Here is a 51,048-nt window from a genome sequence, read left to right on the forward strand (position 1 = left end):
TGTGTGTGTGTTGTTTTGTGTAGTTTTGTGTAATACTGTGTTGTTGTGTGTAATAGTGTGTGTGTGTGTTGTTGTGTATAATACTGTGATGTTGTGTGTAATAGTGTGTGTGTGTGTGTGTTGGTGTGTGTGTGTGTTGTTGTGTGTAATAGTGTGTATGCTGCAGTGTGTAATAGTGTGTTGTTGTGTGTAATAGTGTGTGTGTGTGTGCTGTGTGATATAGAGTGTTGTTGTGTGTACTAGTGTGTGTTGTTGAGTTTTGTTTAGTTTTGTGTAATACTGTGTTGTTGTGTGTAATAGTGTGTGTGTGTGTGTTGTTTTGTGTAGTTTTGTGTAATACTGTGTTGTTGTGTGTAATAATGTGTGTGTGTGTGTGTTGTTGTGTATAATACTGTGATGTTGTGTGTAATAGTGTGTGTGTGTGTGTTGTTGTGTGTAATAGTGTGTGTGTGTGTAATTGTATGATTACTGTCTTCCAGCTCACTTCAGTCCAGGAGCCAAAGGCAGAGCCAGAGGAGCTAATGCTAATGCTAGTGAAGGTCAGTGATGACCTGAATCCAACACAGTCTCCGTACACATCTGTACAGATGTTACTGTAAACTAATAAACACAGTTCCTCAGCTTATGAGTCAGTGTCAAAATATTTACATTTACAGTACATTACAGAACACACACACACACCACTCAGGTCAGGAGCGTCACTCGAGGGCACCTCAGCTGTGGATGTTGAGGGAGGCGACAGTGCTGTTTCCCCCAGTAAATGTAGGTATTGTGTGTTTAAGGTGTCAGTGATCCACTGAGAATAAACTTCACACATTAGATATTAAACCCCCCACATTCTGGGGAGTGGTATTTCCCACTCTGTGACTGGGAAATTCCACTTTGTGTCAAGGGGGAGTTCAGAGCAGGTGGGAGATATTGGCTCCAAGCAGCAGACTAAACAACACTCACTGTGTGTGTGTGTCTGTGATTCTGTTTGTGTGTGTCTGTGATTGTCTGTGTGTGTGTGTGTGTGTGTGTGTGTGTGTGTGTGTGTGTGTGTGTGTGTGTGTGTGTGTTTATCTATGTTCTGACTGTGTTCCATCTGCATTTGTTTAGTTTTTAATGAAATTAAAACTAATATATCAATTCAAAATTCACAGAATGGATTCTCACTCTTTCTTTTTCTCTCTCTCTCTGTCTCTCTCTCTCTGTCTCTCTCTCTCTGTCTCTCTCTCTCTCTCTGTCTCTCTCTGTCTCTCTCTCTCTCTCTGTCTCTCTCTCTCTGTCTCTCTCTCTCTGTCTCTCTCTGCAGAGTGCCGGGTGATGAAGGCCGGTAAAGGACAGAGAGTTTCGGCTAAAAGTCCAGGTCCAGTTCGTCGCAGTAAATCTCCGGCTGAGTCCAGTGAGCCCTTCATTATGAGATAACCACTAAAATACATCATCCTTCACTGAGCCCCCTGACTACACACACTCCCCTACACCTGACTACACACGCACCTCTACACCTGACTACACACGCACATCTACACCCGACTACACACGCACCTCTACACCCGACTACACACGCACCTCTACACCCGACTACACACGCACCTCTACACCTGACTACACACGCACCTCTACACCTGACTACACACGCACCTCTACACCTGACTACACACGCACCTCTACACCTGACTACACACGCTCCTCTACACCTGACTACACACGCTCCTCTACACCTGACTACACACGCACCTCTACACCTGACTACACACGCACCTCTACACCTGACTACACACGCTCCTCTACACCTGACTACACACGCTCCTCTACACCTGACTACACACGCACCTCTACACCTGACTACACACGCACCTCTACACCCGACTACACACGCACCTCTACACCTGACTACACACGCACCTCTACACATGACTACACACGCTCCTCTACACCTGACTACACACGCACCTCTACACCTGACTACACACGCACCTCTACACCCGACTACACACGCACCTCTACACATGACTACACACGCTCCTCTACACCTGACTACACACGCACCTCTACACCTGACTACACACGCACCTCTACAGCTGACTACACACGCACCTCTACACCTGACTACACACGCACCTCTACACCTGACTACACACGCTCCTCTACACCTGACTACACATGCTCCTCTACACCTGACTACACACGCACCTCTACACCTGACTACACACGCACCTCTACACCTGACTACACACGCTCCTCTACACCCGACTACACACGCTTCTCTACACCCGACTACACACGCACCTCTACACCAGACTACACACGCTCCTCTACACCTGACTACACACGCACCTCTACACCTGACTACACACGCACCTCTACATCTGACTACACACGCACATCTACACCTGACTACACACGCACCTCTACACCTGACTACACACGCACCTCTACACCTGACTACACACGCACATCTACACCTGACTACACACGCACCTCTACACCTGACTACACACGCACCTCTACACCCGACTACACACGCACCTCTACACCTGACTACACACGCACCTCTACACCCGACTACACACGCACCTCTACACCTGACTACACACGCACCTCTACACCTGACTACACACGCTCCTCTACACCCGACTACACACGCACCTCTACACCCGACTACACACACACCTCTACACCCGACTACACACGCACCTCTACACCTGACTACACACGCACCTCTACACCTGACTACACACGCACCTCTACATCTGACTACACACGCACCTCTACACCTGACTACACACGCTCCTCTACACCTGACTACACACGCTCATCTACACCTGACTACACACGCACCTCTACACCTGACTACACACGCACCTCTACACCTGACTACACACGCTCCTCTACACCTGACTACACACGCTCCTCTACACCTGACTACACACGCACCTCTACACCTGACTACACACGCACCTCTACACCTGACTACACACGCTCCTCTACACCTGACTACACACGCTCCTCTACACCTGACTACACACGCACCTCTACACCTGACTACACACGCACCTCTACAGCTGACTACACACGCACCTCTACAGCTGACTACACACGCACCTCTACACCTGACTACACACTACCTGTACACCTGACTACACACACCTGTACACCTGACTACACACGCACCTCTACACATGACTACACACGCACCTCTACACCTGACTACACACGCACCTCTACATCTGACTACACACGCACCTCTACACCTGACTACACACGCACCTCTACACCTGACTACACACGCTCCTCTACACCTGACTACACACACACCTCTACACCTGACTACACACGCACCTCTACACCTGACTACACACGCTCCTCTACACCTGACTACACATGCTCCTCTACACCTGACTACACACGCACCTCTACACCTGACTACACACGCACCTCTACACCTGACTACACACGCTCCTCTACACCTGACTACACACGCTCCTCTACACCTGACTACACACGCACCTCTACACCTGACTACACACGCACCTCTACACCTGACTACACACGCACCTCTACAGCTGACTACACACGCACCTCTACACCTGACTACACACGCACCTCTACACCTGACTACACACTACCTGTACACCTGACTACACACACCTGTACACCTGACTACACACGCACCTCTACACATGACTACACACATACCTCTACACCTGACTACACACATACCTCTACACCTGACTACACACACATCTGTACACCTGACTACACACATTTGCACTCCTGAATTCACACACCTGTGCATCTGATTACACACGCCTGCACACATCACTAAACCCACCTGTAAACTACACATAATTGTACACATGAATAAAAACACCTGTAAACTCCACAAACCTGTGCACCGGATTACACACTCCTGTACACCTGACTACACACATCTGCACACCTCATCACACACACCCATACACCTCACTACATACACCTGTACACCTCCTCACTACACACACCTGTACTCTGCAGTCATCATACCTCACTAAATACACCACTCTCAGACGCTTCATGGCTGAATTTCTGTTTTGTTTTCATTGTTTTAATAACATTGTCCTCTTGTTGTGTCCATGTTGTCCTCGCACGTCTCATCTTTTCAAAATAAAAGTCATTTTCAGTGTTTAGTGCTTGTTTGTGTTTAATCCTCACTAACCCACACATTGTTAACCCTTTCATCATTCTTTGTGTGTATCTCTCATTGGGGTTGTATGTGTTTGTGTGACATTGGTAACAAACATGGACACTGTGTGTATGTGTGTGTGTGTGTTTCAGCTACAAAATTTTGTTGTGTGCTTTGTGTTGGTGCAAGTGGATCAGACACAGCAGTGCTGCTGGAGTTTTGAAGTGCCTTATTATCACTGCAGCGCTGAGAATGATCCACCACCCGAATCATACCCAAATCATTATTGCTCTGTGGGGGTCCTGACCGTTCAGAACTGGGGAAGGGGGTTAAAAGTATGCAGAGCAACAGATGTACTAGAGTAATTGTAGAATTACAATGTGCTCCTGTGGACAGAGGGTAGTTACAAGGAGGTGGTTTTAATGTTGTGGCTGATTATTGCCTCTTCACATCGCCACTGAACCATGGGGAAATTTTAAAAACAGGGTGGAATTCCCCTTTGAAGTGTAAAGTAAAGAAGGCACTGAACAACTGACCCGTCACTATAGCAACGGCTGGGTCCGGACGGATCTGTTGGCATTAGGCCGTGTTCTGAGAGGGGGCGGGGTCTATGGTTCTGTTCATTAGTGCGGTTCCAGAGTCTTTGTGAATCAGCTTTAACTATGGACGGACACACACACACACACTCTCACACACACACACACACACACACAGTAATAAAGGTGTCCTAGCAACTGGCACCATTAAAACACACACACAAGCACAAACGTGCAAGCACAAACAAACATGCACACACATACGCACAAACACACACACACACACACACATATATACAACAAACGAACACAAACACACCTACAACAAACACATACATACAAAAAACACACAAATGCGCACACACACACATATGCTATAAACATGCACACACACATATAACAGATGCACACACACATTACTACCTCTCTTCCTTTTTCTTCATTTCTTCAGTTAATTATCAAACATTTATTTCACTCAACTCTTTCCCTCTTTCTCCTTCCTTATTTTTTCATTTCATTTTGCTTCTGTAAACTTTGAGGATTCTCACTGTTATTTTTCAATACTTCCCTCCCTCTCCTCAAACCCTCCCCCCTCTCTTTCTCTCTCTCCCTCTCTCTCTCTCTTTCTCTCTCCCTCTTTCTCTCTCTCTCTCTCTCTCTCTCTCTCTCTCTCTCTCTCTCTCTCTCTCTCTCTCTCTCTCTGTAGCTAATGGTACTGGTTCCAGTAGTCAGTTGTCGACCCCGATCTCTAAACAGTCTCCAATCTCCACTCCCACCAGCCCCGGCAGCAGCCGCAAGCAGAAGGTACACATCCCTTCATCTCTCTCTCTCTCTCTCTCTCTCTCTCTCTCTCTCTCTCTCTCTCTCTCTCTCTCTCTCTCTCTCTCTCCGTTCCTCCATTTCACAGTGTCCCACACTCTCTGAGGGCAACTGCAGCAGTCCATGTTTTTTAGAGCCTCATTTAAGCAAACCTTCATCATTTCTACACTGTCCTCTGTACCCTGCGGCTCACAGGAACGAAGCGGTTTATTCTTCACAGAGCGGGTCGCCCACACAAGGGTGAGATTTCACAGAATCTGTTTCTAACCCTCCCCCTTTTGGCCCTCAGGACCTGTACCTGCCGCTCTCTCTGGACGACGACAACGATTCGCTGGGAGAATCCATGTAAGCTCCTCCCATGTCTGCTGAGGGCCTGTCAATCAAACCCGATCAGCCAATCTCAGAGGTACCTGGGGTGTTCCACGAGTCTGAAACGTCACATCGCCCCCTAGTGGTGTGGAGGAGGCACTTTTTTCACCTTCGCTGTCGGCTCTGAGCCTGACCCGGCTCGGCGGCAGCGGTCAACCGCGCTGTTTGCTGCTTGAGAATTCGTTTGCATCATTTACATTTCCCTCTTTTTTAAAACGTCTGAAGTGTTTGAAGTGCCGCGTCTGCGTGTGCAGGGCATGCGCAGACGACTGCGACACGCTGTTGTTTTTAACGCAATGAAATGCGCTGATTTTTACGAGCCGTCTTGTTTCTCTCATGTTTTTAAAGCGATTTTTTTAATCCTGAGATCAAAAGGAACTGATTTTAAAAACGCGTGGCCTCTTTTACGTTTCGTCTCACGCTTCTCCGCCGCCTGCTTCTGTGAATTTTAAAGCAGCAAATGGCATTTTTACTGAGGTGTGTTTTAAAACCCTTACTGCAGCATTGATACTTTCTATTACTCTGTTTTTGTAAAACCCCTCTCCTGTCTGTGCCATGGTCTCGGTGTGTTTTCAACCAATCAGCAGCCTTCTTTAAATGGTGGGCGGGTCAAAACCCCCGGTTCTGACCCCCTCCCCCACTTTATATGTGTGTATATAGCTACAGGACTGTACAGTCGTCCTCTTTCCTCACGTCTCCGAGCCGCTCCGGGCCTCGTTCGACTTGGCCACACTCTCCCTTCTGTGTTCCTCTGTGTTTGTAGTCGGATGAAGTTCGGAGCCGCGCTCTGTTTCTCAGAGGGAAACTTCGCATGTTTTTGGTGTTTAACTTTAAAAATGATGCAAAAAATATAAAAAAAAAAAACACAAACTAACAATTAAACAGAGATAAGACCAACCAAAGCCATAAGATTAGGGCCTTTCCGTGAGAACGAGCACAAAACTTTCCCTGATTTTGAACGGAAAAGATAGTAGCGTAAAGGGAACCTGAACTTGGAGAGGAACGTTTTTTTTAAGCGAACTGTGGTCAAGTAAAACATCTTCTGAAAGCTCTGAAAGCCAAAGTTGTGTTGAGCTGAAGGTTCCTCTGCTGATGCTGTAAATAAAGGCATGACTCAGACTAGTCCCTGCTTAGATACTCCTTTAAAAAAGAGAATATGAATTTAAAATAACAGCCAGTGTTTTTACAGTTTAGGAAACTTGAGATTTTCTATCGTTGAGAAATGATGAGGGTTTTTTCTTTAATGCATGGTGGTGTGTTCTGTCTCTCGGAGAAAGAGAGAAACAGGAATTTGCAGAACCACGTCTGATTTTCCCAAACATCTCCAGCTCCAGACCTCCGCAGCTCCACCTTCCGCATTAAAAACGTCACTCCTTTTACTTTGGATACGGAGCTCCACTCTCGACGTGCTCTTCCCTCCCAACGTCCACCTCGTTAACTTTAAAGCAACAGTAGGTAATGTTTTCCCCCTAAAATTCCAGCTTCAGAATCATGATGATGCTCCACTGAGCTGTAACAAAGAGAACAGAGCCTCTGTCCCTGCCACTCTGGGATCAGCACTGCGGAATCTGCACTATGTAACTTCTGGAGGAGGGTAGGACGCCATCGCTCACCTCCACCCTCGCGCTTGAATTCACATTGGTGCAGTAGAAGTGAGTTACGCTCTGTAGGGGGAGCCCTACATATCACCTAGTGTTGCTTTAACAGTGCACTCTGATTGGCTGCTCTGTCTCAGAGAGGCGGAGCTCTGCAGCTGGCCCCTCCTCCTGGTTTTTAGTCGATCTCTTGGCGTCACGTGTCCCATTTCACTTCCCCATGCGTCCTGTCGTCAGAGAGTCGGGGGTTTCTCGCTGAGTGCCGCAGCAGCGCTCACCACTCTGTAGTTCAGTAGAGCAGCAGTTCCGTAGAGCAGTTCAGTAGAGCAGCTTTCTGTTTGGTCAAAGACTAACAATAAAAAAATAAAAAAAGATTCAGTCACTCTTCATAATGTACACTCACCACGACGTTTTCCACTTTAACTTTATAAAATGTACAAAATATCAGCCTCCTTCCCTCGCTCCGTACACTTCAGAAGCTCCTTTGTTATTATTATTATTATTATTATTACTTCTTCTACTACGACTTTGTGCCACTTTTAACAGCAGACGGAGAGAGTGTCGCCTCCTGTGGTGCCTTTTTTACACTGTTGTGTTTTTTAAACTCATTAAAGTAAAAATAAGAACATGAAACTCCCGCTGTTCACCAGAAGTGATCAACTGTTTATAAACCTCTCTGTTTCTCTCTCTCTCTGTTTCTCTCCACCTCTCTCTCTCTGTCTCTCTCTCTCTCTCCCACTCTCTTTCTCTCCACCTCTCTCTCTCTCCACCTCTCTCTCTCTCTCTCTCTCTCTCTCTCTCTCTCTTTCTCTGTGAAGTGGTGATCATTGTTTAACTCCATTTCTGCTGGTTCTGCTTCTTTCTCGTATTTTTGGATCGTTCTCTTTCGGGGAATTCCTCAGATTTTCTCTGGTTTAAAGATGAAATGTCACTTCCTCTGGTGATGATGGTGATGAAGATGATGATGGTGATGAAGGTGATGATGATGATGAAGATGATGATGATGTATTCTTGCTGTGTCATCGTGATTGTTACAGTGATGTCATTATGTGTATTAACTCTCCTTTTTTAATTAAAATGAGACATTATTCCACTCTTTTGACTGTGATCAAATAATGTTCTTATTTATTAGTTTGGGTTTTTGCTTTTTTCCCCATTGCCTCCACTCCCCGTGTTTCCCGTTGTATGTTTATATCCCGTTGCTATGGAAATTAAGTCTGTATCCATATGAACAGTGCATCACCCGTGCTGAAGGTTTTCTTGCTTCTTCTCAGTGAAACACCAACAAAGGGTTTCATTTATATAATAATTATATAATAATAATATTATAAATATATATTAATAATTCATAATTAAATCAAATTAAATTTCTGAATTAAATCAGGAGCTTTAAAAATAAACATTTAAGACAGACCCAAAAACACAGCTGTTTTTATTATTCACTGCAAGTTTTTCATTTCCACCAGTTTTTCCAAAATTATATAAAAAAATCCAATTAAAGTAAAGTTACAGTAAAGAGGGAGAGAGAATGAGATTGAGAGAGAGACAGCGAGAGAGAATGAGATGGAAAGAGACACAGGGAGAGAGAGAATGAGATGGAGAGAGAGACATGGGGAGAGAGAGAATGAGATGGAGAGAGAGAGATGGGGGACGGAGAGAGGGAGAGGGAGACAGACAAAGAAAGGTTGAAAAAGGAGAGATGGAGTCTAACAGGAGACAAAAGGGTGGAAATAAAAGCCTCTATTACTATTCCAATCATGGTCCTGTTGCTATTTAACCCCCCCACTGCCACCTCGCATCCCCACCGTTGCCACGGAAACACACCACCTTGACTCAGACGTCTGAGAACTAATTGCCCCAGGGGTGAGTGGAGACAAGGAGACCCTAGAATTTAAAGTAGAATATTAACATAGAATATGATGCAGAACCAGACACATGCAGGCCTCTAGGGGGCAGTGTAAGAGTGGCTTTAAAATGTAGAAGAAGAGTCAGTGGAGGAAATGATACCTTCATGAAAGGTGCAACGTTATAATAAAAATAATACAATAAACATAACAATGATAAATCAGTGATGATCATGTTTTGTGTCAAAGTACAGACTCCCAGTGTAAAATATCACTGCAGTAAAGGCCTTTGTTTACTAAAGTAACAGCAGTATCAAAGTAAAAGTCCCATGAGTCATCATGGCTTTAACGTCCTGGTATCGTTTCTGTAACAAGACTCCAGGTAATCGCCTCATTTCAGAAAAAAAACACTTCAGAGTCTCTACAGTGTCATTAATGACTCTGTCACTGATCTCTATTAAAAGTGTCATAAAGAGTAAAGCACTGAGGCACACTGTGTCCATCAGGTAGAACAGTGTATGTGATTAAGAAGTGACTGTATCTTTTAAGGTGGAGCGGTGTGTGTGAGTACAGTAGGGACCAGTAGAGACTAGTGTAGTCCGATAGAGACCGGCAGAGACCATTGGAGACCGGTAGAAACCAGTGGAGTCCAGTAGAGTTCAGTAGAGGCCAATGGAGTCCAGTAGAGACAGATAGAGTCCGGTAGAGACCAGTGGAGTCCAGTAGAGACAGATAGAGTCCGGTAGAGACCAGTGGAGTCCAGTAGAGACCGTTAGAGACCAATGGAGTCCAGTAGAGATCGGTAGTGACCAGTAGGGTCCAGTAGAGACCAGTAGTGACCAGTAGGGTCCAGTAGAGACCAGTGGAGTCCGGTAGAGACCGATAGAGTCCAGTAGAGACCAGTGGAGTCCAGTAGAGACCGGCAGAGAACATTGGGGTCCAATAGAGACCGGTAGAGACCAGTGGAGTCCAGTAGAGACCGGTAGAGTCCAGTAGAGACCAGTAGAGACCAGTGGAGTCCAGTAGAGACCAGTGGAGTCAGTACCATAAGGTAGAAAAAGAGGCAGGAGTTTATGAACAATGATCTGTCATGTCCCGACTCAGTGCCCTGTCTGTTCATTTCTATCTGTCCCTCTATGTCCTTTAGATCAATAAACCTGATTACAACCGTCACCCAGCACCCCATCTCGTCCTGTCTGGAGAACCGCCCGAATTTCTGATAAAGTGGCCACTGGGGGAAGTTGGAGGGTGGGTGGGGGAGGGGGGTGTTTCTGATAAAGTGGCCACTGGGGGAAGTAGGAGGGTGGGGGGGGGGGTGTTTCTGATAAAGTGGCCAGTGAGTATTTAGAGAAAGCTGTGACTCACTGTAGCTTCAATTGTGTTAGTTTACTGCCCCCTGCTGGCGTGAGATTATATTCACACATAAGTCACACACTGCATTCTCTCTCTTTCCCTCTCTCTGTCACTCTCTCACTTTCTCTCTCTCTCTGTCACTCTCTCTGTCACTTTCTCTCACTTTCTCTCTCTCTCTGTCACTTTCTCTCACTTTCTCTGTTTCTCTTTCATATCAAAAGAGAGAGAGGTAAAAGTGAGAAGAGAAATAGAAGTATAGACTTGTACACAATGAGAGAGAGAGAGAGAGAGAGCATTTGTGTACTGGTCAGAGTGGGCGGTGCTTATATGTTGGGGGCGTGGCCTGAGGGGGCAGTGTGAGAGACTGCAGACAGAAAAACAGCTGGACTTTAAGGTAAGAGTCTGTTATTTTTTCCTCTTCACTCGTTTATTTAATCAGTTCTGTCCATCAGTCCAGGACTCTTCCAGTCCACCTTAAATAGTGCAGGTGTTATATTCTGGCACCTCAGCACCTGCATAATCACCTGGAGAGAACTGCACTGTTAAATTAGTGTGTGTGTTTCTGTGTGTGTCCCTCTCTCTCTCTCTCCCTCTCTCTCTGTGTGTGTGTGTGTCTGTGTCTCACTCTGTGTGTGCTGAGTGTGTCTCTGTGTGTGTGTGTGTGTCTCTCCCTTTTTGTGTATGTGTGCTGAGTGTGTGTGGATGTGTGTGTGTGTCACTCTCTCTCCCTCTGTGTGTGTGTGTGTGTGTGTGTGTGTGTGTGTGTGTGTCACTCTCTCTCTCTCCGTGTGTGTGTGTGTGTCTGTGGAACTGGGCTGATTAACAGAAACTTAAAATATATAAAAAAACTTAGAAAATATCAGTGTTTAATAATATTATTATTACATGATTAGAGACTGATTTATTACACACCTGAACAAACACACACCTCACCCTCAGCCAGGTGAGCATCTCTCTGTCTGAAGAGAGCACTGTAGACTCTAGGAGAGAGTGTATTAGAGAGAGTGTGTATATGTGTGTGTGTGTGTGTGTGTGTGTGTGTGTGTGTTTAGGAGTGTGTTCTCTGTGCTGGATGTGTGCCTTATGGCACTTTTCCACTGCATTGTACTGTCTCTACCCTCTGTTTGGTGCCTGGTTGGTTTTTCATAACGTTAAGCGGTGTTTACTCGTGGTGTACTGGCGTGTTGTTGTTGTTGGGGACTGAACACAGCTCCGTCATCAGTTCAGACAGATCAGTAGAGTTTGTTCCTTCCTTGTTGCAGCGTCCAGCTCTCGCTGGATTCTTTCATCGGCCACCGATCCAAGGAGCGTTTGAACCTCTTCAAAAGACCACAGCGTAATTTCACGAGCTGCCGTCGTGAGTCGGATAAAAACAAACGTGATCTCTGCTGCAGCTGGAGATTTTACAGATGGAGAGTTGGTGCTGGTCGTCTGCGTTGCGTGGCGTAGAGTGACGACTCTCTCTGGACAATCAGCGCTCTGCAAGGTTTACACGCCACGGTTTAGTCTCTACTCGACTCGCTCTGAACCACGAGAGAACAGCCACTAAACAAGAACCCGCTTCCAGAACCAGGACCTGATTCACCTGGTGGAGGAGGAGCGACTGTTGAGAAAAGCAATAACTAAGTAGTTAATAATAATATTTATGGTGTTTTAAAGAGGTTAATCCTGTAGTGTTTATAATAGCAATATTTATAATTCATACATTTACATATTACACCGCTCTACATTCGCAGCATTGAGCCCTATGCAAGGTTCACAGCAATGAAGTGAGGTGTAGTGCCCCCTGCTGTAGCCCCCCACCATTTCACGTCTCTCCCATTTCCCCACACAATCATCACAGGGCGTCTGGGTCATTCATAGGCTTCATTTTTCACAGCAGCACCTGGCCGCCACACTCCAGCACTCGGTACACAGACGGAGCACTTTCCTGATCAACACACACCTCATTACAACATGCACAGTAATACACACACTCACACACACACACACACACACACACACACACACACACACACACACACACACAATTGCCTCAATGAAACCCAAAAACCAAAACATCTCAAAGACAGGTAAAACCAAGAAACTCTGAAAATCACAGAGAATATGGAGCTGCTGAGCACGCTGGGAGCTCCCCATGAGTCTCAGCTCCTCCCAGTCCTTGGACACTTGTACCGCCCCCTCAAGGTTTGTGTATTTAACAGTGAAATAATATATTTTTTACAGTAAAGAGATGTAAAAATGAGTGAGTGTTTTGGCTGATAAACGTATTTACGGTATTTTACTGTTTTACAGAAACTGTGTTCACCTTTTGACAGTTTACATTCATTTACAGTCAAGGTTTTACACTTTTTCATCGTAAAATTTACAGACATTTTTTACAATATGGATACCATGGGACCAGAGTGTGTGTGTGTGTGTGTGTGTGTGTGGGGGGGGGGGGGTTGGGTTGTGTTTGTGTGTGTATCAATTAAATAAAACAAAAATACACTGAAAAAACTCTACGGAAACAGATGTGAAATGTCCCATAAATTCCTCTTTAAACCCTTCACAAACACTTCAACTTCCATTAATCCCCTTTTTATCACTCCTCTACATTCCTCCAGAGAGAGAGAGAGAGAGAGAGAGAGAGAGAGAGAGAGAGTGAGAGCATTCTCTCTCTCCGTGCTGAAACATGTTGGAGAGTTTTATCTCCCATGTCTCTGTCAGACTGAAATAATCCAGATAACACACCAGGGTTATGTTCCAGTGCCCCGTATGCTCCCTACTCTCTGCTTCCTGCTCCCTACAGAGGGAACTGTGAACATTAGCAGGTTTATAAAGAGTGAGGGACAGTCTCAGTCAGGGATTGAGGGGCAGGTCTGATCTGATACTCTTACAGCTGTACAGCGACAGAGAGAGGCAGTGTGTGTGTGTGTGATTATGAATGGCTCCAGTTTTCATCACCCTCAAAGGAGCAAGAGCCTGCAGTATGTCGGTATTATCACTGTAATATCAGCACACACACACACACACAAGGTGAGGTTTACAGTGCAGACAGAAGCAGAGTTAATATTATGTTTACCCTCATTGTCTTTCCTTCTCTCTCTCTCTCTCTCTCTCTCTCTCTCTCTGATGACATCATGAGGAAGTTCTTGTCTGTACTGTGTACTACAACCATTCACAGGAGGAATCAGGGCGTGGCAGAGAGAGAGTGAGAGAGCAGGTAGTGTTTGTGGGGGTTGAGAGAAAGAGAGAGCAGGTAGTATTTGTGGGGGGTGGGAGAGAGAGAGAGAGAGAGAGAGAGAGAGAGAAAGAGAGAGAGAGAGAGAGAGAGAGAGAGAGAGAGAGAGAGAGGGAAATCAGGTTGTTTCACCTGGACGAGAAGGACACTATCTGTAAGTCACCTGAGCTTCTTTCTCATTGTAACAGGTAAACAGGTAAATCCAGGTGTATTCAGGCGAACTGAAGAAGATCCAGGTAGATTCAGGAAAACACAGGTAAAGTTACTTTTATTTAAAATACGTTTTAGACACGTTCCAGTGCAGTTTGTTTTCCTGTGTTTTGAGGTAAACTCAGGTAACGAAAGGTACATGTTTCAGGTGAATGCAGGTAAAATACATTCCAGTACATTTAGATCAGGTGTATATCGAGTAAAAGGTGTGTTCCTATCAGTCCAGGATGGTTTTAGGTGCAGTGATGTCTCTCAGAAACAGTGACTTTACAGAAGGAAAAATCTCTTAATGTTCAGTGGAAGTCAATGTATAAAGATATTATTCAGAGTAATTTTGGGGTGTTTTTATTGGTCATTCATCATCAGATTTACACACATCTGCTGTGTTCAGATGATGTAGTAACTACACACACACACACACACACACACACACACATATGGAGATACAGGGTTTTAATTGGACAGCGATAACATTCAGATAAATTCAGGTGTGTTTCGAGTAAATCCAGTTAAATTTACTGAACTCCAGGAAGTTTAGATAAACACAGGTGTGTTCAGAGGTGGGTCGTAACACACTATATTTATTCTGTTACATTTACTTTAGTAACTTTTTGGAAAAATTGTGCTTATAAGTGTAGCTTTAATGCAGCGCACTCTTCCTTTTACTGGAGTATCTTTGTGAAAAAGAAGCGGTGCTTTTACTCCGTTACATTGAGCTACATTCTGCTCGCTACTTGTTTTTATCGATACGTCCAATGCACATCCTCTTTGATTTGTTTTGTTTTGTAGAGCAGCTCTGTTCACCAGAGGCTTTGTCACATGACGGCGTCTCACCAATGAAATGTAGCCCCTAGTGACGTTTTCACCAATCAAACAGAGCCGAGCCATTACGTGACCACCGCAAACACAGAGACAACGTTATCTCCACCTGTTGAGCCCATTGTTTTTGTTAGTGAACACAACTACACACACACACACACACAGGCAGACTGTACACACTGCCTTTTTCTTCTTGTTCATATTCTTTGTGACCTCTGCCTATTGAGCCCATTGTTATGAAGTTTTTTGTGGCTGATTTTAATCTGTAACTTTATAAAGATGTAACTTATGATTGTGGCGGCACGGTGGCGCAGCAGGTAGGGTGTGTTCCTGCCTTGCGCCCAATGATTCCAGGTAGGCTCTGGACCCACCGCAACCCTGAACTGGATAATCAGTTACAGAAAATGAATGAATGAATGAATGAATGAATGAATGAATAATTTATGATTGTTTTATTTGTTTAAGAGATATTTTCTGGCTCTGAATTGGTTCATTTATCTTTGTGTGCACTCAGGTGTATTAGGTTATGTCCTGAATATTAAACAAAGAGGTCACTCAGCAGTTACTCAGTGCTTTTTCACGTAATACTTTTACTCTCAGTCAAGTAATAAACTGGGCGACTACTTTTTACTTTTACTTGAGTGCGATTATTGTAAAGTAAAAATACTCTTACTGGGAGTACAATTTTTGGCTGCTCTACCCAACTCTACATGTGTTGAGGTGTGATCAGGTGTGATCACATGTGATCAGGTGTGTTGAGTTGTGATCAGGTGCGTTCACGTGTGTTCAAGTGTGATCAGATGTGCTCATGTGTGTTCAGGTGTGATCAGATGTGTTCAGGTGTGGTCATGTGTGTTCAGGTGTGTTCAGTTGTGATCAGGTGTGTTAAGGTGTGTTCAGATGGGCTCAGGTGTAATCAGATGTGTTCAGGTGTGATCAGGTATGTTCAGTTGTGATCAGATGTGCTCAGGTTTGATCAGATGTGTTCAGGTGTGATCAGATGTGCTCAGGTGTGATCATGTGTGTTCAGGTGTGATCAGATGTGCTCAGGTTTGATCAGATGTGTTCAGGTGTGATCAGATGTGCTCAGGTGTGATCATGTGTGTTCAGGTGTGATCAGTTGTGATCAGGTGTGTTTAGGTGTGTTCAGATGGGCTCAGGTGTGTTCAGTTGTGATCAGGAGTGTTCCGCTGTGATCAGGAGTGGTCAGGTGTGATCAGGAGTGGCCAGGTGTGTTCAGGTGCGTTCAGGAGTGTTCAGGAGTGATTAGATATGTTCAGTTGTGTTCAGGTGTGATCAGGTGTGTTCAATTGAGTTCAGGTGTATTCCGGTGTGTTCAGTTGTGATCAGGAGTGTTCAGGTGTGTTCAAGTGTATTCAGCTGTGATCAAGAGTGTTCAGCTGTGATCAGGAGTGGTCAGTTGTGATCAGGGGGAGGTGTGTTTTAAGGAAAATCAAGCTAAAAGGAATGTGATGATCTTGATGCTGAAAGAGTGCCACGTCCTGAGAGTCCTGATCTTTTCACAGCTGCTGAACATTGTCCAGATCTCAACCTCCCTCCATCCTCCAGAGAGAAGAGAAAGAGCAAGAGAGATGTTCTCCACTGTGGCTCCATATAAGAACCAGCACTACTCTGAGCTGAAGAAGGAGTGTTTGGAGCATAAGAAACTGTTTGAGGACCCAGAATTCCCCTGTAACAACAGCTCCCTCTTCTACAGAAGCCCGCTGCCTGGCAGAGTGGAGTGGAAAAGGCCTGGGGTCAGAAAATGCCTCTTATTACACTGTATTTACTGCTTTATTACTCCGTGATTACCTCTTTATTATACTATATACTGCTTTATTATGCTACTGAATTCAACTTTATTATATAATATTTACTGCTCTATTACATTGTAACTACAATTTTACTTCACTGTAGCTACTGTTCTGTTATGTTGCTGTATTCTGTTCAATTTATAATACACTACTCACCTCATATTACACCGTAAATATGTCTATTACACAGTAATAATTGCTCTATGACACTAACGTATTCATCTCTATATTAGATAATACCTTTACACTCAATTTACACATTTATGTGCTCTATTTGTCTCTATATAAAGTTTTCTGTTATTACCCTTTAGTTATCTGTACGATCTCTTTCTAGACTGTGAGTAATGACAGTAATCAGCAGCACAAACATACTCCAGACTGTTCACTGATTAGGCTTAGGCATTGTTCCCAGAAGTCATTGCTGTTTTGGGACTGAGGTCATAGTCCATTATTTGTGATTGGCTACATTATCAGAAATACGTCCCGTACACACTGCAGGTATGAGAGGAAGACAACACACACACACACACACACAGGACTTCAGGTGTGTTGTGGTGGTTTTACCACTGAATGGTACCTACTCTACTGGACTAAACCGGTCTCTACTGGACCCTACTCTTCTCTACTGGACCCTACTGGACTCTACTGGTCTGTACTTGACCCCACTCTTCTCTACTGGACCCTACTGGTCTCTACTGGTCTCTACTGGACTCTACTGGACCCTCCTCTTCTCTACTGCACTCTACTGGAACTAACTGGCCTCTACTGGTATCTACTCTCTGATTGGTCCCTGGTTGGTTTTCCACAGCTCCCCCCTGAAATGTAAAAAGCTGCAGCTGGAGATTTTACAGATGGAGAGTTGGTGCTGGGTGTCTGCATTGCGTGGCATAGAGTGACGACTGTCTCTGGACAATCAGAGTAGAGGAGAGACCCTGCAGTGGGAAAGTAGTAATGACTGCACTTCCATGAGTTAGTGCTGAGTGAAGGTGACGGCAGAAAGGTTATTAACCTCTCCAGTGGAAACTTGTCCAGATTATTGACCCCAACTCAACCCCAAGACTTTTACAGAGAAAATACACACACACACACACACACACTGACCGCTGTGTAACACCGGAGCTTGTTTTGTCTGCAGAAATGTTCTGGACTTCAGTGGAACGTGTCCAGAACACAATAACAACAGCTTTTACTGAAATATAATAACACTCTCTCTCTCTCTCTCTCTCTCTCTCTCTCTCTCTCTCTCTCTCTCTCTGCAGGAGATCAGTGAGAGCCCCCGTCTGTTTGTGGAGGGGATCAGTTCTCATGATCTGAACCAGGGGGAGGTGGGGAACTGCTGGTTTGTTGCAGCTTGTTCGTGTTTGGCTCTGAAGCCCAAACTCTGGCAGAAGGTCAGTTTACATTCCTTCACAGGTGATAGACAGAATGCAAGCACAGTACACACTGGTTTATCGAGAGAAATGGAGTGACAGATGAGAAAAGATAAACCTTTAATGGTCCCAGATCTCCAGCAGAGTCTGTCTGTGTGACTTAGCCCCGAATTTTCTCATTTTGTGAGCTGTTTTCCAGGTAATTCCCAACTGGAAAGAGCAGGAATGGGATCCCAAACATCCAGAGTACTACTGCGGAATCTTCCACTTCCAGTTCTGGATTTTCGGGGAGTGGACAGACGTGGTTGTGGACGATCGTTTGCCAACGATCAACGGGCAGCTGATCTACTGTCACTCAAAATCCAGGAATGAGTTCTGGAGCGCTCTGCTGGAGAAGGCCTACGCCAAGTATGTTCATCACAGACATCTGGAAAACATCGGGATCTTACTGAGGTTTTCCTGTAGACGACATTCCTACTTCTCCGTTGCTCACCCCCTCATTTCAACATTCACACTTCCATACTGTTCGATACTAAGTTATAATGGAACAAAGCTCATGTGCTGAGGTGTGGTGTTCCTCAGGGGTGAGCTCTAGGGCCTTTACTGAACTAATTCAAAGATTGATGAGCTGATTAGCTTCATTAGCTGGAGTGCTATGAATTAATTGAAACTCTTGTTTTGTGCAGTGGGACGTTCCTCAGGGGTGTGTTCTTATTTGATGCTCTTTGATAAGTTATTAACCACTGTTTTTATCCCATCAACTGTTATAAGGAGTGTGGTGTTCCTCAGGGGTGTATTCTAGGGCTTTTACTGATCGAGTTTACACGTGTTTGTTTGTGTTTGTTTTTCACTGTGTGAAAACACTCTGTGTATTGTGTGTGTGTGTGTGTGTGTGTGCGCATTATAAACCCCCGTGCTGTGTGTAGACTGTCGGGCTGTTATGAGTCTCTGAATGGGGGGAACACGGGGGACGCTGTGGTGGACTTTAGTGGAGCTGTGAATGAACCCCTCAGTCTGGAGTCAGGACCCTTTCGCACGGACCCTGCATCCAAGGAGAAGCTGTTCTCAGACCTGCTGACTGTCTACGACCATGGGGGGATCATCAGCTGCTCCATCGCGGTCAGACCACACCCCCTCCCCTCCCTTGTTTACTGTTGGTGTTGTTTGTTGTTGATTGTGTTGTTTGCTGTTGGTGTTGTTGATTGTGTTGTTTGCTGTTGATGTTGTTGATTGTGTTGTTTGTTGTTGATTGTGTTGTTTGTTGTTAATGATTGTGTTGTTTGTTGTTGTTGTTGATTGTGTTGTTTGCTGTTGTTGTTTGTTGTTGATTGTGTTGTTTTCTGTTGTTGTTGATTGTGTTGTTTGCTGTTATTTGTTGTTGATTGTGTTGTTTTCTGTTATTGATTGTGTTGTTTACTGTTGTTGTTGTTGTTGATTGTGTTGTTTGTTGTTGATTGTGTTGTTTGCTGTTGGTGTTGTTGATTGTGTTGTTTGCTGTTGATGTTGTTGATTGTGTTGTTTGTTGTTGATTGTGTTGTTTGATGTTGTTTGCTGTTGTTGTTTGCTGTTGTTGTTTGTTGTGTTGTTTGCTTTTGTTGTTTGTTGTTGATTGTGTTGTTTGTTGTTGCTGATTGTGTTGTTTACTGTTGTTGTTGTTGATTGTGTTGTTTGCTGTTATTTGTTGTTAATTGTGTTGTTTGCTGTTATTGATTGTGTTGTTTACTGTTGTTGTTGATTGTGTTGTTTGTTGTTGTTGATTGTATTGTTTACTGTTGTTGTTGATTGTGTTGTTTGCTGTTGTTGTTGATTGTGTTGTTTGCTGTTGTTGTTGTTGATTGTGTTGTTTGTTGTTGATTCTGTTGTTTGATATTGTTGTTGTTTATTGTGTTGTTGTTGTTGATTGTGTTGTTTGTTGTTGATTGTGTTGTTTGTTGTTGATTGTGTTGTTTGCTGTTGGTGTTGTTGATTGTGTTGTTTGCTGTTGATTGTGTTGTTTGCTGTTGTTGTTGTTGATTGTGTAATTTGTTGTTGATTGTGTTGTTTGCTGTTGTTGTTGTTGATTGTGTTGTTTTCTGTTATTGATTGTGTTGTTTATTGTTGTTGTTGATTGTGTTGTTTGTTGTTGTTGATTGTGTTGTTTACTGTTGTTGTTGTTGATTGTGTTGTTTGTTGTTGATTGTGTTGTTTGCTGTTGGTGTTGTTGATTGTGTTGTTTGCTGTTGATGTTGTTGATTGTGTTGTTTGTTGTTGATTGTGTTGTTTGATGTTGTTTGCTGTTGTTGTTTGCTGTTGTTGTTTGTTGTGTTGTTTGCTTTTGTTGTTTGTTGTTGATTGTGTTGTTTGTTGTTGCTGATTGTGTTGTTTACTGTTGTTGTTGTTGTTGATTGTGTTGTTTGCTGTTATTTGTTGTTGATTGTGTTGTTTGCTGTTATTGATTGTGTTGTTTACTGTTGTTGTTGATTGTGTTGTTTGTTGTTGTTGATTGTATTGTTTACTGTTGTTGTTGATTGTGTTGTTTGCTGTTGTTGTTGATTGTGTTGTTTGCTGTTGTTGTTGTTGATTGTGTTGTTTGTTGTTGATTCTGTTGTTTGATATTGTTGTTGTTTATTGTGTTGTTGTTGTTGATTGTGTTGTTTGTTGTTGATTGTGTTGTTTGCTGTTGTTGTTGTGTTGTTTGTTGTTGATTGTGTTGTTTGCTGTTGGTGTTGTTGATTGTGTTGTTTGCTGTTGATTGTGTTGTTTGCTGTTGTTGTTGTTGATTGTGTAATTTGTTGTGGATTGTGTTGTTTGCTGTTGTTGTTGCTGATTGTGTTGTTGTTGTTGATTGTGTTGTTTGCTGTTGTTGTTGTTGATTGTGTTGTTTATTGTTGATTGTGTTGTTTGCTGTTGTTGTTGTTGATTGTGTTGTTTGCTGTTGTTGATTGTGTTGTTGTTGTTGTTGATTGTGTTGTTTGTTGTTGTTGCAGCTGGACTGTGGTTCTTGTTTACGTGCTCTTCTTGTCTCATCTGTTCTCTGTGTGTGCAGGCGTCTGCAGGCGAGCGGGAGCTGCGTTTGGCGTGCGGTTTGGTGAAGGGTCACGCGTACTCTGTGACGGGGGTGCGGAGGGTCCGACTGGGACACGGCCTTGTCTCCTTCTTCAAAAACGAAACCATCGCCCTCATCAGGATGAGAAACCCCTGGGGAAAGCACGAGTGGAATGGAGCCTGGAGCGATAGGTGAGAGAGAGAGAGAGAGAGAGAGAGAGAGAGAGAGAGAGAGAGAGAGAGAGAGAGACTGTCCGCGAGAGATGTCGTTTTGGTGAGAGCACCTTAAAGGTCTCGGTTTTAGCAGCGTAGTGAACTGAGCGAATGCATTTTTGGGGATTGGGAAAAACCTACTCAAAGACACATTCCTCTTTCCTTTAGTTGCTGTAAGGAATTTATTGATTTCTGAGAATGTATAAACATCATCTGCTTGTGTGTTCTCTGCAGCACATGCCTCAGATTGACTGGGAAATCTAGCTGGAACATCAGACAAACCTGAGCAGTCCGAGATCACACTCTCTACCTCAGACTCACCTCCTCCTATGAGTTTTTCAGTTATCTACACAGTCTGTATTCTGCTCTTTGCCTTCCATTCTCACACTCAGGCTTGTTAGTCTCAGCCAGGGCTTTCCTGTGAACGCCAGTGAGAGCTTCCACAATAGCAGCAGGAATGGGCTCCTCCTGCATGATTACATGGACATTGTTATATACTACCAGTGCCATTCGAAGTTTCGGGAGTGTGTGTTAAAGGCTGAACCCCAGAAGTCTCGTGCTCAACAGCAGTACTCTGGGGTTCAGAGGAACTACTCTTGGGTTCTGAGGTTCCAGCTACCTCCTCCTTACCATTCTCCGCTATAACAGCGGAGTTTCTCTGTGCTGGCGAACAGGTCATACGAGGCATCTCCGTGTCTGCACCTGAAACTTACGTCCAAGGTCTGCTCGCGGTTGTTTAGACACATAAAAACCTGCCTGTGGAAGGACAGCATATGTTTAACAGCTGCATTTTTGCACCCTACAGGGATCATTCTCATAGCACCGCAGAATTTACCAAACTGGGCCAGTTCCTTCATCAAGGTTTCAGTTTTAATAAACAGAGGAACATTAGACACGACCACACACGTAGCGGGCGCTCTCAACGGGCTCACCAGCACCCTCACCCCCTTCACCCAGATCCCAGACTCAATCAGCTTATTCACACATTCCTCTGACTCCAGAAACACCACCACCGCCTTGTTCATTCGGGAAGCAGGGGATGCTTTCACAACCTACAGGTTCCCCGACCGCCAACAACACATCCTCCACCATCGTCCTTTACGGCTCCGTAAACCTCTCAAACGGCCAAAAACAGTTCGGCACCAACTACACTAACCTTGTTAATAAAGAGTAAAATGAAACTAAGATAAAGAAAACAAGAAAAAGTAAATAAGTAAGAAAAGTTGGTAGTGTGCCAAAGTCTCTACACGCCACTGTGGAAAACTCCACGCATGCGCAGGGAGAGAGAGAGAGAGAGAGAGAGAGAGAGAGAGAGAGAGAGAGAGAGAGAGAGAGAGAGAGAGAGAGAGATAGAGAGAGAGAGAGAGAGAGAGAGAGAGAGACAGAGAGAGAGAGAAAGAGAGAGAGAGATTATTCTTCAATTATTCTTCTCTTTTGTCTGTTGTCCACCTCCCCCACTCTCTCTCTGTCTCTCTTTCTCTCTCTCTCTCTCTCTCTGTCTCTCTCTCTCTGCAGTTCGGAGGAATGGCAGAAGGTGGGCTCAATGGAGAGGAGTAACCTGGGGATCACTGTTGAGGATGATGGAGAGTTCTGGTGAGTTACTGCTCCACACACACACACACACACACACTCACCCAAGGCTGAGGGTGTGATCTCTCTCTGCAGGATGAGCTTTGATGACTGGTGTCAGCGGTTCTCGGACGCTGATGTGTGTCGTCTGATGAACACGGCGGTGCTGAGTGTGCACAAGTCCTGGTGTGAGACTGTATTTTTCGGGAGCTGGGCCAAACACCCAGAACCACTGAGGAACCGGAGCGGGGGCTGCATGAACCACAAGCAGAGCTTCCTACAGAACCCACAGGTAACGTCCGGTTCTGTTATTTAGAACAGTGCAGGGTCTCTCCTCTCCTCGTCTTCTCCACTCCTCCAGCAGGTGAATCAGGTCCTGATTCTGGAAGCGGGTTCTTGTTTAGTGGCTGTTCTCTCGTGGTTCAGAGTGAGTCGAGTAGAGACTAAACCGTGGCGTGTAAACCTTGCAGAGCGCTGATTGTCCAAAGAGAGTCATCGCTCTATGCCACGCAACACAGACGTCCAGCACCAACTCTCCATCTGTAAAATCTCCAGCTGCAGCAGAGATCACGTTTGTTTTTATCCGACTCACGACGGTAGCTCGTAAAATTACGCTGTGGTCTTTTGAAGAGGTTCAAACGCTCCTTGGATCGGTGGCCGACGAAAGAATCCAGCGAGAGCTGCACGCTGCAACAAGGAAGGAACAAACTCTACTGATCTGTCTGAACTGATGACGGAGCTGTGTTCAGTCCCCAACAACAACAACACGCCAGTACACCACGAGTAAACACCGCTTAACGTTACCGCCGCCATTGTTGTGGTTTCTAAAGCTCAGTAGAGTTCAGTAGAGACAGTGCAGTGGGAAAGCAGCACTAGGCTCAGGGGCAGAGTTAGAAGTGTGTTTATGGTGAAGGCAAGATGATTCTCTACAAAATGAAATGAAAGTGAGCCCAAAGACATGAAAACAATTGTGTTATTATATGCACCTCTCTCTCTCTCTCTCCCTCTGTGTGTGTGTGTGTGTGTGTGTCAGTATGTATTAGATCTTCAGGAGAAACAGGAGGTGTTGGTTTCTCTGCAGCAGAGAGACATGAAAATACACAGAGCTCGGGGTCAGGGAGAGAATCTCACCATTGGGTTCGCTTTGTTTAAGGTACATATTTACACTCACACACTCACACACACACACACACTCTCACACTCACACACGCTCACACTCACACACGCTCACACTCACACACACACACACTCACGCACACACACACACTCAAGCACACACACACACTCACACACACACACTCACACACACACACACTCTCTCTCTTTCTCTCTGTCTCTCTCTCTCTCTCAGGTAGAGGTAAACAGGAAGTACCGGATGCATGACCTCTTCACACAGCAGAACATTGCCACCTCAACGTACATTAACTCCCGCGCTGTGTTTCTGAGGAAGATTTTACCCCAAGGCCGATACGTCATCATCCCTTCCACCTTCCGCCCTGAGACCCTGGGGGACTTCATGCTCCGCATTTACACAGAGAGAGACTCTGTCTGCAGGTAAAACACACCTGCACCTCATCTGTATCACACCTGTATCAAGTGTACCACACCTGTGTCAAAAGTGTATCACACGTGATCACACCTGTATCACACCTGTATCAAGTGTACCACACCTGTGTCAAAAGTGTATCACACGTGATCACACCTGTATCACACCTGTATCAAGTGTATCACACCTGTTTCAAAAGTGTATCACACCTGTGTCAAAAGTGTATCACACCTGTATCAAAAGTGTATCACACCTGTGTCAAAAGTGTATCACACCTGTATCAAAAGTGTATCACACGTGATCACACCTGTATCAAGTGTACCACACCTGTATCAAGTGTACCACACCTGTGTCAAAAGTGTATCACACCTGTATCACACCTGTATCAAGTGTATCACACCTTATCACGCTTGTACCACACCTGTATCAAAAGTGTATCACACCTGATCACACATGTATTACAGCTGTACCACACCTGATAACACCTGTATCAAACTTGCACCTCATCTGTATCACATCTATAATCACACATGTACCACACCTGTATCACACCTATATCAGACCTGTATAACAAGTGTATCACATCTGATCACACCTATATCAGACCTGTATAACAAGTGTATCACATCTGATCACACCTGTCCCATATCTCTACCATATTTGTACTATACCTGCACCACACCTGTATCAAACCTACAACACAACTGCATCACACTTGAACCACACCCGTACAACACCTGTCCCACGCTTGTATTAATCCTGCATCACACTTGCACCACAATTATGACACCTATGTGACACCTGAATATCACATTTATAACACTGTATGACACCTTTGTTACACCTCTTTATTACACATTTTATAATGGTAAAACACCTATTTTTACAACTATATGGCACTTGTATGACACCTGCACAACACATTTATGACACCAGTAGAACATGCTTTTTACACCTGTAGAACACCACCACACAGGAATGATTTCCATCTCTTTCTCTCTCTCTCTCTCTCTCTCTGTCTCTCTCTCTGTAGGGAGTTGGTGATGGATAAGCCTCGTGTTCGCTGCTGGAGCTCTATTGTGGGTTATCCTCAGGTGGTCACTCAAGTTTATGTTCATGGAGCTGAGGGGCTGGAGAAGCAAGATGTTAACGGAGGTGAGTCTCATTAAAACAGCCTCCAGGGGGCGCTGTGGGACAGTATACTACTGTAAACACTGTAACGGTCTCAAAGCTCCAGGCAGCAGTGAATACATGACATTGCCCCTTTAAAGTTTAACACTGCCTTTAAGCCCAGTTTGTTTTGTTGTGTGATGAACTTTGTGTGTGTGTGTGTGTGTTGTTTCCAGGTGCAGACCCGTATGTGATCATTTCCTGTGAAGGATGTTCTTTTCAGTCCCAGGTTCAGAAAGACACTCTGGATCCGCTGTTTGACATCAGAGCCATTTTCTATAGAAAGAAGCTCAACAAACCTGTAACCATCCAGGTAACAACCTCACCCCCATGACACTGACCCCACATACCTGTAACACACACCTTCAACACATACCTGTACCACACACATGTAGCACACACCTTTATCACACCTGTAACACACGCCTTTATCACACCTGTAACACACGCCTTTATCACACCTGTAACACACACCTTTATCACACCTGTAACACACACTTTTATCACACCTGTAACACATGCCTTTATCACACTTATAACACGTACCTTTATCACACCTGTAACACATACCTTTATCACACCTGTAACACACACCTTTATCACACCTGTAACACACACTTTTATCACACCTGTAACACATGCCTTTATCACACTTATAACACGTACCTTTATCACACCTGTAACACGTACCTTTATAACACCTGTAACACACGCCTTTATCACACCTGTAACACACACCTTTATCACACCTGTAACACACACCATTATCACACCTGTAACATACGCCTTTATCACACTTATAACACGTACCTTTATCACACCTGTAACAAACGCCTTTATCACACCTGTAACACACGCCTTTATAACACTTGTAACATGCACCTATATCACACCTGTAACACACGCCTTTATAACACTTGTAACATGCACCTATATCACACCTGTAACACACGCCTTTATAACACCTGTAACACACGCCTTTATAACACCTGTAACACACGCCTTTATCACACTTGTAACACGTACCTTTATCACACCTGTAACATGTACCTTTATCACACCTGTAACACATACCATTATCACACCTGTAACACACGCCTTTATAACACTTGTAACATGCACCTTTATCACACCTGTAATGCACGCCTTTATAACACTTGTAACACATACCTTTATCACATCTGTAACACGCACCTTTATCACACCTGTAACACGCACCTTTATCACACCTGTAACACATGCCTTTATCACACTTGTAACACGCACCTTTATTACACCTGTAACACATACCTTTATCACACCTGTAACACATGCTTTATCACACTTGTAACACGCACCTTTATCACACCTGTAACACATACCTTTATCACACCTGTAACACATGCCTTTATAATACACAAACGTGTGTGTTTAGGTGTGGAACAGTAACCCTATAAAGGACCAATTTATGGGTCAGGTGGTGCTGCCGGCCACTCTGAAAGACAGCGCTGACCAGCAGAAGATTCCTCTGAAGAGAAATGGAGGTCAGTCAGAAACGTCTGGACACATCAGTCTCAGAGTGGTGACGTTCAGAGAGCTCACGGCCATGTAGCACTGCCGCATGCACTTTGTAATCAATCAGCATCTGAAACAGTGTTTATGTCTTTAATCTTCACTCACTTAACATTCCACCAACCTGCACCTGACGCTCCGCCCTCTGCAGACACCGCAGCCAATCAGATGCGTCCTCACCGCTCCAGGAGCATAACTCTCATCTCTGAAATATCAGTACATATATTAAAGCAACAGTAGGTAGGATTGGATTTTACTGCTCCTGGGCTCCCCCTACAACTGCAGAGTGTAATTCACTTTTATAGCAATGTCCTGAAATGAGGTGTGGGAGTGTTTCCTACTCTAAACCAAAAGCTACATAGTTACATAGTGCAGTTTCTGCAGTGCTGAGCCTGGAATAGCATCAACAAAGGCTTTTGTTGATTTTGAAGCTGTGATTTAAAGGTAAATATTCTGCACAGTGTTACTTTAAAGTGGTTCCCCGTTAGTAAAGACTCCATATATAAAACTTCATTAATGGTGTAAATGTGTTAATGGTTATTAATTACGTTATAAACGCATTAAAAGTGAGCAGTAATCATTTATCAAACAGAAAAGCAAGTGTTCTGTTGTTTGCCAAATAGTGATCCACATTCACCTACAGTTCAACCTCAGATCTCACCAAATACTGACCTCACTGTGTCTCCGCCATGTGTCGACGTTAACCCCATCAGCTCCAGCACAGATTAATTAATCAGTTTAACCCTTTAACCACCAAGTTTAATAAAAGCAGAACATCTTTTAATGTGTTCACTTTAACAACTGAAATGATTACATTCTATTTCTAAAGTCAGAGTGTACTGACGTTTTCAGAATGTTACCGGACGCATTCGCTTTTAGAAAAACAACAGATCCCTGTAGCCACTTCTATCTCAGTGTTATTACAGATTACCCATTTATAAACACCTTTATAAGTGTTCTTTTATTCTAAAGTGGTGTTGTTACCGTGGTAATATTCTGGAACATGTAGTTAAGGAAAATGGAGTTACAGGGTTTTGTTTTGATGGTGATGTGAGTGATATGTAAACTGTTTACAGCAATCAACAGTGAGGAGTAAATAAATAAAAACAGCATCTGACACTCCTCAGTCCTGGTCCTGTGCTTCAGACCTTTGCACTAAGACTCATATTATGTAAAATTGTACTTTTGTATTTACTGATTAAACTGATATTTCTTAAAAACAAATGTGTTTCATTTACAGAACTTTTTAAATAAAAAAACAAGAACGCTGTGAACAGAGTGTGTTCCTAATAAACCTCACTGCAGCTGGACTAGCTGCTTATAACTTGTTATAAACATGTTATAATACCAATTATATCACTAACTCTCATCTATAGGAGACTGTTTGCTTTGAGACTCTCAAACCTCACCTTGTGTAACAAAGAGTAAAGCGAATAATAAAATTTAACCCTTTTATAAACCATAAGACATTATTAAGATGGCTACCATATTATTGGCTCATAAATGGTTTATAACCATGTTTATAAACATTCGAAAGCACATAAGTTATCTTATGAATGAGCACTTGTGCAATGTTAAACTTTGCTATTCTTTATAGGAATATTTAATAAACTTGTATAACCATCTTTATGAGGGGACGCTGTATTATTTTTTTGTTCGTTTTTTATTTTTATTTTTTTTATTCAGTCGAGTTCCCAAACTGCATTTTTTTCCTCGCTTTTTTTTTTTTTTTTTTTTTTTATATTTGAACACTCAAGACACGACCATGCACAATTCAGAATCCAAAAAGTCTATTGCTTCAACCACAATTTAAAATAGCTTATCCCCAAAAAACAAACCAACAAAAAAAGGAATACTCCCCACTTTTTCTATTTTTTCTTGTTTTGTTTATCTCTTCTTCTTCTGCACCTTTCTGGTCGGGTTCGAGGAGGAGGAGGGAGGGGAGGACAACGCCTCCACAGTTTACAAACCTCAGAATTGTAATGAATAATAATAATAATAATAATAATAATAATTTATAAAGAAACAGTTTCTTTCTTTTGTCGTTAAAAGTCTTTTGTTCCATTCTCGTTATTACACACAGAAAAAGTCACAGCACGTGTACAGGGTCGGACATTCAGAAGAGAAAGGTGAGGCGTGGGGGGGGGGCATGTACAAGGCGTTGTTTTGACGTCCATTTTTTACGTTTACTTTTTTCTCACATCTTTCCTTCTCTCCATTTTTTGTGCTCATTGTTCACACAGCGTCCAGATCTTATGTCCAGAAGAAGTCCAAAGCAGGTGTGTGTGTGTGTGTGAGGGACACACTCCAGTAGTTAGCGCCGTCCAAGCTCTGTCACTTTTGTCCATCTCCTCCTTTTCCAGAAATTAAAATCGTTTACAAACACATATCAGAGATTTACCTTAATACACACACATACACACTGCAGCTGAGTTAAACTTAAAGATTTAAAGATAAAGTCTGTCAAAGACCTCAAACTAACCTGGTGTTCCTCCGTTAACCTGAGAGTAGCTGATCAGCGGAGTCGTTAGCTTTAGCTCTAGCGCTACGAGGCTAATGCTGTGTTCCGTTTGAACTCCAAAGTCAGTTTTTCCAGAGAGTCCCAAGTAGGAAATCTCAACTAGAACATCCCCAAAAGTCAGATTTCCTAAAGTCAGGAGAGCCTCATCAGCCTCGAGTTCAGAATCCAGGATCAGCGGTGTTTTACAGTGTATTAGCGCTTTTGCCTATTTGTGTCAAATTAAATCAGTCGTACACACAGTAACTGACCCACTGCTGTGTGTGAACGTCTCCGTGGTACTGGGATGTATAAAACTGGTATCACTATCAGTGCTAACAAGGAACAAGCGAACAATGAAACCCTGGGGCATAGGGTTTTTCTGAACGTTTCACTTGAACACATTCAGTTCGAGTGAGACGTCGTTCCCAGCTCCAACATCCGACTTATGAGGGAAACGGAACCCAGCATAAAGTTAAAGTGAACGTCTAAGGTTCTGGTGAAATGCTGTTCTCTCTGCTTTGTTTATGTTCAGAAGCCTTGCGTCTTTTAAGGTGGAGCGGTGTGTGTGAGTAAGAAGTGACTATATCTTTTAATGTGTAGCAGTGTGTGTGAGTAAGAAGCGGACTGTATCTTTTAAGGTGGAGCGGTGTGTGCGAGTAAGAAGCGGCTGTATCTTGTTGGTGTCTGAAGTGTAAATTGTCTGTAAGTGTTTATTGTAAGTGTTTGAATTCCCACAGAAACTCATGTGTAACTTGAGCTGTTTAGTTTTGTAGCACTTTCGCTCTGTGTTTACTTTCATGCAGTTAGCGCTCTCCTGAGTTTAGAGTCAGTTCCACCTTAAGTAATGTAACTGTAACAGCAGAAATAAGTCAGTGTTACCCCCCTATGGAGCAGGAGTAGAGCAACATCCTCATCTCGATTGGTGCTTTTCAGCGTTTGGAGTCTCTCCGTTGTCTAAAACCCTCCAGATGGCAATTCTCTGCCATGAGTAGAGAGAGAGAAAGCCTAGCACCGGACCCAGACACTTTGTTTTTTTACCCATTTACAGACACTGGGGCTTGGAATAAGAGTCTTCTTGGTAAGAGGCTTTTAGACATTGTGTGTTCACCTTAACGTAATTAAACTGCACCTTAAATCCACTTCAGTTACAGTGTGTAGAACTGGAGTTTTCTATCACTGTGTAAAAGATGCAGGAGGCTTTCTTTATTGTTGGATGCGCTGTAAACATTTCTCCGCTGATTCACTACAATCTGGAAAATGGGTGTAAACCGTTCACTAGATGCTTTACTTAACTAGGGCTTTAATGTGGTGTCGTGGTGTCGGATCTTTTTGATGTGGGGTGTTAGAGAAGATAGAGGGTCTCTGAGGTTTCACAGTGAGTTCTGGAGAAGAACTGGAGGGGAAAACTGGTGTAGACTGGAGCTGAACATTCTACTGAACACACACACACACCCTATAAACCACCCTTGGAAAATTACACACATTCAAAGTTGCCCCTCAGCATCCACAGAGACTACATTTCCTATAATGCTTTTCTCTCTCGCTCTCTCTCATACACACTGTATCCTCCTCCTTTCTATAAGTGTAAGGACAGTGCACAGAAACGTGAAAACTAATGTCTGAGTTCCTCTGATGGAGGGATGAAGGATGAAGGAAAGGTGAAGGTAGTAACACTTCCTGTGAATGCCGTGTTCACAAGGCTGAATAAAGGCCTGTGCAGTGTGCTCCTGCCTCGCCCCCAGTGACTCCGGGTGAGCTCGGCACCCACTGCGAACCTGATCAGGATGAAGTGCTTACAGCGGATGAATGAATGAATCAGTGATGATTAAAATTCCGTTATAAAGACTGTTACGCTCGGAAAAAGACAGGAAAACAAAACTCTCATTAAAACACACCAGGAATCTGAGGAATCTAAGGGAATTTCACACCGGGTTCAACATTTTTCAGACACAACGTCGTCTTCTAGAGTCTCTCACTGCTCACAGGCCACACACTCGGCCCCGTGACCCAGGCCCTGTACGTACGCGTGTATCTGGATATTTCTAAATACTGAATGTGTCAGTGTTGTGGTGTTTACTGGAGAACCCGAGCTTCTCAGAATCACAGACGCCACACTGTGCCCCACAGGTCTGCTTCTGTTTACATTACGCATCAGTAACAAACCACCGCCGCGGATCTACAGCAGTGTGCTCCTTCTCTGGACCATAACTCTACCATATTCTATATTAATAGTAGATTTTTACGCTGTCACTGTGACAGTTAAACTCTGTGTCCCTCGTGTACACTCTCAGATTAAAGGTACTCTACAGGAACATTACTGTCACTAAATGTACAAACAGTGTAGTGTATCTTTAAAGGTACAGCAGTGGTGTTAGAGTCCAGTTGTGTTCCCTAAAGCGTCATGACATTCTCTTCTCCAGAAGGAGAGGGGGATCTCTGTAATCTTTCATTACACAAATGTGGAGAATAAAAGAACACAATAAAAGTCCTGGAGATGAAACGGGGCGAATGACATCAACACAACTTTAACATCCACTGTTAATATAGAGTAAGGTACTAACCAGATGTACTAGATATTTACACGGTCAGAAAAACTCTGTGGACGACCCTCACTGGAACATAGACTGCACCTTTAATTAGGAACAGAACTGTACCTTACTCTATATTAACAGTGGATGTTAAAGTTGTGTTGATGTAATTCGCCCCGTTTCATCTCCAGGACTTTTATTGTGTTCTTTTATTCTCCACAGTTGTGTAATGAAAGATTACAGAGATCCCCCTCTCCTTCTGGAGAAGAGAATGTAATGAACCTTTAGGGAACTGGACTCTAACACCACTGCTGTAACTTTAAAGATACACTCCACTGTTTGTAGCTGTAGTGACAGTAATGTTCGTGTACTCTACATTTTACATACTATCGCCCTCTACTGGGTTCTCATGTAAACTAGAATTTTTTGAAAATGGTCTTGGAGTGGATTACGATGTTTTTAAAAACACTGCCAAAAACCTCTGTTTTAAAAATATCCAGATAAATGTAGACGGGGCCTTAATCGGTTACAAAGGGTGTCCACACACTTTTGGCCACTCTGTACGCCTGAGTTTTCAGTTCAGTTCTGTCACAAAGAACCAGCCGGGACACATGCTATAAGCTGATTGGCCTGTTGTTGCCAGGCAGACTCCAGAAATAGAGACAATTGGTCGGTGAGTTTCTGTCACCGGAGAAAGTTCACAGAAAGCAAACAGAGGCCGAATAACAACGTCGCACTCTCAGCGCCTGAGAAATCACGTCTGGTGTGAGGACGTTACTGAACCTGACTCTGGTGTCACACAGTGGTGTGTTATGAAGGGTGACAGACATTATAAAGCGCAGTATAACCCCTAGAACCACTTATAAATGCTTTATAAAGCCGTGCGAAGGCAGGACTCGTAGGAAGTGTTAGTTTATCAGTAATAGCACCCCTTTAAAGAGAAACAGATCAACAGGAGGAGGAGAGCTGGACTCGACTCTAGATCCACAGACAGGGTGTTCAGTGACGTCGGCTGCCTCGTAATGCCCGTGTTTGTCTTTAGCAGTGGTCAGGTGATGGTCAGGTGGCTCTGAGGGTGTCCATGGCTTTGTTGTGTCCGGCTCATTTGCATCAGCTGTTCGAATGCATAGTAAAGACAGAAAGCCGACTGAAGTAAGAAGAGGAAGTAGCCGAGTGGACGCAGGTTCGTCCAGATATTGTGGGATTTCGGGAGAAGGAAGCATCAGGGCTGGTCTGGGAATCCATTCCCTCATGCACCACACACACACACACACACACACACACACACACGAGTATGGGGGGTGTACTCTGAGCTGTGATGTGGATTTACCCTGTAGAAGCTGGATTCTTTCTCCACATGACTTTTCTACTGTATGGACTCTACATCAAAACAAGCGTGATCTCTGCTGCAGCTGGATATTTTACAGATGGCGAGTTGGTGCTGGTCGTCTGCGTTGCGTTGCGTAGCGTGACAACTCTCTCTGGACAATCAGCGCTCTGCAAGGTTTACACGCCACGGTTTAGTCCCTACTCGACTCGCTCTGAACCACGAGAGAACAGCCACTAAACAAGAACCCGCTTCCAGAACCAGGACCTGATTCACCTGAAAAGACCAGTCCAGTAGAGAGCAGTGGAAACCCGCCAGTGGCGTCTAAAGATCCAGAGGGGACCCCAGCACTGGGCTGTGGAGCAGAAGTGTGTTCTCTGGAGAGATGAAGGACTTTCCATTACTTTGGGAACAGTTGGAGTGCAAGAAGTAAACGTACAAGAAGAGTATGAAATCGTCACAGCAATGTTGCCATATTTTGTGTAAAACTAAAACAAAAAAATATTCCAGCTGTAGCAGGGCTTTAGTCGTGTAGTTTCAATGATCTCTCTCCTTCTCTCGTACACACACACACACACACACACACACACACACACACACACACACACACACACACACACACACACACACACACACACACACACACACACACACACACACACACACACACACACACACACAGTGGAGTTGATTGCTGTAAGTGGGCAGAGTCTAGAGGGTCATGCAGATGTTTTAAAGAGATCCGGAAAAATCCAGAGAGATCCAGAGAGGGGCCAAAAATCCAGAGTTTAGCTCTCGCTTAAATCAGCTTTAAGTCCAGGCCGCTGTCGAACTGCTGTCACACTCTCCTCTGTCCCTCAATCTGTCCTTCATCCCACTGTCAGACGCCAGAGAGGTGGGCCCTTTGTGGACACACACAAACACACACGCGTGTAGAGTAGTGGCTGAACACTCGGGGGCAGCAGTAAATCCGGGTACAGCTGTCTCTCATACAGTGTGTGCACCACATATTAAACGTGATTGTGAAGTTCTCCACAGTTTCACATTTCCATGAGTGTGTGTGTGTGTGTGTGTGGGATGCTCCTCTAGCGGCTGCTGTTCTTGATGGCTTCCTTGGCGGCTACAATCAGAGGTGTCAGGCTGGACAGAGGCTTGGCAAGCTTCAGGAACGAATGCTGAGGGAATAAAAAGATGCAAAAACAAATCAATAAAATCAGAGTTTACATCTTTTAACAATGTTATTTAACGTATTTAAGTAAATACACAGCCCAGTCCCATTTCTTATATTCCCCCTTAATGAGTTACAGGGTGTAGGGGTTAGCTGCCCTCCCTGTGGCTTTCTTAAATGCACATGAATTAACTCTTTGACCTTGTATTTAACTTAGGCCCAATTTATATTTCTGCTTTGATCCTACGCCGCGGCCTGACGTGCTCCTCTCCAGAAATGTAACTCCGCGTGCCGTGGGCGCAGACCGCAGCCTGTGATTGGTCAGTAGTCGAAGGAACATTGTTGAAGTTGAACTGAAGTAGTACAGGAACATGAGCTCCTCCCCTCCTCCACACACAGAGACACAGACAGCAGCACATTCACAGACAGAGACCTCCTCAGACACGGGGTGGACGTCAGGGACCAATCAAAATGTAGAACAAAGATAAAACACGGACGTCTTCTTTCCTGGCACCTCATGTAAAATCTGCTTCATCCCAAACAGCACCCCACTCCCTAAATAGTGCACTTCGTTGTGTACTACAGAGTGTAGAGCAAGACGTTTGAGATCACTGCTCTATGTCTACAAACTACTGCTGTATACGACATCACCGTCACACCGCACAACCCTAAAGGAGACGTGATCCACTGAAACAACACAGAACTGAGACAATACACAGTGTTTAAAGGAACTCTACCTGTAACAGTTCTTTAGCCGATCCTCTGCGGTCCACGTCCATCTCGAGGCAGCGGTTGAGAAAGTCTCTGAAGACCGAGGACAGACGCTCTGGGTTCTGCAGCTCTGGCGTCCCGTTAGTGGCGATCAGGTACAGCGCCTTCCAGTGGACACACACATAAATGCACTTAGATACACACAGTTATTCGTGTTTACATTTATAGGGTGCAGTTTAAAGAAAGAGAAAACATCTGGTAAAAAGGTGCCACTGCTGAGACACTGGGTCAGAACCAGCCCCTGTGGACCTGATGGACTGGGTCAGAACCAGCCCCTGTGGACCTGAGAGACTGGGTCAGAACCAGCCCCTGTGGACCTGAGAGACTGGGTCAGAACCAGCCCCTGTGGACCTGAGAGACTGGGTCAGAACCAGCCCCTGTGGACCTGAGAGACTGGGTCTGAAACAGCCCCTGTGGACCTGAGAGACTGGGTCTGAAACAGCCCCTGTGGACCTGAGAGACTGGGTCTGAAACAGCCCCTGTGGACCTGAGAGACTGGGTCTGAAACAGCCCCTGTGGACCTGAGAGACTGGGTCTGAAACAGCCCCTGTGGACCTGAGAGACTGGGTCACTGTGGGATGTGATGTTACCCTGAGTGGGTTTTCGTTGAGATATGGCGGCTCTCCCTCCACCATCTCGATGGCCATGATTCCCAGAGACCAGATGTCCACCTTCGGACCGTACGCCTTTCGGGTCACAACCTCCGGAGCCATCCAGTACGGAGTCCCCACCATAGTGCTGCGCTTATTCTGCTCAGGAGTGATCTGAGCACAGAACCCAAAATCCGCTACAGAGAGAGAGAAACGCACAGAGAGAGAGACGCAGAGAGCGAGACGCACACAGAGAGAGAGAGAGAGAGAGAGAGAGAGAGAGAGAGAGAGAGACACAGAGAGAGATAACAAAAGAAAAGAAAAAGTACATCTCATTAGTCTATAAATTCTGAAATAAAATGTGTCAGGTTCATTCACTTTAGTATGTGTGTGTGTGTGTATGTATGTCTCACTCAGTTTGACGGATCCGTCCATTCCCAGCAGGATGTTGTCGCTCTTGATGTCTCTGTGGATCACCTGATTGGAGTGAAGGAAGTCCAGAGCCTGCAAACACTATTATACACACACGCATTACTCAGCTTACTCGGTTAAATCATGTGCAGTAAACTGGTCCCTGTGTGTGTGTGCGTGTTACCTCTCTACACACTGCAGCGATCTGTCCCTCATCCATACAGGTTTCTGTCACAACATCAGTGAGAGAACCACCGGCTAAATACTCCATCACCACCCACAACTCATCCCCCACCAGATAACTGAGAGAGAGAGAGAGAGAGAAGTTTAGGTATTAGATGCTATAACATATTGTGTGTGTATTATATATTATTTAAGCTACAGAACACGAGAGGGAGTGTGTTATCATGAAATAACAGCAAGGCTGTGATGCGGCGCATCTACTGCTTTTAAACAGTTCGGTAATAATTTGTGAAATATATAAACAGAGCTGTGAAAGTGGTGTCAAGAATGTTTATGAAATCAGTAAATCATTCCACCAAATGATAGTTCCTCAACAAGTAGCTTGTTGCTACGTCACAGTAACGAACTCCACAGCACTGCACTCAACGCCCAGATTGGATCAGCTTCAGCTCCCCACTACAGTATCACTAACACCTCACTACAGTATCACTGACACCTCACTACAGTATCACTGACACCTCACTACAGTATCACTGAAACCTTATACAGTATCACTAACACCTCACTACAGTATCACTGACACCTCACTACAGTATCACTGAAACCTTATACAGTATCACTAACACCTCACTTCAGTATCACTGACACCTCACTACAGTATCACCGACACCTCACTACATTATCACCGACACCTTATACAGTATCACTAACACCTCACTTCAGTATCACTGACACCTCACTACACTAACACCTCACTACACTATCACTAACCCCTCCCTACTCTATCACTAACCCCTTCACTAACACCTCAACAAGTTCACTAACACCTAACAGTTCCTCAACAAGTAGCTTGTTGCTACGTCACAGTAACGAACTCCACAGCACTGCACTCAACGCCCAGATTGGATCAGCTTCAGCTCCCCACTACAGTATCACTAACACCTCAATACAGTATCACTAAAACCTCACTACAGTATCACTGACACCTCACTACAGTATCACTGACACCTCACTACAGTATCACCAAAACCTTATACAGTATCACTAACACCTCACTTCAGTATCACTGACACCTCACTACAGTATCACTAACACCTCACTACAGTATCACTAACACCTCACTTCAGTATCACTGACACCTCACTACAGTATCACTAACACCTCACTTCAGTATCACTGACACCTCACTTCAGTATCACTGACACCTCACTTCAGTATCACCGAAACCTTATACAGTATCACTAACACCTCACTTCAGTATCACTGACACCTCACTACACTATCACTAACCCCTTCACTAACACCTCACTGCACTAACACCTCACTACACTATCACTAACCCCTCCCTACTCTATCACTAACCCCTCAATACACTATCACTAACACCTCACTATCACCTCACTACAGTAGTGAAACCAAGCCGTGCATAACACTTCTAATATAACACTATCCATATTGAACCATGGCTTCATTAATTAATTGTAAACAATTTGTGCTTTTTGTGGGTTTTAAACCCACAGTCATGACTTACATGTAATATTAGTGCACAATGTAGGGAATCTCTGAATCTCTGATGGGTTTTCTCTCTGTTCCCTGCGGGCATCTGTTTTCTCTTGTTTTTCTTATTGTTGGTTTTGTATTTTAACTGAGCTTCATCTCAAGGCATTTATTTTTGTTTTAGTTTCTTGTTTCATGCTTTTTAAATTAAAGATAATTTGTTACTTAAAATTTTACACATAAAACTACACTGAATAAGATCTTACTTTGTATTTGTGTTGAATTAAACTCTAGCGCCAGTCACTGTCTCCATGGTTACAGGAAAAGTTAAATTACATGTTTATAACTGTGAATAGGTAATTGGTAGGTGATTTTTATCGGTATTAATCAGGAAATAAACTGAAGTCAATTTTTTGGTGTGAAACTTGAGCTGATGATTATTTAGTGGTGAAAAATGTAATGACAGCTGCAGAGCTGTAAGCCTCGGTTCGGCGGAGTGATACAGTGGTAGTGAAGAAACCGGGCTGATATTTGATCAACCAATAACAGTATTGAACAGACTCTGTGTGTGTGTGTGTTACCTGTCCAGGTAGTTGACGATGTTGGGGTTTTTGTTTTCCCTCATCACTAGAATCTCGTTAATGATCAGCTCTTTTTTCGGTTGCTGCTGGAGATTCATCTGCTTTATAGCGACCTGAGAGAGAGAGAGAGACACACACACACAAAGAGAGAGAGAGAGACACACACACACAAAGAGAGAGAGAGAGAGACAGAGAGAGTGAGAGAGACAAAAAACAGGAATGATGTAATATGAAATGGGACAGTATGATAGTGTGTGTGTGTGTGTGTGTGTTACCTCTTGTCCCGTGGCGATGTCGATGGCTGTGTAAACCGTCCCCGACGCTCTGTTGAGAAAACAGAGGGTGTTAGGAGATGTTTTGGAGGAGAGCGGAGAGTCTCCTGATCATTTCTGACACTAAGAGCTTCTCCTCCTTCTCCCTGTCTCTCCAGTGGCGGCCACCAGGTGGCAGCACACACTCACAAACCCAGCCTTGTGCTCCGTCAGCGTCAATAATACAGGAAGTGAGAGTCCGAATCTACAGAGAACTCCTCCAGTGCGCCTCCAGGGGGCGCTCCCCTTCACACGGCCGGCCCTCAGCACTGATCTCGGACCTGCAGCTTTTAACCCTTCACATGCTTTTACTGTTTACACACAGTATTTTCTCTCTCCCTTTCACCTCATTCCCCTTCATTTTCTCTTTTTCTCTGTCTCTCTCCTCATTCCCCTTCTTTTTCTCCCCACCTCTCTCTGATTTTATCCATGTCTGTAGCATTTTTTCATTTCATCCGTTCTCTCTGTTTTCATCTCTCCCCTCTTCCTCTGCACTGCCCTCTAAAAGTCTCTCTCTCTCTTTGTGTGAGTGTGTGCGTGAGAGAGAGACTCACCCCTGTCCTATTTTCTCAAAGCGTGTGTATTTCTTCTTTGGGTCACCGACACTGACGATGCTCCCTGGAAGAAAGAAAAAGAGGAATATGAGACAAACACACACTCACACTCACACTCCAAGCAGGTGTCTGTTGGGGCCCTAACCGAGACCCTCCTGCTAAGAGTTTTTACCCAGAGTGCAAAGCAGCACTGATGTTCTTGGACAGCTCATGCAGAGAGGGACCTCTATGTGTGTGTGTGTGTGTGTGTTTCCCTACCAGAAGTAGGACACACTTAGTCTTAGCGTTGATGTGTGATTTTATATGCGTTTGTGTGAATGTGTGTATGTGTTTTTATATATTTCTGAGGACCTGATGTATTCACAAGAATAGGAACATCTCACGTTTATTTTACTGTGATGGTCTTCACAACTTCTAATGCGTTTTAATTGTTTTGTAACTAAAACTGGTGTTTAATGTGAAAACTAAAGAGTGAAATTGTTTACTTAGGTAATTAATGTTAGGTGGGATATAATGTTTATTAGACACAATAACCATTATTTCACTGGAATGTCCTCATAAGTATAGCAGAACCAACATGTGTGTGTGGTTATGTTTGTGTGGAGTGTGTGAAACTCCAGATTCTCCTCTCACTGGCCACTTTATTAGAAACACCCCACAAACTCTGATCCTTCAGGACACACACACACACACACACACACGACCGTACTGAGTCTCTCGAGAATTTCCTCGTCGGTCATCTTGGATTTCTTCCTCTGCCGGTCAGTGTGTCTGTACAGAGTGCTGGACGTCGTGTCCTCCGCCGGCGCCTGGGACTCCGGGGTCGTGACCTCTTTAACGGGGGCAGGGGGTGGGGCTGGCTCGATTACAGAGCGAGTGTATATCTGAGGAGAACAGCATTGTGGGTTAAACCACACCAACTGGGATTCCTTTGCCTCAGACAGGAACTTTACACAAGAGTCCTACATCAAAACGAGTCCAACATCCAAAAGAGGTCCTACATCAATTAGAGTCCTACATCAATTAGAGTCCTACATCAAAAGAAGTTCAACATCAAAAGATGTCCTACATCAATTAGAGTCCTACATCAAATAGAGTCCTACATCAAAAGAGGTCCTACATCAATTAGAGTCCAACATCAATTAGAGTCCTACATCAAAAGAAGTTCAACATCAAAAGAGGTCCAACATCAATTAGAGTCCAACATCAATTAGAGTCCAACATCAAAAGAAGTTCAACATCAATTAGAGTCCAACATCAATTAGAGTCCAACATCAATTAGAGTCCTACATCAAAAGAAGTCCAACATCAATTAGAGTCCTACATCAATTAGAGTCCTACATCAAAAGAGGTCCAACATCAATTAGAGTCCAACATCAATTAGAGTCCAACATCAATTAGAGTCCAACATCAATTAGAGTCCAACATCAATTAGAGTCCAACATCAAAAGAAGTTCAACATCAAAAGAAGTTCAACATCAATTAGAGTCATACATCAAAAGGAGTCCTACGCTGATAAAAGTCCCCTAAAGCAACTGTGTACTCACTGATTTGGTGTGTTCAGGTCGGGGGGCGATGATGGGTGGCACCTCATCGTCATCTTCTTCTTCTTCTTCATCCTCTTCCTCCTCTTCCTCATCTTCCTCCTCAGAGACAGGGGGAGCCAGAGGGGGCTCGGAGGCTGTTTTAGCTCCCTGCTGCTAAAACACACACACACACGTTTTTTATATTGAATATATAGTGAAATATTTACATTCACACACTCAGTGTAGAATATTTAAAGAACTATCACTGACACCTAGTGGCCTGGATGTGTCAGAGATTCTGTAGCAATTCTATATTAAACATGGTTGCCCACATGCTGGGGACCCACTCTACAGAACATAAACTGGTCCATTCTGGGACGAGAGCGTTCACAGGACCCTCTGTGAGCTACACTTTACATAAAAAAATCATCTGTGGATGACTGGACCACCAGGGGGCAGCACCACAACCCGAGAGTTCAGCCACAGGAAGAAGGAACAGGTTCATCATTAAAACTACCGTGTGATCTAAACACCAACACGGGAGACGTTTAAACACACACACACACACACACACACACACACACTTTCTGTGTTTCACTGGAGTGAAAGGATAGTGATGGATAAAAACACCATCAAAACAACTAGGATTTAACACACAGCAGAATTGTCTACACTTAAAAATGAAGGTTCTACAAGGGCTCCTTATTAAAGGAAATGGCTCTCTGTAGAACCCTGAACACTCGAAGAACCTTGTGTGTGATTAAAGGGTTCTGCATCATGAAGGGGTTCTTCAGACTGATGGAGAATGTGCTGTAGATAGTTCTATTCGGCACCTTTTATAGAAGTGTTCTATACGACACCAAAAAAGGCTCCACAGTTGTAACAAGTTGTAAAAGGTGCCGTACAGAACCCCTTCTCTAAAAGGTGTCGTACAGAACCCCTTCTCTAAAAGGTGTCGTACAGAACCCCTTCTCTAAAAGGTGCCGTACAGAACCCCTTCTCTAAAAGGTGCCGTACAGAACCCCTTCTCTAAAAGGTGTCGTACAGAACCATCTACAGCACAGTCTCCATCAATTTCCTTTAATAAAGAACCGTTGTAGGACCATCACAATTAGGAATGTAGTTATAGGTCAGAGGGTCTTTGAACCACACACACACACAGAGACACACACAGAGACACACACAGACTCTGTGGCAGCAGAGGGACAGCATGAAAATCCTGTAATGCACTAATATAAAAACATGACTTTGCAACAACACAAACAAACAAACAAACAAACAGGAGCCTGCGGAAGCAGCATGAGGTGAGAGTGGCAGTGGTTTTCACGGAGCAGTGAACGCCGCCATATGTCAGACTCTCAAACCTGTTCCACAACCACATTTCTGACAGATTCCAGCAGCGAGAAGGCGACGCTGGAGACAGATACGCGCCTCTCCACCGTGCTGCTCCTCGCTGACGGACGCGGAACAGGAAACTGTGGGAGGTTTAGGGAAATTCCCCTTTGGGAGTGGGGTGTGGGGGAGGAGGGTGTTTGAGTTCACACAGGTTGACTCCGGAGCGGCTTTAGCCTGGAACCGGATGTCTACAGAAGCACTGTCACTGCCCACGGCTGATATCTATGGCTTTAGATTCGAAGCAGATCGATGAGTGGAGCTGTGACCAAATAGTGCCAAATGGTGCTCCTCTGGGTTTAGTGCATTATAAAATTTGGAAAGGGGGATGATTCATTTTAATTTTAATTAAAGATGTGTAATAAGCAGTAAGCCAAGTGACTGTGCAGGAAATAAAACAGAGGTCCAGCTGCAGAGTTCCGCCGCTCGGCTACTTTCGCAAGAAACTGGTAAATTTCCAGATATTACTGTGTTTTGAGGATTTTTACCTGTGGAAACTTCAAATATACATTCATTTGGATAAAAAAACCATTTTAGTAAAATTATAAGCAAAATACACAGTGACCCAATACAGTGGGATGTCTTGGCTCCTACAGTGGGTGCTATAGAGCATGTGGAGGCCTGCAGCTGGAGACAGGTAAGCGTCTGTTGCCAAATAGTGCTCCTATAAGTTTAGCACAGTGTAAAGCCTGGTGAGGGCTGTAGTTAATAAAGGTGAGGTCTGATGTTTATAATATATTTATATATATGTGTTATGAATGTTGAGTAGAGATTTGTGTACCGTTAATGAGTGTAAGCAGTAAAGTAAACAGGCATATGACTGTTGCCAAATAGTGCCCCATTGCTGTAGTGCAGTGTAAACCTGGTAAATTCTGTAGTTTTAAAATGTAGTAATAAATGTGTTCTAAACGCTTAATAGAAATCTGTATAAAGTTAATGACTGTAAGCAGTGAGCTGTGTAACTGTGCGTAAAATAAACTGGCACGTGCTTCTTGCCAAATAGTGCTCCTACAGGTTTAGAGCAGTGTAAAGCCTGGTGAGGGCTGGAGAGATTAAATAAAGTTTTACCTGGTCAAATAATGCGCTGCAGGTTCTAAGGCTGACCGGAGGCCCGGAGGACAGGAGGCGGTTCTGAATGGTGATAGAGGTCGAGAACGGAGGGATATTTAACTCAACACACACACAAACACACACAGCATCCCAACACCACAGATGGAGTCGCAGCGGAAAAGGAGGGATCTCAGGAAGAGAGCGAAAGAGGAAGAGGGAAGCAGGAAGGGTAGGGCCGGACCGATACATCGCTCAGCCAATGAAAACAGTGATGTTCATTCATTTAAAGCACAAATATCAAACAATATTTTACATTTCTGTAGGAAGAGGGAATATAGCTTTCAGATGAACCCACACGGGGCACTCATAGACTCAGTAGACTCAGTAGAGTTTGTTCCTTCCTTGTTGCAGTGTCCAGCTCTCACTGGATTTTTTCGTCGGCCACCGATCTAAGGAGCGTTTGAACCTCTTTAAAAGACAACGGCGTAATTTTTTGAGTCGGATAAAAACAAACGTGATCTCTGCTGCAGCTGGAGATTTTACAGATGGAGAGTTGGTGCTGGTCGTCTGTGTTGCATGGCGTAGAGTGACGACTCTCTCTGGACAATCAGCGCTCTGCAAGGTTTACACGCCACGGTTTAGTCCCTACTCGACTCGCTCTGAACCACGAGAGAACAGCCACTAAACAAGAACCCCGACCAGGAGCAGATTTAGTCGAGTTCAGTAGGGACCCTACAGTGAAAAGCACCAAGTGTTTAAACTGTAATAATATAAGAATGCATATCTTCTTCAACTGATATCGACACATCGGTCAGACCCTGGGAGAAAGAAGGGACAGCGTGGGAGAGAGAGAGAGAGAGAGAGAGAGAGACAGGGAGGGGAAGGAAGTGGAGGGACTACATCTACGAGGAAGGAGACAGGATGGAGGGAGGGAGGGAGGGAAGGTGGAGGCAGCAGAGGGAAGAAGAACAGCCCCAAAATGAATGGATCTGTTACAGTGAGACGAGTGAAAGCTGCATCTGTCCGCGACAGTGGTCCACTAACATACTCTAACATTACATGAAGGTGTCCACTAGGGGGCAGTGAAAGAATGTGGCGCTGTGTTGAACAGGAGACGCGAACACTCTTCTAAACACTGATCCCATCTACTCCCGGTTGTTTCGGGTGGAGTATGGTTATGGTCAGGAGATCTATGCTGATCCATGCCTCCACCACCTCAATCACCTTCTACCCCCTGCTCCCCCACAACTAACCCCCATCACCATCTCTGCTCCACCCCCTGAGTGAGTGAGAACTTAAAAATGACTCAAAACATTTATATTCAGAAGAATGTTTGGCTCTTAATGAACCTGCTGATACTTTTATCATTTATTTATTTGTTTCTCTTTCTCTAAAAAAAATGTTTACACTTTATTTATTTCAAATGTAAAGTGTGTTACAAATAAAATGTATTCTTCTTCTTCTCATTATTATTAACATTAATATTATTATTACTCTCATAAAAATCAGTAAACAGTGTTTATAAAAGTGTTTATCTGTTTTTTCTACTGTTCTCAATACAGCGCAGCACACATGAGCTTTACACTCATCCCTGAATGAACCAGTTTATTCTCCACAGAGTGGGTCCCCTACACTGTGTTTAGTAAAGCGTCTAGATACATCCAGGCCACTAGGTGGCTCAGATGAACCCTCTAAACTCAAGACAGAACCCAACTAATCCTCACCAGCACTAAGACCCTGAAAGCTGTTCTGTCGGAGGAGCAATAGTCTCCTGAGATCTCAGCGAGAAACTATCCTCTGAGATGTTCCCCACCCGACACCAACACCGTGGGTTCATAATCGTCCAGAAAAAGCCTCTGGACTTTTAGATGTTTATATTTATACTTATTTATATATTGCTTATGATCTGGTGAATATTCTGTCGATCAGAGTCTGAAACAGAGTTACATCACAACAAGCTTCAGGCCGAGAGAGATAGAAAGAAAGAGAGAGAGAGAGAGAAAGAGAGAGAAAGAAAGAGAGAGAAAGAAAGAGAGAGAGAGAAAGAAAGAGAGGAGAGAAAGAGAGAAAGAAAGAGAGAGAGGAGAGAAAGAGAGAGAGAGAGAGAGGCAGAGAGAGAGAGACGCCCAAAGAGAGCTGTCAGTCATGATCAGGAAAGTGATCAGGGGTTAGCATTGCTGCAGGTGAGCGACTCATGAATCATTTGACTAATAAACTAATTCATAATTTGATTCATGAACCATGAATCTATTCAATCATAACTCATGAATCAATTGACTCAAAATCATGAACCAACTGACTCATTACACAATGAATCATTTGACTCATAACTTAAAAATCTTTTAACTCATAACTCATGAATCATTGAATCTTTTGGCTCACAACTCATGAATCATTTGATTCATGGAGCTAAATCAGCAAGCTCAAGCTCAGACTGGGGTTAAAGGTCATTAGAGGATGACTCACCAGAGTGTTAGCCGCTAGGTATCCATGAGCCGATTTATCTGAAAGACACAGGTCAGAGGTCAGGAGTCAGATTTAGAATCAAAAGATTCAAACAGAAAGGTTACAATGAGGCGATAGAATCAATTACAATCAGTGTGACAATATAATAGGAATGGGATGTGTGTGTGTGTGTGTGTGTCTGACCTCCAGAAGTGAAGCTCATGTAATTTCTGGTTGTTGACGGTCTCTTTTGAGTCATAGAACTTAAGCACGTCAATAACGGCCTGAGATTTTTCTTCTGTTCCAGTTTAGTGATGTTAGACGTCTGGAGTAATCTCGCCCACTGCTCTGGGATACCCTGAGAGAGAGAGAGAGAGAGAGAGAGAAGTAAAGATTTAAATGTATTTTGACTATCAGTGGTGGAGCAAAACTAGTTGAGCAACTAATGTGACAAACACAAATTGTGTTTATGTGTGTGTGTTTAGCTGTGTGTGTGTTTAGGTGAGTGTTTGTGTGTGTGTGTGTGTGTGTGATGAACTTACAGTGAACTCTCCAGTGACAGCATCGAATCCTACGTGAATGGTGTGTTCAAAATCAGACGGTAGTGAAATCTCAGGTCTTTCTTTCTCTTTCTTCTTATTCGCTGCAAACACAAACACAGAGATCAACACACACACACACACACAGCTAGCTCAACACAGACAGGGGCCGTGTGTGAGAGAGTGAGCCTCTGTGGTCCCTGACCAGACCTGTACCACCCCCCTATGGTACAAAGGACCTCCACCCAAGTGAGTGTGTGTGTGTGTGTGAAGGGTCTGTTCCTCACTCTTGTCTCCCCCGGGGAAGATGGAGCGCAGCCGGGCGGATTTCTTGTTCTTCTCCTCTGGAGCCATGGGCAGCGGTTTGGATGAGTGCAGGAGGAGTCGCGAGAGCTGCTGCTCATTCTCAATGGCGGAGCGGGCGGCTTCTCCTCAATATCAGCACTATCAGACATGATTAACACTCAGCACGGCCTGGGGGGGGGGGGGAGAGAGAGAGAGAGAGACTCTTTAAAACCAAGACAAAGAAACCAGGTTCAGCGGTTTACAGGTTATAAAGTAATCACAAATTATACATCAACACAAACCAATCAACAGTAACAAAGCTACATACACACGTGCACACACACACCACACACAGAGACTCACACAGACACAGAGTATTGGTATTCAGTGACACACTTGTTTGCCAGAGTAAATGAGGAATGTAAGTGAACTTCCCCCTTGTTCATATGATGTTTACACAATGTGGAGATCACACACACACACACACAGGAGTGTGTATCATGCTGTGGAAATCAATTGTAATTAACCTGTGACCTGTTGATGTAATGGATGTGTCACATCGGAAGCCTGAATAATTTTCCATTAGCACTGTCAGCAGTGGTGTGTGTATGTGAGAGAGAGAGAGAGGGGAAGACTGAAAGTCCGTGAGACTTGGTTGTGAGAGACTGTCTAGCAGTTCAACATTAGTCAAATAATAAGGACAGAAAAGGGCCTGCAGGGTTTTGTACTTGTTTAAAGAGCTCTGTGAGGACCTGAGGTAGTAAAAACAGTTGAAAGTTGACAATCAGTTGTTTGGTTGCCATAAAATGGTGCTTTTGTTACCAAATTCAGTTTTTAAACAAACAAAACCCCAGAAGAGCTGATAGTGTGGTTAGCACTGGATACAGGGCTGTAGTAAAACACAGGTAGAACAGGTGGAAATACAGAGGTCCTCACAAAACCAGTAATACAAAACAAAATAGGGCTCTATTTTGCCCAAAGAAGCTGATTTACATAAAACCAGTCACCAGCATGACATTCATGAAATAAACCTCTGAGTGTGTGTCTGTGTCTCAGAGTGTGTGTGTGTGTGTGTGTGTCTCTCTGTGTGAGTCTGAGTGTGTCTGTGTGTGTGTCTCTCTGTGTGTGTCTGTGTCTATATGTGAATGTGTGTCTCTGAGTGTGTGTCTGTGAATGTGTGTGTAAAATTCTTACCATTACATCAACAATATCAAAGAGAATGGTAGAAAGAAACATTTCCATGGAAACCAGGTACACTCTGTCTGTCTGTCTCATTGTCTGTCTTTCTCTCCCTAGGGAGCAAGTGTTTGAAAGAGGAAGTATGAATGAAAAGTGAGAAAGTGAAAGCGTTCCTGACTCTGACATTTCTGACTGCAGCAGTGTCCCGATTCCTGAGAAGATAAATCATCACCTACGTGTGTGTGTGTGTGTGTACTGTGCGTGGGGGTATTAAGGTGTTTTCCAGCTCTTCCTGCACTAGGTGTGGCTGTAACTGTCACTTTTCAAGCCAAACAAGAAGCCAAACACACACATGGCGAGAGGGCCTGTAAATATTAATAACTAAATAACACCACTGCAGGTTAAAGGGTTAATAAAACTCTCACTAACTCAGTGTGAGCCTCAAGGATGTGGTAACCACAGCAACAGCATCCTCCCCTCATCACTAGCTCAGTGTGGCACCCGGTGCTAAAGCTAACGCTAACACTACAGCTAACACAGTCCAGGATTGAGTCCAGCCAATCAGAGACAGTGGCTCAGCAAATTCTCACTGAGAGAGAGAGAGAGAGAAATGAGTGAAAGAGGGAGAACAAGAGAGAGACAGAGGGAATAAGAAAATGTGAGACTGACAAACAAGAAGAAAGAGAAAGACAAAGAACAGAGAAAGAAAGGAGTTGACCTCCATTTTAAAAAACATCATCCTCATCATCAGCAACACACACACACTACACACACACACAACACACAGCATGTGAGAACAGGCTTTAACACTGAGCACAAACCTGTTCTACTGTCACCACGGTGACGATGACATCATCGTGCTCCGGTGTCAGAGAGAGAGCAGCTCATGCGACCTTTAACCTACTACACACTCCCTGGCCACTTTATCAGAAACACCTCACCTGCAGCTGCAAATACAGTTCCTCAGTGAATCACCCGCCCCATGTTTCCATCAGTTTTGATAGGAAGCAAGGATACTTTGTCAGTGAGGGGCACTGTGTCTGAATTCAGCTCCAGAGACAGAGCAACACTGTTTGCAGTTTGTAGCCTACACTGCCCCCTAAAGACAACCACCCCCTGATATACTGCATCATCTTCATTCATTCATTCACTGTCTGTAGCCTTTTATCCAGTTCAGGGTGGCAGTGGGTCCAGAGCCTACCAGGAATAACAAGGTGGGAACACACCCTGGAGGGGGCGCCAGTCCTTCACAGGGCGACACACTCACACCTACAGACACTAGTCTCCAATCAACCTACCAACGTGCGTTTCTAGAGAGTGGAGAAAACCAGAGCACCCAGAGGAAACCCACGCAGATACAGAGAGAACACAACCACATTCATCACAGCCAGTCACCCAGAGGAAGCCCACGCAGACACAGGGAGAACACATCACACTCCTCACAGACAGTCAACCCGGAGCAGGACTCGAACCCACAACCTACAGGACCCTGGAGCTGTGACAGAGGCACCATCTACTTCTCCACCGTGACGCCCCGTGGTTAATAATAATAACTGTTTTTTTTTTTTATAGCATCTGTTCCCATGGGTTGTAAAGAGGACAGCTAAACATTCACATAAAGAATAAAACACTATTAAAACAGAACTTGTTACCTGGTTAAAAGCTAATGCTACTTCATCTCCCACAAACTACAGCCATTTAGCTCAACTGCTAATGTTTTTAGCCATGTGCTAACAGGCTGTAGTCCTTATAGAGGAGCAGTGTGTGAAAGAACATCAGGAACCACACAGAGGAAGAACAGTGATTATCTCATAGCTCTGAGCGCTCTGGGGGCAGTGTGATGATGCTAATTCCCGAAGTGGACTGTCTTTTTGCTTGTTATCAACATTAGCTGCTTCGCAGCTCCCGTGCTAAAAACCACTACACACCGCTGGACATGTGTGCGCTGATCCACTACGCTTCCCGCAGCTGGAGGTTAAACGTCAGTCGGATAAGTGGGAATACGAGGGGAAGCTGGATTATGCTAAGCTGCTAGCCCCACAGTTAACACTGAGCTGTCTGGGAGTGTGTTAGGCGCAGTGGAACAGCGTTCCTCAGCTTTTCCTCATCATCGGGAGACTATATTAACTTTTAAATCTGCAGCAGGTCTGAGGTGGAGAGATAGAATCAGAATAGAGGCAATAGAGAGGGCTATTTAGACTCAGTCACTGGTGTGTGTGTGTGTGCTTGAGGGTAAAGATGGCCACTAATTCATTGCTCCTTATCCTACTGCAGCATAAAACCTCTGACCTATTTACAAGAAAGAAGAGAGTAGTGTAGTCCTAGTGAAAAAATGATCTCCAATGTCACTGTGTGTGTGTGTGTGTCTGTCTGTCTCTCTCTCTCTCTTTTGTGATGTCACAACGTGATGTTTTATGTATGTGTCCATTAGCCAGCATCAGTTTAGCCCCCGCCCACTCCTGCTGAAGTTAGAGTGTTAAAGCCTGGAATGCTTGCTGAATGAGGCCCAGCCAATCAGAACAGAGCTCATTTACATAGATCCGTCTTAAAGGCACAGTACAACAGAGCCACAGATGTGTCCTGTGTTGAAAGGATGAAGAAAGTCAAAATTCAGAGGATGATTTATGGGATCTTTAAAAAGGCTGAGCTTCCCCCAGTACACACTCTACAACACTGTTAAGAGCTCATTTGCTTATTGAAAATACCATCTGACGCAGGTAAGCAGGACCCTCCCGAGTGATGGAAACACTCAGGTCACACAGGAGTGGATGCTATTTTTCACGTCCATCTCTACCCATCCACAGCTCATTAAGGGCAAGGTCACGTCCGGTCAGAAAATCTGTCATCACTCCACACTATATTAAATTCTCTAGGTACCATGGCAACTGGGTTCTCTCTATCCCTTTTTTATCCCTCTTTTATTTTACTTCTCTCCTGTCCTCTCTCTCTGTTCCCTGTTGTCACACTTGTCTCTTTCTGTCTTCCATTCTTCCCTTCCCCCCTTCTTTTCTGTCAATATCTTAATCTGATAGAGTGTGT

At 44.2% G+C, this 51,048-nt stretch overlaps 3 protein-coding genes across 6 annotated transcripts; 2 read left to right on the top strand and 1 right to left on the bottom strand.

Moving 5' to 3' along the window:
• Nucleotides 1–479: 479 nt before the first annotated feature.
• Nucleotides 480–8,551, top strand: LOC136684326 (neuronal migration protein doublecortin-like; the record flags this gene model as incomplete). Its single annotated transcript, XM_066659146.1, has 4 exons — nucleotides 480–539; nucleotides 1,295–1,384; nucleotides 5,390–5,487; nucleotides 5,792–8,551. Coding segments are annotated over 4 exons (308 nt in total), but the record flags the coding sequence as incomplete, so codon positions are not given.
• Nucleotides 8,552–13,922: 5,371 nt separating this feature from the next.
• LOC136684324 (calpain-5-like) lies at nucleotides 13,923–28,538 on the top strand. Of its 4 annotated transcripts, none has more exons than XM_066659144.1 (13): nucleotides 13,923–14,040; nucleotides 16,442–16,672; nucleotides 17,989–18,120; nucleotides 18,299–18,507; nucleotides 19,026–19,218; nucleotides 21,125–21,315; nucleotides 22,852–22,929; nucleotides 23,002–23,197; nucleotides 23,939–24,058; nucleotides 24,257–24,459; nucleotides 25,485–25,606; nucleotides 25,798–25,934; nucleotides 27,036–28,538. In XM_066659144.1, exons 2-13 carry the CDS (start codon nucleotides 16,508–16,510, stop codon nucleotides 27,210–27,212), a joined length of 1,923 nt encoding a protein of 640 aa, XP_066515241.1. In that variant the 5' UTR covers nucleotides 13,923–14,040; nucleotides 16,442–16,507; the 3' UTR covers nucleotides 27,213–28,538. The 4 variants fall into 4 exon arrangements, with proteins under 4 accessions (XP_066515241.1, XP_066515238.1, XP_066515239.1 ...); XM_066659141.1 differs by having other exon boundaries at nucleotides 14,026–14,142; XM_066659142.1 differs by lacking the exon at nucleotides 13,923–14,040 and adding an exon at nucleotides 14,729–15,044.
• Nucleotides 28,539–34,154: 5,616 nt separating this feature from the next.
• LOC136684325 (serine/threonine-protein kinase PAK 3-like) lies at nucleotides 34,155–48,903 on the bottom strand. The gene is given in 19 exon segments (XM_066659145.1): nucleotides 34,155–34,702; nucleotides 35,433–35,570; nucleotides 36,057–36,253; nucleotides 36,470–36,569; nucleotides 36,652–36,769; nucleotides 38,729–38,841; nucleotides 39,004–39,052; nucleotides 39,594–39,657; nucleotides 40,303–40,477; nucleotides 41,141–41,293; nucleotides 43,580–43,642; nucleotides 46,028–46,065; nucleotides 46,211–46,232; nucleotides 46,234–46,295; nucleotides 46,298–46,364; nucleotides 46,549–46,649; nucleotides 46,833–46,925; nucleotides 46,928–47,019; nucleotides 48,831–48,903. Coding segments are annotated over 18 exon segments (1,716 nt in total). The 5' UTR covers nucleotides 47,001–47,019; nucleotides 48,831–48,903; the 3' UTR covers nucleotides 34,155–34,612.
• Between the last annotated feature and the right edge of the window lie 2,145 nt (nucleotides 48,904–51,048).

The sequence above is a fragment of the Hoplias malabaricus genome, unplaced genomic scaffold (genome assembly GCF_029633855.1).
Source record: "Hoplias malabaricus isolate fHopMal1 unplaced genomic scaffold, fHopMal1.hap1 scaffold_260, whole genome shotgun sequence".
NCBI classification, from domain to species: domain Eukaryota; kingdom Metazoa; phylum Chordata; class Actinopteri; order Characiformes; family Erythrinidae; genus Hoplias; species Hoplias malabaricus.

Coding starts and splice junctions, on each gene's coding strand:
- LOC136684324 (XM_066659140.1), top strand. CDS start 16,388: ATGATCTTGATGCTGAAAGAGTGCCACGTCCTGAGAGTCCTGATCTTT. Junction 18,508..19,025: donor CTGGAGAAGGCCTACGCCAA/GTATGTTCATCA, acceptor TGCTGTGTGTAG/ACTGTCGGGCTGTTATGAGT. Junction 24,460..25,484: donor GAGAGAGACTCTGTCTGCAG/GTAAAACACACC, acceptor CTCTCTCTGTAG/GGAGTTGGTGATGGATAAGC.